General features: G+C 43.3%; 2 protein-coding genes across 7 annotated transcripts; one reads left to right on the top strand and one right to left on the bottom strand.

The window, feature by feature from the left end:
* The first annotated feature begins 6,777 nt into the window (after positions 1-6,777).
* LOC129820691 (interferon alpha/beta receptor 1a) lies at positions 6,778-28,471 on the top strand. The gene is made up of 7 exons (XM_055877547.1): positions 6,778-7,004; positions 16,906-17,032; positions 19,139-19,314; positions 24,018-24,178; positions 25,779-25,932; positions 26,093-26,250; positions 26,406-28,471. The coding sequence occupies exons 1-7, from the start codon at positions 6,953-6,955 to the stop codon at positions 26,784-26,786; spliced, it is 1,209 nt and encodes a 402-aa protein (XP_055733522.1). The 5' UTR covers positions 6,778-6,952; the 3' UTR covers positions 26,787-28,471.
* Positions 28,472-32,451: 3,980 nt separating this feature from the next.
* Positions 32,452-48,059, bottom strand: LOC129820690 (interleukin-10 receptor subunit beta-like). Of its 6 annotated transcripts, none has more exons than XR_008754226.1 (9): positions 47,877-48,059; positions 47,219-47,345; positions 46,676-46,848; positions 46,187-46,341; positions 43,069-43,216; positions 42,759-42,904; positions 41,235-41,309; positions 33,212-33,295; positions 32,452-32,640 (listed from the first exon to the last, which is right to left on the bottom strand). XR_008754226.1 is itself a non-coding variant. In XM_055877546.1 (8 exons), the coding sequence occupies exons 1-8, from the start codon at positions 47,941-47,943 to the stop codon at positions 33,269-33,271; spliced, it is 918 nt and encodes a 305-aa protein (XP_055733521.1). In that variant the 5' UTR covers positions 47,944-48,059; the 3' UTR covers positions 32,452-33,268. The 6 variants fall into 6 exon arrangements, 4 of the variants coding, with proteins under 4 accessions (XP_055733521.1, XP_055733518.1, XP_055733517.1 ...); XR_008754227.1 differs by having other exon boundaries at positions 42,786-42,904; positions 47,877-48,058; XM_055877546.1 differs by having other exon boundaries at positions 32,452-33,295.
* Positions 48,060-60,948: the final 12,889 nt, after the last annotated feature.

Here is a 60,948-nt window from a genome sequence, read left to right as displayed (position 1 = left end):
GTAACACAAGAAAATGACATACAATAGCAAGGATATATACAGGGAATACCGGTACCGAGTCAATGTGGAGGCTATATACAGGGGGTACCGGTACCGAGTCAATGTGGAGGCTATATACAGGGGGTACCGGTACCGAGTCAATGTGGAGGCTATATACAGGGGGTACCGGTACCGAGTCAATGTGGAGGCTATATACAGGGGGTACCGGTACCGAGTCAATGTGGAGGCTATATACAGGGGGTACCGGTACCGAGTCAATGTGGAGGCTATATACAGGGGGTACCGGTACCGAGTCAATGTGGAGGCTATATACAGGGGGTACCGGTACCGAGTCAATGTGGAGGCTATATACAGGGGGTACCGGTACCGAGTCAATGTGGAGGATATATACAGGGGGCACCGGTACCGAGTCAATGTGCAGGGGTACAGGTTAGTTGAGGTCATTTGTAAAGTGACTATGCATAGATAATAAACGGCGAGTAGCAGCAGTGTAAAATGTTCTGGTGGCCATTTGATTAATTGTTCCGTAGTCTTATGGCTTGGGGGTAGAAACTGTTAAGGAGCCTTTTGGTCGTAGAATTGGCGCTCCGGTATCGCTTGCTGTGCGGTAGCAGAGAGAACAGTCTGACGTGGGTGACTGGAGTCTTCGACAATTTTTAGGGCATTTTTCTGACACCGCCTATTATATAGGTCCTGGATGTCAGGAAGGTTGGCCCCAGTGATGTACTGGGCCGTACACACTACCCTATGTTGTGCCTTGCGGTCAGAGGCAGAGCAGTTGCCATACCAGGTGGTGATGCACCCGGTCAGGATGCTCTCAACGGTGCAGCTGTAGAACCTTTTGTGGATCTGTGGACCCATGCCAAATCTTTTCAGTCACCTGAGGGGGAAAGGTGTTGTCTTGCCCTCTTCACAACTGTCTTGGTGAGTTTGGACCATGATAGTTTGTTGGTTATGTTGACACCAAGGAACTCAACTCTCAACCCGCTCAATTTCAGCCACGTGATGTTAATGGGGGCCTGTTCGGCACTACTTTTCCTACAGTCCACAATCAGCTCCTTTGTCTTGCTCACATTGAGGGAGAGGTTGTTGTCCTGGCACCACACTTCTAGGTATCTGACCTCCCTATAGGCTGTCTCTTTGTTGTCGGTGATCAGGCCTACCACTGTTGTCCTCAGCAAACTTAATGATGGTGTTGGAGTCGTGCCTGGTCACGCAGTCGTGGTTGAACAGAGAGTTCAGGAGGGGACTTAGCACGCACCCCTGAGGTGCCCCAGGGTTGAGGATCAGCGTGGCAGATGTGTTGTTGTCTACCCTTAACACCTGGGGGGCGGCCCGTCAGGAAGTCTAGGATCCAGTTGCAGAGGACGATGTTTAATCACAGTGTCCTTAGCTTAGTGATGAGCTTCATGGGCACTATGGTGTTGAACGCTGAGCTTTAGTATTTGTATTTATTATGGATCCCCATTAGCTGCTGCCAAAGCATCAGCTACTCTTCCTGGGGTCCAGCAAAATTAAGGCAATTTTATACAATTTTAAAACATTACAATACATTCACAGATTTCACAACACACTGTGTGCCCTCAGGTCCCTACTCCACCACTACCACAGTACTAAATCTATGCGTATGTATAGTGCGTATGCTATCGTGTGTGCGTGTGTCTGTGCCAATGTTTGTGTTGCTTCACAGTCCCCACTGTTCCATAAGGTGTTTTTTTAATCTGTTTTTTAAAATCTAATTTTACTGCTTGCTTCAGTTATCTGATGTGGAATAGAATTCCATGTAGTCATGGCTCTATGCAGTACTGTGTGCCTCCCATAGTCTGTTCTGGACTTGGGGACTGTGAAGAGACCTCTTGTGGTATGTCTTGTGGGCTATGCATGGGTGTCCAAGCTGTGTGCCAGTAGTTTAGACAGACATTCAAGGTGCATTCAACATGGCAATACCTCTCGATGAACAGTGTTCTCACATAGATGTTCCTTTTGTCCAGGTGGGAAAGGGCAGTGTGATTTGAGATTGTGTTATCTGTGGATCTGTTGGGGCGGTATGTGAATTGGAGTGGGTCTAGGGTTTCCTGGATGATGGTGTTGATGTAACCCATGGCCAGCCTTTGAAAGCACTTCTTGGCTACTGATGTGAGTACTACGGGTCTGTAGTCGTTTAGGCAGGTTACCTTCACTTTCTTGGGCACAGGGACAATGGTGGTCTGCTTGAAACATGTAGGTATTAAACACTCGGTCAGGGAGAGGTTGAAAATGTCAGTGAAGACACTTGCCAGTTGGTCCATGCATGCTTTGAGTACACGTCCTGGTAATCCGTCTGGCCCCGCGGCTTTGTGAATGTTGACCTGTTTAAAGGTCTTGCTCACATCGGCTACGGAGAGCGTGATCCGGAACAGCTTGTGCTCTCATGCCTGCTTCAGTGTTGCTTGCCTTGAAGTGAGCATAAAAGGCATTTAGCTCATCTGGTAGGCTCGCGCCACTGGGCGGCTGGTGTTTCCCTTTGTAGTCCGTAATGATTACATATCGTTTTTAAAGTATTCAGACAAATAGAATTATGTTTTTACATCATTAAATTGTAAAGTAGATATTACCTCTATCTAGTTCTCAAGAGGCCATGCTAAGTTGCTAACTTGAATGTGAGAGCCATTATCAAAAGTTACATTTGGTTTACAAGTACTTTGGGGTTATACTGTATTATCGATGTTCACAGACAGCATTAGCCAGTAGTACTAATGCCAACGGGCAAACGTCAAGGGCTTCATTGGTCAAGATATACAATACAGTATTCTGTACTTATTCACAAGTTTAAGGTCAACATACTTTTTAGTGTTTATGCGATCATCGTAGTAGTACTTTACTTGCTTTTTGCTATACTGTAAGAAACATTTACTATAACTGTTACATATTCAGGATAAGGTAGTCCTTTTGAAGTGTGTATTATACAGTTTTTTGTAATCGATGCAAAAAGAGATTCCTTTTACCTGTAAAATAAATGTAATATTTGTTAATGCCAAGGGTGCGATGAATAATACAAACATTTTGTAATGAATCTTAAAGACCATTTATTTAATCCTTCATTTTTTTTATGTAATAAAATATTTTTTGATACCATCTGAACATTTGTTTTATTGTTGTTATAAACACAGTTAAGAAACTATTCAGTACAACATTAGAAGTTTCATGTTCCTGACAGATATGTACACTGTATCCTTCAAACCAAGGAAACACAACTAATACAGTCAAGGAAACACAACAACACAACTAATATTACATCAAAATGGATTGCAAATAAATACACTGAGTGTACAAAACATTAGGAACACCTTCCTAATATAGAGTTGCACCCCTCAGAACAGCCTCAATTTGTCAGGGCATGGACTATACAAGGTGTAAAAAGCGTTCCACAGGGATGCTGGCCCATGTTGACTACAATGCTTCCAACAGTTGTGTCAAGTTGGCTGGATGTCCTTTGGGTGGTCGGTCATTCTTGATACACACAGGAAACTGTTGAGCGTGAAAAACCCAGCAGTGTTGCAGTTCTTGACACACTCAAACCGGTGCGCCTGGGACCTACTGTCATACCCCACTCAAAGGCACTTAAATCTTTTGTCTTGCCCATTCACCCTCTGAATGGCACATGCACAATCCATGTCTCAATTGTCTCAAGGCTTAACATATCTCCTCCCCTTCGTCTACACTGATTGAAGTGGATTTAACAAGTGACATCAATAAGAGACCATAGCTTTAATCTGGATTCACCTGGTCAGTGTATGTCATGGAAAGAGCAGCTTCTGTTACCTACAGTATCTCATCTTCATTCTTTCTATTCTCTGAAACATTTTCTTTGTCTATCATTTTAGATGTTTTGTCGGTCTCTCTCTCGCTCTGTCTATATGTCTATATGTTCCAGTGGTGTGCCTGCTCCCAGCCATTAGCAACGTGTCCATTGTCTCCTTCAACCTTGAGCACACTCTGACCTGGCTGCCCGGTTCAGGGAGTCCTGCCAACACCCACTTCACGGTTCAGAGCATCAGCTACGCTCACACTTACACTTCAGTACCATGCTTTCATTTTATCTATCCTTCTAGTGTAGCTGCTGAGTAAGTGCTTTCCTTTCAGCTGGTTACGTGGTAAAGGCAAAATACTGTATCACTGCAATTGTGCAATCTAGGACAGTTTGGATTTTATCATTATCAGTGTTGCCTTTGCTTTGTTTTCCCAAGATATCTCGCTCTCGGTTTCTCTATTTCTCTCTGTCTCTTGTTCCCTCCTCCAGGAAGAACTCATGTGAAGGATTGTGCCAGGTTGAAGACCAACCAGCCTGTTTAGCAAGTTCAAAGATTCCTTCTGTTACTGTCAGGCCCGTGTTCAGGCCTTCACCCTTAGCCAGAAGTCCAAAATTAGGTGACTTCTAATGAGGTCAGCCAGGGACAAAATACTCAGGTGAGAATGATGATAAAAACATTTTTTTTTATCAATTTTAGAATAAGGCTGTAACGTAACAAAATGTGGAAAAAGTCAAGGGGTCTGAATACTTTCCGGATGGAATGTACCTAGAAAAGAAAGCAAGTTCTGAGAATGTGGTCAAACCCACTCACATTCGCTTTGAATATAACCCGGGAATGTAATTTTTTACTTCACCTGGCAAGTCAGTTAAGAACAAATTCTTATTTACAATGACGGCCTATCCCCACAAACCCGGACGACGCTGGGCCGGCTTAGATCACATCGATAAAAGGACAGAATATCTTGTAGTTCACTGAACAGTGTCATGAACTGTATGTTAAATAACTAGGGAGAGTGAGGAGAGGTATGGCCGTTCACCTCTTATGAATGCCACTTGGGTTAATTTCCCTACAAAAGGGATTGAACCCACATGGAGGCATGAGGGCATTTTAATAACAATCATTAGATACACAGTCAACATAATATAGTAATATTTTTACCCCTGTAGGTGCTGTAATAAATGTGAAATTACTTTCTTTTGCATTTGTTCATACTGCAATGTTCAATGCGTTCATGTTATTTATTTTAATCCAGGCATTGTACATGATAAACAGTGTCTTTGAAGTCAAAATGTTACAATTGTTGGTAATGTACAAAGAAATACCATTCTTAAAATTCTCCAAATGAAGGCATGACCATCATTGGGGTGATGGTTTAAGGTTTAATAATGGACATTATAAACTGGGTGTTTCGAGCCCTGAATGCTGATTGGCCGAAAGCCGTGGTATATCATACCATATACCACGGCCATGACAAAACATTTATTTTTACTGCTCTAATTAAGTTGGTAACCAGTTTATAATAGCAATAAGGAAGCTTGGGGGTTTGTGGTATATTGCCAATATACCACGGCTAAGGCCTATATCCAGGCTCTCTGCATTGCGTCGTGCAATAAGAACAGCCGTTAGCCGTGGTATATTGACCATATACCACAAACCCCCTCAGGCCTTATTTCTTAAATATTCTACAGCATCTGCATTACATGTAGCCTTCATTTCAGCTACCTCTCTTTGTAGCCGCTGGGGTTGGTAAGTTGCTCTCGTTCAACAGCCTCTCGTTCAACAGCCTAGGGTTTAGAGTGTAATATTTAGTCACAGTATTGTTGTATGAAGGTTGTATGAAGTCACAGTATTGTGCTGGATTTACTGTCGGTGCCGGAGATGGCTGCCATTTTACGGGCTACTAATCAATTGTTCTATTGAGGGGTTTTTTAACGTTATTTATAACTTATTTTGTACATAATTTTTCTGCCACCGTCTCTTATGAACGAAAAGAGCTTCTGGATATCAGGACAGCGATTTCTCACCTTGTACTGGACAATCATTTTTCTTTAACGAGTCGGACGCAAAAGATTTACTTCAGACACCCGATAAGGCCCAAATCCACATCATTCTTACGAAGAATGGAAGTAGGTCGGTCTGTGTAAGGATCCGACAGTGAGTGAGTAATCTGCCTCTACCATCCATCCTATTGACCAACATGCAATCATTGTGTAATAAACTGGATGAGCTCCGATCAAGACTATCCTACCAACAGGACATTAAACTGTAATATCTTATGTTTCACCGAGTTGTGGCTGAACGACGACATGGATAACATAAAGCTGGCTGGGTTTTCCGTGCATTGGCAAGATAGAACAGCTGTCTCCGGTAAGACGAGGGATGGCGGCCTGTGTCTATTTGTAAATAACAGCTGGTGCATGAAATCTAATATTAAGGAAGGGGCCAAGCTTCCTGCCATCCAGGACCTCTATACCAGGCGGTGTCAGAGGAAGGCCCTAAAAATTGTCAGTCTCCAGCCACCCTAGTCATAGACTGTTCTCTCTGCTACCGCACGCCAAGCGGTACCGGAGCGTCAAGTCTAAGTCCAAAAGGCTTCTTAACAGCATCTACCCCCAAGCCATAAGACTCCTGAACAGCTAATCAAATGGCTACCCAGACTATTTGCATTGTCCCCCCCCCCCCCTTTTTTTTAACTGCTGCTACTCTCTGTTTATTATCTAAGCATAATCACTTTAACTCTACCTACTTGTACATATTACCTCAATTACCTCAACTAACCTGTGCCCCCGCACATTGACCCTGTACTGGTACCCAAGTAGCTAGCTATATATCTATCTATCTATGCATTTAGCAATATCTGATTATCCATTGATCTCATCCATGTTTTGACGATTGTGTCGCAAGCTACGTGCAAAAAACGTAAACAAATCGTTAGGACCAATGAGAGTAAAGTTACTGAGTTCGACGTCATTCATACATCTCCATATATGGCATTGCGTTGGCATCCGTATTGGATTGTTTATCCTGGTGATGTTCACTGGGTGATAGACCAAATCAACTGGCCACAGCAACTAAAGCTGGGAGTGGGAAGATGAACGATCTGTGAAGGTAGTTTGGGAAAACGTACCGTTGGATTACTTGTTAAATAATCATTATTCATCATGAACGTGGGCTTTGCACTCGTTCTCCTCTGGTCTCTCCCAATAACCAATGGTAAGTACAGTAACTAGCTAGCTTAGCTGTAGTTAGATCCCTGTAATCAATGGATAGCTAACGTCACCTTCGGTCGGACGAGGTGGGTTTATATCGACTTGATTTGTAATATCTGAGAGCTATTAAACATTCGATTCTAATGGTGGGTACGTCAGTGGTTGAAACCCGTGTGTTAGCTACATGAATATAGATGTCGACCCGATGATATATGGATACAATTGTTGTCTTCGAAACCACTGGGTGTGTACGTAAATTCACTATGGAGTGCCAGAGGGTGCTCCGGACGTTAGAAAACCCAGAGCATTGTCAGATTGACCGTTTTAATAAATCCGGAGTGTTCAGAGTGCATCCTGGACGCTCTGGTCGAGGTGTAGGGTTGCTCCAAGCATTCTGACCACACATGCTAGCTACTTCCAGACACCCCCTTATGACCATTTCTCGCCCTAGCAGAACTGGTTAGTCTGTTAGCCACACGGCCATATTTTCGCGTTACAGCGCTTGTTAACGGAAAACAGACGGACGACAGTGGACTAACGTTACCTGTACTAATTAGCTAGCTATCTGCTTCTCCGAACAATTGTGTGTAAACAAAGACAGACGCCGCAAATGTGTATACACTGAAAAATACTGTCGGCTGCAACAGTGTTCACCTTTAAAACAGTATACAGTAAGTATTTATTTTGATGTGATATACAAGTAAATGGATTTGTTTCTAGAACCGTACCGCAATTGTGAATCGATTCACGCTTACATTGAGTTTTAATTTTAAATTTTATTTCAACTTTATTTAACCAGGTAGGCCAGTTGAGAACAAGTTCTCATTTACAACTGCGACCTGCCCAAGATAAAGCAAAGCAGTATGACACAAACAACAACACAGAGTTACACATGGAATAAACAAACGTACAGTCAATAGAAAAGTCTATATACCGTGTGTGCAAAGGAAGTAAGATTAGGGAGGTAAGGAAATAAATAGGCCATAGTAGTGTAATAAATGACAATTTAGCAATTAAACACTGGAGTGATAGATGTGCAAGTAGAGATACTGGGGTGCAAAGGAGCAAAAAAACAACAATATAGGTAGTTGGGTGGCCTATTTACAGATGGGATATGTACAGGTGCAATGAACTGTAAGCTGCTCTGACAGCTGATGCTTAAAGTTAGTGAGGGAGATATGTCTCCAGCTTCAGTGATTTTTGCAGTTCGTTTCCAGTCATTGGTAGCAGAGAACTGGAAGGAAAGGCGGCCAAATGAGGAACTGGCTTTGGGGGGTGACCAGTGAAATATACCTGCTGGCGCGCGTGCTACGCGTGGGTGCTGCTATGGTGACCAGTGAACTGAGATAAGGCGGAGCTTTACCTAGCAAAGACCTATAGATGACCTGGAGCCAGTGGGTTTGGTGACGAATATGAAGCTAGGGCCAGCCAACGAGAGCATACAGGTCGCAGTGGTGGGTAGTATATGGGGCTTTGGTGACAAAACGGATGACACTGTGATCCAATTTGCTGAGTAGAGTGTTGGAGGCTATTTTGTAAATGACATCGCCAAAATTTTACGAGGGTATGTTTGGCAGCATGAGTGAAGGATGCTTTGTTTTGCAAAATAGGAAGCCAATTCTAAATTTAATTTTGGATTGGAGATGCTTAATGTGAGTCTGGAAGTAGAGTTTACAGTCTAACCAGACACCTAGAATATGTGGACAACTACAAATGCCTAAGTCAGAACCGTCCAGAGTAGTGATGTAGACAGGCGGGCAGGTGTGGGCAGCGATCGGGTGAAGAGCATGCATTTAAGAGCAGTTGGAGGCCACGGATGGAGTGTTGTATGGCATTGAAGCTCGTCTGGAGGTTAGTTAACACAGTGTCCAAAGAAGGGCCAGAGGTATACAGAATGGTGTCGTCTGCGTAGAGGTGGATCAGAGAATCACCAGCAGCAAGAGCGACGTTGATGTATGTATACAGAGAAGAGTCGACATGAGAATTGAACACTGTGGCACCCCCATAGAGACTGCCAGAGGTCCGGACAACAGGCCCTCCGATTTGACACACTGAACTCTCTGAGAAGTAGTTGGTGAACCAGGCGAGGCAGTCATTTGAGAAACCAAGGCTGTTGAGTCTGCCGATAAGAATGTGGTGATTGACAGTCGAAAGCCTTGGCCAGGTCAATGAATACGGCTGCACAGTATTGTTTTTTATCGATGATGTCGTTTAGGACCTTGAGCGTGGCTGAGGTGAACCCATGACCAGCTCGGAAACCAGATTGCATAGCTGAGAAGGTACGGTGGGATTCGAAATGGTCAGTGATCTGTTAACTTGGCTTCTGAAGACCTTAGAAAGGCAGGGTAGGATAGATATAGGTCTGTAACAGTTTGGGTCTAGGGTGTCTCCCCCTTTGAAGAGGGGGATGACCGTGGCAGCTTTCCAATCTTTGGGGATCTCAGACGATACGAGAGGTTGAACAGGCTAGTAATAGGGGTTGCAACAATTGTGGCGGATCATTTTAGAGAGGGTCCAGATTGTCTAGCCCAGCTGATTTGTAGGGGTCCAGATTTTTCAGCTCTTTCAGAACATCAGCTATCTGGATTTGGGTGAAGGAGAAACGGGGGAGGCTTGGGCAAGTTGCTGTGGGGGGTGCAGAGCTGTTGATCGGGGTAGGGGTAGCCAGGTGGAAAGCATGGCCAGCCATAGAAAATGCTTATTGAAATTCTCAATTATCGTGGATTTATCTGTGGTGACAGTGTTTCCTAGCCTCAGTGCAGTGGGCAGCTGGGAGGAGGTGCTCTTGTTCTCCATAGACTTTACCGTTTCCCAGAACTTTTTGGAGTTTGTGCTACAGGATGCACATTTCTGTTTCTGTCCTAACTGCCTGTGTATATTGGTTCCTAACTTCCCTGAAAAGTTGCAAATCACGGGGGCTATTCGATGCTAATGCAGAACGCCACAGGATGTTTTTCTGTTGGTTAAGGGCAGTCAGGTCTGGAGTGAACCAAGGGCTAAATCTGTTCCTGGTTCTACATTTTTTGAGTGGGGCATGCTTACTTAAGATGGTGAGGAAAGCACTTTTAAAGAATAACCAGGCATCCTCTACTGATACATTAAAATATATATATATATATATTTTAATGTATTTATTATTTAACTAAGCAAGTCAGTTAAGAACAAATCTTAATTACAATGACAGCCAAACCCGACCGCTGCTGGGCCAATTGGAATGCCAACTGCAAGCCAGGCCTAATCGCCCAACATCAGTGCCCTCACAAGTGCTCTTGTGGCTGAAATGAAAGCAAGTCCCACTAGCAATGTTCCAACATCTAGTGGAAAGCTTTCCCAGAAGAGTGGAGACTGCTGCTATAACAAAGGGGGCACCAACTCCATATTAATAACCATGATTTTGGAATGAGATGTTTGACGAGCAGGTGTCCACATACCTTTGGGCATGTAGTGCATTTTAAAATGTATCCTTTCATGAGGGAGGATAATGAAAGTTCACAGAAGTAACAAGTAAAGTTAGAACTATCAATTAGTTTTACTGATCAGTTTTGTTTAGGAATTATTAAGTGATTTAAAACAATTCCATTACCTAATTGTTAACGGAATTTATGAAAAAATCGAGAACGGAATTTATGAATTTGAATTGGCTACATTTGGAATTCATAGTAGTCAAACCATTGTTGGGTTCACAAGTTTGGATAGTAGAGTACAGTGAAGCAGTACATTACTGTACAGTACACAGTAGATCACACGACTTGAGTACACTGTACTCTACTGAACTGTACTGTGGTGTACTTTCATGGCCAAACTTGTGAAACATAGATGTCTATGCTTGGTTCAGATTTGGTCCGGAACAACACATACATTTTAGGATATTTGATGTAAAAACAATCCTGGTCAATAGCAAAATATTTATTCCCATATGCGTGTAAAATGGTCGCAATGTAGAGCCCTGCATAGGATACATCACCATGAAGAGAATACCATTCATATCCATAATTAATTATGCATTTCTGTGTAGTACAGACCAGAGACCTGTGATTAAATTCCGTTACCGCAACTCTGTTATTGGTTGTAAATCAACTTTATTTACTGTAGTTCAATAACCAAAATATGTTTTCAGAGTCAATGTGTCATGTCATCGCTAACGGCCCCGTCTTTCAGATATCGTTGAATTTGATTTCAAAGTAAATATTTAAGACTTTTTTTGGGAGACGTTAATGAAGGGAGATTTTACAGAAATTCTCTTGCCAAACTTTGCATCTGTGCAGTCCTTCCTGTAAATGTATTTTCATAAAATGTTCAGTGTAAATTGTTAAAAGTAGTCCTTGTGCATAGAGTTGTATGACTTGTTAAACTTTAGAAGTCGATGGGGTTTTTGTTTTGCCATACATCTCGAATCAAAACTCAATGCTGTCACCGTGGAATTGCCCTGTAGCCTAATGCCTTGTAGCAACATCTGAATAGACTTGGAAGAGGTTAGGCCAGGGAAGAGGAACTAAAGTCAGCAGACCTGAGCCTGAGGTCCCTGTATTCCCTGGTTCCAAAGCCGTTTCAGTGCTTCAGAGACCGTTTGGAAAGTTATGCTGTTCTCCACGCTGTAAAATTCCTTTACGGTTGAGTCACTTGCTGGCTCTTGATGTGTCATACTTCATATTCCAATGCACTTTTTATTTACATTGTCATCAGCAGTTGAACTGGTTTCATTGTAGCCAGGCTATTTATAACCTGGGATGATTCCCGAAACCATGGTTTAGCTTTCTGTCACACCCTCATATATATTTTTTATAACTCCAACACCGTGGACTCTGTTTCGGAGTGCAAAGGCTGAGTTAGAGGAAACGTCATAAGCAGTCATAGTCACACACTGAACAAATTAGGCAACGGGGGATCTCGATCCAGGACGGGATTGAATGTCTCTACAGTGACCAAAACACTTGATCTTGACATCTAGCCACTTAGCTAGCAAGTTAGCAGCCAAATGCATAGCTGGAGCCCCTGAGCTGGATATAATTTGACACGTCTTAGATTTCTTGAAGTTATACTTGGTTTAGCAGGCACCCCGACTGTGCCCCCACCCCCCCCCTTGACTTGGAAAGAGAAAAATAAAAAAAATAAACCGATTTGAGTCAGAGGGTGCACTGAAGCTTAGCACACACAGATGTTAGGGGAACTGTTCCTTCCTCTAAATTAGACCCCCCCCCCCCCCATCTGATACAACATCCTGTTGAGGCATTGTGTCTCAGTCAAGCAACTTCTACAAGGTTTTTCCACACCAGCAGGAGCAGAAAATATTTTTGATATCTGGCCGTTCTCACATAGGAACTTCTTTGGGGGAAATAAAGTTTGAAATTATTTTTAAATTTGTACACTTTTTTTTTTTTGGAGGGGGAAATTATGAGAAAGTGGCAATTTTAGGCTCTTTTTAGATATATACATGTAAGACCTTATGATGACGATGTCATTATACTCCTTATAGTGTACTCTAACATATGGAGTAGCCTGTCTTGATTCCGAAGGAAAAATGTTAACATGAATTTGTTAATATAAAAAAATATCAATAGAAACGGACACTTTTTTTGGGGAACAATATTATAGTCGTTCCTGTTTGGCTCAACTGCATTGTTTTTGAAGTTCAAATGTTAAATTAAAATCTCTCTACCGTCATATCTAAGCCAATATGACACCAATGTCGATTAACATTTGCAAATCAGCTTGACAGGCGGTACACGACACGCCTCTTGTCATGATCCGTCCGGCTGTTACTGAGAACCACTATACCTGATTTCTAGCAAGGTCGCTAGCATTAGGGTACTCAGACACTTAAAAAAATTGTTTTTATAGATGTAAATCCATTTGAACTGAACAGGTTTGTAGGTGCAACCATTTTTTATTAAATTCACAATGTATCACTCATGGGCACATTTCAGCTAATTAAAAAAACTAAGGATGTGCTACCTTTTTTTGTAGCGTTCCTAACAATGTTGACATCTTTTCAGCGCTATCTCAGAGTTCTAAACCGGTGGACCAACTCAGTTGCTACGCAACAGTAGCAACTAGCTAATAGAAGGCTATCAGCTAGTTGCTACGCAACAGTAGCAACTAGCTAATAGAAGGCTATCAGCTAGTTGCTGCGCAACAGTAGCAGCTAGCTAATAGAAGGCTATCAGCTAGTTGCTGCGCAACAGTAGCAGCTAGCTAATAGAAGGCTATCAGCTAGTTGCTGCGCAACAGTAGCAGCTAGCTAATAGAAGGCTATCAGCTAGTTGCTGCGCAACAGTAGCAGCTAGCTAATAGAAGGCTATCAGCTAGTTGCTGCGCAACAGTAGCAGCTAGCTAATAGAAGGCTATCAGCTAGTTGCTGCGCAACAGTAGCAGCTAGCTAATAGAAGGCTATCAGCTAGTTACTACGCAACAGTAGCAGCGAGCTAATAGAAGGCTATCAGCTAGTTACTACGCAACAGTAGCAGCTAGCTAATAGAAGGCTATCAGCTAGTTGCTGCACAACAGTAGCAGCTAGCATCTATCTAGGTAACACCAGTTGGATGAAAAGCAAAGGAAGATTGATGAATTTTTTCACAATTGAATCCATCTACACAATACCCAATAATGACAAAGTAATTTTTTACATTTTTGTAAATATCACATTTCCATAAGTATTCAGACCCTTTACTCAGTACTTTGTTGAAGCATCTTTGGCAGTGATTACAGCCTCTAGTCTTATTGGGTATGACGCTACAAGCTTGGCACACCTGTATTTGGGGAGTTTCTCCCATTCTTCTCTACAGATCATTTACATTACATTTAAGTCATTTAGCAGACGCTCTTATCCAGAGCGACTTACAAGTTGGTGCATTCACCTTATGATATCCAGTGGAACAACCACTTTACAATAGTGCATCTAACTCTTTTAAGGGGGGGGGGGGGGGGGGGGGGGGGGGGTTAGAAGGATTACTTTATCCTATCCTAGGTATTCCTTAAAGAGGTGGTGTTTCAGGTGTTTCCGGAAGGTGGTGATTGACTCCGCTGACCTGGCGTCGTGGGGGAGTTTGTTCCACCATTGGGGTGCCAGAGCAGCGAACAGTTTTGACTGGGCTGAGCGGGAGCTGTACTTCCTCAGAGGTAGGGAGGCGAGCAGGCCAGAGGTGGATGAACGCAGTGCCCTTGTTTGGGTGTAGGGCCTGATCAGAGCCTGAAGGTACGGAGGTGCCGTTCCCCTCACAGCTCCGCAGGCAAGCACCATGGTCTTGTAGCGGATGCGAGCTTCAACTGGAAGCCAGTGGAGAGAGCGGAGGAGCGGGGTGACGTGAGAGAACTTGGGAAGGTTGAACACCAGACGGGCTGCGGCGTTCTGGATGAGTTGTAGGGGTTTAATGGCACAGGCAGGGAGCCCAGCCAACAGCGAGTTGCAGTAGTCCAGACGGGAGATGACAAGTGCCTGGATTAGGACCTGCGCCGCTTCCTGTGTGAGGCAGGGTCGTACTCTGCGAATGTTGTAGAGCATGAACCTACAGGAACGGGTCACCGCCTTGATGTTAGTTGAGAACGACAGCGTGTTGTCCAGGATCACGCCAAGGTTCTTAGCACTCTGGGAGGAGGACACAATGGAGATCCTCTCAAGCTCTCAGGTTAGATGGGGAGCGTTGCTGCACAGCTATTTTCAAGCATCTCCAGAGATGTTCGATCGGGTTCAAGTCCGGGCTCTGGCTGAGCCGCTCAAGGACATTCAGAGACTTGTCTCGAAGCCACTACTGCGTTGTCTTGGTGGGATGGTGCTAGGTTTCCTCCAGACGTGACGTTTGGCATACAGGCCAAAAAGCTCAATCTTGGTTTCAACAGATCAGAGAATCTTGTTTCTCATTGTCAGTCCTTTAGGTGCCTTTTGGCCAACTGCAAGCGAGCTGTCATGTGCCTTTTACTGAGGAGTGGCTTTCGTCTGGCCACTACTGTAAAGGCCTGATTGGTGGAGTGCTGCGGAGATGGGAGATCCTTCCAGAAGGACAACCGTCTCCACAGAGGAACTCTGGAGCACTGTCAGTGACCATCGGGTTTTTGGTCAGATCCCAGATTGCTCAGTTTGGCCGGGCGGCCACCTCTTCTTCAATTTAAGAATGATGGAGGCCACGGTGTTCTTGGGGACCAGAAATGTTTTGGTACCCTTCCCCAGATCTGTGGCTTGACACAGTCCTGTCTCTGAGCTCTATGGACAATTCCTTTGACCTCATGGCTTGTTTTTTTGCTCTGACATGCTCTGTCAACTGTGGGACCTTTATCTAGACCGGTGTGTGTCTTTCCAAATCTTGTCCAGTCAATTAAATTTACCACGTGGACTCCAAGTTGCAGAAACATCTCAAAGATGGTCAAACAACATCATAATGATCATTCCTTGCCTGTGTGACACGTGTGCAGTCAAACTCCATGCTTGCTAACTTTGTTAGCTATGTGATTAATATTGTCTTTGAACCCAACAACTGTTTTAAGACAAATTAACCAAAGATGACTAAACATTCAATCAGTACTGAATATCCAACTTTGTGGAACAAAATGTGCTGTCATCACCAGACTGACAATTTTTAAATCAAGTTGACGTATCTATTACAGGGTTTGTAGCGTAACGCTTGGCGTCACTGCCCTGGGATATGAAGGTCTTGGGTTCGCTGACCGGAGGGGATATTTATTCTCTTTTGTGTGTAATAAGCCTGCTGTTTTATTTTAATGCAGTCATCTGGGTTTTCATTTGAAGCATATTGTTTTTCGTGGCTTATTTTGGATCATTTGCAAAGACATTGGTAACTTTATTGTAGTCAAATTTTGTTCTCAAGTTATCGCAGTCACGGAGCAACAGATAAACCATGTGATTTAATGTTTACTGGAGAGCATAGGTGGAGTTTGCATTGTTGTCCTCAGGAATTTCCTTTTTCGGCTTCCGACCAATTTGAATACTCTACAAGTACATCAAATTTCCAGAGTGGACTCTGCTAATTCTGTGTGAAACAGTTTATGAGCACCACCAACACAGTGAATGGGGAAAATGGATTCAAAGGCAATCCATCTGCTGGTGACTTGCTTTATGTGCAATCCTAAAGGAGGGCTGTGATTGGTTAATGACCTATAATGTCCATTTCTATGTAATAGATGGATCATATCATTAAATGTACCAGAGCCTACTCTGGAAATGTTTCTTTTTGAAGAAGAGTATATTGGTTACAAACTGTCTAGAAATAAGCTAAATCGAAAAGTGTCGCTTTGAGATCAATATTTTTTTAAATGTTGAATAAATTAATGTGACGATTTTTATTTAAAATAGTCTAGACATACTCCATATTTGAGGGAACACTACAAGGAGTTATAATGACACCAAGATGTCTATCATGTACGGTTTACAGATCATTAGGGTCTTACATGGTCACTTTCATCATGTTTAAATAATAATAATTGTTTGCTACAAAGGTATAACACATGTTAAACATCCTTCCAATGCCGTTCCTATGTGAGAATTACAAGAACATTCTGAGATACTGAAAATATTTCTCGCTGGTGTGGAATCGCCCAATAGAAGCGCTGGCTAGCTAGTGAAGTCAATGTCATTGTTGCCAGTCTATTGTTTCTTTCTCACCACAGGGGTGTGTTTGCTTATTGGTTCTTCAGAGATTTTAAATATTGGATCAATTCCTCTTTTTTTGGTGAATATTTCATATTGTCCACAGGACATGTGAATTGGTGGTTGGCTGTGAAGTAGTGATGAAATACACAGCCTAAAGTATGCAAATGGTTATTTTAACTTCAAAGTTGCTGCCGAATCAGTTGACTATATCCAACTCCCATCATGTAACATGTAATCAACACGGTACCAAACAGTGAAGAACTTCTCAATGACCCGGTCTGCCTGTCTTACTCTGTGCTTGTTCTAGTGCTTGCAGAGCTGCCACAACCTCAGAACCTGACTCTGCTCACCCTGAACACACAGTACGTACTGACGTGGGACTGGGACCAGACGACCACAGGCAACGCTGTTACCTTCACTGCAGAGTACATGGCGTAAGTCACCAGATGCACACACACCACCCCCGCAGACCCCACCTACATGTCACATACTGTACTGTATTTCACCTCCCCCCACCTACATGTCACATACTGTACTGTATTTCACCTCCCCCCACCTACATGTCACATACTGTACTGTATTTCACCTCCCTCCACCTACATGTCACATACTGTACTGTATTTCACCTCCCTCCACCTACATGTCACATACTGTACTGTATTTCACCTCCCTCCACCTACATGTCACATACTGTACTGTATTTCACCTCCCCCCACCTACATGTCACATACTGTACTGTATTTCACCTCCCCCCACCTACATGTCACATACTGTACTGTATTTCACCTCCCCCCACCTACATGTCACATACTGTACTGTATTTCACCTCCCCCCACCTACATGTCACATACTGTACTGTATTTCACCTCCCCCCACCTACATGTCACATACTGTACTGTATTTCACCTCCCCCCACCTACATGTCACATACTGTACTGTATTTCACCTCCCCCCACCTACATGTCACATACTGTACTGTATTTCACCTCCCCCCACCTACATGTCACATACTGTACTGTATTTCACCTCCCCCCACCTACATGTCACATACTGTACTGTATTTCACCTCCCCCCACCTACATGTCACATACTGTACTGTATTTCACCTCCCCCCACCTACATGTCACATACTGTACTGTATTTCACCTCCCCCCACCTACATGTCACATACTGTACTGTATTTCACCTCCCCCCACCTACATGTCACATACTGTACTGTATTTCACCTCCCCCCACCTACATGTCACATACTGTACTGTATTTCACCTCCCCCCACCTACATGTCACATACTGTACTGTATTTCACCTCCCCCCACCTACATGTCACATACTGTACTGTATTTCACCTCCCCCCACCTACATGTCACATACTGTACTGTATTTCACCTCCCCCCACCTACATGTCACATACTGTACTGTATTTCACCTCCCCCCACCTACATGTCACATACTGTACTGTATTTCACCTCCCCCCACCTACATGTCACATACTGTACTGTATTTCACCTCCCCCCACCTACATGTCACCTACTGTACTGTATTTCACCTCCCCCCACCTACATGTCACCTACTGTACTGTATTTCACCTCCCCCCACCTACATGTCACCTACTGTACTGTATTTCACCTCCCCCCACCTACATGTCACCTACTGTACTGTATTTCACCTCCCCCCACCTACATGTCACCTACTGTACTGTATTTCACCTCCCCCCACCTACATGTCACCTACTGTACTGTATTTCACCTCCCCCCACCTACATGTCACCTACTGTACTGTATTTCACCTCCCCCCACCTACATGTCACCTACTGTACTGTATTTCACCTCCCCCCACCTACATGTCACCTACTGTACTGTATTTCACCTCCCCCCACCTACATGTCACCTACTGTACTGTATTTCACCTCCCCCCACCTACATGTCACCTACTGTACTGTATTTCACCTCCCCCCACCTACATGTCACCTACTGTACTGTATTTCACCTCCCCCCACCTACATGTCACCTACTGTACTGTATTTCACCTCCCCCCACCTACATGTCACCTACTGTACTGTATTTCACCTCCCCCCACCTACATGTCACCTACTGTACTGTATTTCACCTCCCCCCACCTACATGTCACCTACTGTACTGTATTTCACCTCCCCCCACCTACATGTCACCTACTGTACTGTATTTCACCTCCCCCCACCTACATGTCACCTACTGTACTGTATTTCACCTCCCCCCACCTACATGTCACCTACTGTACTGTATTTCACCTCCCCCCACCTACATGTCACCTACTGTACTGTATTTCACCTCCCCCCACCTACATGTCACCTACTGTACTGTATTTCACCTCCCCCCACCTACATGTCACCTACTGTACTGTATTTCACCTCCCCCCACCTACATGTCACCTACTGTACTGTATTTCACCTCCTACACCCAAACCGTAACTCGTCTGTTTTATTTTACCACCATGAGAGTCATGATCTGGTATTAGGCCAAGACTGCCTCTCATCACTGACCCTCTCGCTCGCTCCCCAACAGGAAGATGAAGAAGAAGAAGAACTGGAGCCGTGTGTGTGAAAGGACCACACACACCCGCTGTGACCTCACAGGTTCTGATCTGCACTACCTGGGAATGTACGTGCTCCGAGTCCGAGCCAGCGCAGACGGAGTCAACTCACACTGGGTCTACAAGGACTTCTGCCCTGATATAGATGGTGAGAGAGGAATGGGAGAAGGCAGACAGACTTGAGCACAGATGGAAAAACTAAATGAGAGAAGAAAATTAACACAGTTGCGAACATTCACACATTTAAACGCCCACCAACAGCCACACACCAACAGCCACACAGCCACACAGCCACACACCCACACACCAACAGCCACACACCAACAGCCACACAGCCACACACCAACAGCCACACACACACACACACACACACACACACACACACACACACACACACACACACACACACACACACACACACACACACACACACACACACACACACACACACACACACACACACACACAGAGCCACAGGCTTGTGTTGATTGAGCTTTCAGAAGTTGTAAAGGCACTCAAATCTATTACTCTTAAGAAAGCGGCTGGCCCGGATGAATTGAACCCTCATTTCAAATAAAAATGGGTGCAGAGATTATCGCTGCCCCTCTCACTCGTATATTAAAGGTTTCATTGGCGAGTAATACCATTCCTAAAGTCTGGAAAGGAGCCTACGTCACACTTTTACATAAGGGTGGAGATCTGTCCCAGTTGGATAACTATCGTCCCATATCTAAACTTTCTGCACATGCAAACGTTTTGGAAAACCCGATACTCAGTTGAAAAAGTCTTTATAATAACTCAGTTTTATCTCAATTTCAGTTGTGTTTTGGAGCCAAGTGTACTGCCCTACCAAGCAAAAAAGCCAGTAACTGCTCATAGCGTGGAACTGAGAAAAATGACTTTATGCAGTTACTGCTAACATGACCCCCATTTTCTCAAACACAATACAATAGAGGCAGAATACTTGTCCACGTGATTTAAACATGTGTTTAATGGAGCAAGAATGTCTAATTTTCGACCAAATGATCAGTTACTACCTTTTTGCTTAGTAGGGCAGTATAGTACAATTACTGCATTAAGGTTGTAGGTGATATTCTAGATGCTCAGGACAAGAAATCACTTACACTTTTTATCGACTTGTCAAAGGCCTTCGACACCGTTGACCATGCCCTGCTGTTGTATAGACTAAATAAAAGTTAGTTAAGTGTTGATGCTTTGTATTGGTTCCAAAACGACCTTTCTGACAGAACAGTGTGTAGCACAGCAGGGTATGGAATCTGAGTTTCGAAGGCTTACGAAAGGAGTTCCCCAGGGCTCAACTTTAGGTCCGATCCTTTTTACATGGTATATAAATGATATAGGGAAGACTGTTGACTGCAAATCTCCATCTGTATGCTGATGACACAATGATTTATTCTAGCGCATCTAATATTGAGATCGCTTTTCAGGACTTATAGTTGGCTTTTGATGTTATTCAGAGGCATCTTTTCAAATTGACACTTGTGCTTAATGCAAGAAACTAAATGTGTGATTATTTTTTTTCTTCACTGAAAGTTAACAGATGGAGTCACGTTCAGATTTGAATGATAAAAGGCCAGCAAATTTGATAGGGTCACCTATAAGTATCTTGGGAATTAGTTAGATGAAAAGCTGAATGTGAAACAATATTGATAAACTGACGAAGAAACTGACGTTGAAATTGGGTTTCTATTTTAGGAACATCTTGCTTTTCAATATCTGTCAAAGGATCTTGTTCAAAGCACTTTGTTATCGGTCCTCGATTTTATGGTGATATTGTCTATATGCAGACCTCCACAAGTACCTTACACTGAGTCCAGAGTTTATCATGGTGCTTTAAGATTCATTACAAATGCTACATCAATTACCCATGGTGCAATGTACCTCTCCACCAGGAGGCTAAAGCACTGGTACACTTTTGTGAACAAAGCATTGATGGGACAACTCCCATTGTATCTATGTTCGTTACTGACCAGATCAGTCACTCAATACAGTCTTCCTTCACAGTCACTGCTGTCCTTGTCTGTTCCTAAGGCTAGAACTGAGATGGGGAAAGCAATATTTATCCCATAATGCCTTCATCCTGGAATATGCCTCGAAATATATTAAAGTTATGGGAGTTTAGTGTCTTTGCCTTTTTAAGACTCTGATCGACGACACTGTTTGATAGCTGCAGTTGTTTCTAATCTTCAAATGTATCTGTAACTTGTGACACTTTAGCTGTGTTCGAATACTCATACTAACCGCTCTAACTGTACTATTTGTGACTTAAATTGAGTATGTAGTATGGATGTAGTTAGTATGCCAAAAGTTCCCGGATGTTGTACTAAATTTTAACAAAGTATACAAGCAGTAGACACAATTTCTGTGCTTTTAGGGCCCATAATGCAATTCCTCAGAAATAGGAGTGTGGCTTCACAACATTTTCAGATTTGTAGTAAATGGTGGAAAATATGCAGCCGAAGTCCAACGAGAGCAGATACAAATTCATTGCTTTAACCTCTCTAGGGGGTGTGGGACGCTACCACCTGGCCAACATCCAGTGAAATTGCAGAGCGCCAAATTAAAAAACAGAAATACTCATAATAAAAATTCATAAAACATACAAGTGTTATACATCGGCTTAAAGATTAACTTCTTGTTAATCCAACCGTTGTCAGATTTCAAAAAAGCTTTATGGTGAAAGCATACCATGCGATTTATCTGAGGACAGCGCCCAGCACACAAAACATTACATACAGTTACCAGCCAAGTAGATTAGTCACAAAAGTCAGAAATAGCAATAAAATGAATCACTTACCTTTGATCTTCGTATGGTTGCACTCACAAGACTCCCAGTTACACAAATGTTTGTTTTGTTCGATAAAGTCCCTCTTTATATCCAAAAACATCCATTTTGTTGGCGTGTTTTGTTTAGTAATTCAAAGGCAGTCACAACAGGCAGATGAAAAATCCAAATACTATCAGTAAAGTTCGTAGAAACATGTCAAACAATGTTTATAATAAATCCTCAGGTTGTTTTTAGTCATAATAATCGATAATATTTCAACCGGACAATAGCTCCGTCAATATAAAAGAAAAACAAAGGCGCGCTCTCGGTCATGCGCAGAAAACAGCTCTGGGGGAAGTCCCACTATCTTCCCACTATCCACTTAGTGGTCTTACTCCCTCATTTTTCAGAATACAAGCCTGAAACAATTTCTAAAGACTGTTAACATCTAGTGGAAGCCATAGGAACTGCAGTCTTGGTCCTAACCATTGACATACTGTATAGGCAGGCAAGAGAAAAGCACCCACATCAAAAATGTCCCACTTCCTGGATGGATTTTACTCAGGTTTTCGCCTGCCATATCAGTTCTGTTATACTCACAGACATTATGTTAACAGTGTTGGAAACTTTAGTGTTTTCTATCCAAATCTACCAATTATATGCATATCCTAGCTTCTAGGCCTGAGTAACAGGCAGTTTACTTTGGGCACGCTTTTTATCCGGAGGTGAAAATAGTGCCACCTACCCTAGTGAGGTTAACTATTTATGACAAATGTTGAGCAATGTAATGACTTTTCAAATAAGTTACACATTATGTTGGCTGACATTTTGTTAGCTACGCTATCCTTACGAACCACATACCAGTACATACTGCTGTAATATGCTATGTGAGCTAGCTAGCTACCTAACGTTAGTTGGCTACTAATACATCGGACTTAGCATATAGTTAATACACTGGCATCTAACTACCTAACGTTTATTGACTTGATTATTCACGTCATGCTTAGCTAAGTGCTATAGTCGTTGTGCGTTCTTAATGGACATTGTTAATTCACTCTGGCTAACTACTCCGATTTCAGAGCACTCTCTTGTGCCAGAGCGCTGAATAAATAATGAATTTATGAACTCTCAACACCTGTTGAATATAACCGGTGTCAGTAAACGTCCGCAAAAAAAAGCGTAATTAAATTCTTGCCAGCAGAGTAGTTAGTTACCAACGCTCTGGATAACATGACAACAGCCTAACCAGCTCTGCTAGGGCGAGTACAATGGTCAGAGTGAGGTGTTCTCTCATTTGTGTCTGGAAGTAGCTAGCAAGCTAGTCAACATTAGCCAGTTAGCTTGGGTGCTTGACTGCTGTTTTGAGGTCAGAACGTTCGGACCCGGCCAGAGCGTCCAATGTGCTCTCTGAACTCTCTCAGAGCGACGCGCTCTGAATTTACGAATGCCCAGATTGCACTCTGGCACGCCAGATTTACGAACCCTTCCGAAGTTGTGGGATGTCTAGCTAGTAATTTGCAATGCTAACAAGCTAGCAAGACTTTGCACAGCATCAATTTCCGGTAGACAGGCAAAGTACAAGTACGCTCAACTAAAAGGATACCGTTAGTTTACAGTATACTAAAATGAACTAATAGTATGTTTTATTTACTCATTAAGTATACAGTATGTTAGTATCGGTATTTGTATTTTTTTTGTATGCCTACGCTGCTATTTCCCTGTTTTGCCTTCTTGCCAGGTCGCCCTCGTGAAACAGGTTTTTAACATCAATGGGTCTCACCTGGATAAATACAATTCAATTCACACACACACATCCTCGCGCACACACACACACCATCCTCGTGTGTGCGCGCGCACATACACACACACAACACTATCCTCGCGCACACACACACACACACACACACACACACACACACACACACACACACAACTAGCACAGAGACAAACAGTTAATCTGTCATTCACCAAGAGTCATTCCCAGGACTCTGGGGTTGCCTGTATTGTAACTATTATTGACTAGTGAGTTTATTTTGGTCTGATCTGTTCTTCCTCCTGTCTAGCTTCTTTGGGCCCACCGTCCAGGGTGGAGCTGGCTCCTGTGAAGAACCTGCTGGATGTGACCATCTCTGATCCCCTGACCAGCACCCAGGGCTCCATGAAGGAACACGTCCCCTTCCTGGACTACCGCATCCTGTACTGGAGCCGCTCTGATGACCCTCAGGTACTGGCACAACCTTCTGCCTTTTTCTGTGGCCTCTAAAGACTCCTGGGCCTCCCCTCAGTAACCCTGTGACTGCTGTAACCATGGCCTCCCCTCAGTAACCCTGGGACTGCTGTAACCATGGCCTCCCCTCAGTAACCCTGGGACTGCTGTAACCATGGCCTCCCCTCAGTAACCCTGGGACTGCTGTAACCTGGGCCTCCCCTCAGTAACCCTGGGACTGCTGTAACCTGGGCCTCCCCTCAGTAACCCTGGGACTGCTGTAACCTGGGCCTCCCCTCAGTAACCCTGGGACTGCTGTAACCTGGGCCTCCCCTCAGTAACCCTGGGACTGCTGTAACCTGGGCCTCCCCTCAGTAACCCTGGGACTGCTGTAACCTGGGCCTCCCCTCAGTAACCCTGGGACTGCTGTAACCTGGGCCTCCCCTCAGTAACCCTGGGACTGCTGTAACCTGGGCCTCCCCTCAGTAACCCTGGGACTGCTGTAACCTGGGCCTCCCCTCAGTAACCCTGGGACTGCTGTAACCTGGGCCTCCCCTCAGTAACCCTGGGACTGCTGTAACCTGGGCCTCCCCTCAGTAACCCTGGGACTGCTATAAAACACCAGAAGCTACAACAACATGTTGTAACACTCTAAACAATCATCTTAAAGATAGGAACACAAGTGTGTTCTAATGTGGTTTTCAATGCAGGTAACTGGTTGGTGCTCTGTATTCTGGAAGGTTTTGAAGTGTTCTATGTTGGTGCTCTGTATTCTGGAAGGTTTTGAAGTGTTCTATATTGGTGCTTTGTGTTCTGGAAGGTTTTGAAGTGTTCTATATTGGTGCTTTGTGTTCTGGAAGGTTTTGAAGTGTTCTATGATGGTGCTTTGTATTCTGGAAGGTTTTGAAGTGTTCTATGATGGTGCTCTGTATTCTGGAAGGTTTTGAAGTGTTCTATGTTGGTGCTCTGTATTCTGGAAGGTTTTGAAGTGTTCTATATTGGTGCTTTGTGTTCTGGAAGGTTTTGAAGTGTTCTATGTTGGTGTTTTGTATTCTGGAAGGTTTTGAAGTGTTCTATGTTGGTGCTTTGTATTCTGGAAGGTTTTGAAGTGTTCTATATTGGTGCTTTGTGTTCTGGAAGGTTTTGAAGTGTTCTATGTTGGTGCTTTGTATTCTGGAAGGTTTTGAAGTGTTCTTTGTTGGTGCTTTGTATTCTGGAAGGTTTTGAAGTGTTCTTTGTTGGTGCTTTGTATTCTGGAAGGTTTTGAAGTGTTCTATGTCAGTTGTTCCATGTTCTCTGGAACTCTTCCTGTTGAAACAACATCAATAACCCTTCTGCTGTGTCCCTGTGTTACACCAGAGCAGATATATGATTTCTATGTCATCTCTATATCCCAAACCTTTCCTGGTGTACCCCCAACCGTTCCACTTTTGTGACGTATTCAGGACTAGCACATCTGATTCAACTTGTAAAGGGCTTGATGATGAGTTCACCACTAGAATCCAATGTGCTCCTACTGGAATGGGTGAAATAAGTGGAACGGCTGGGGGTAGTGCAAGACAGGGCTGCGTATCCCAACCCTGTCTGATTTTATAACCTGTTCTTATTGGATGTTCAGGGTCTGAAGCCTAAAGTGGTGGACTCTAGCAATAACCTGGTGACGCTGCCTGAGCTGGAGGCCTGGACGTGGTACTGTGTCATGATCCAGTCTCGCTATGACTACTACAACAAGACTAGCAGCTACACAGAACCCCAGTGCAGGCAGACAGAGGGTAGGAATGAACACTTCACACTAAAGACTTGGAGATTGGTTTCCAAATTGCTTGACAAATTACCTACCTGTGTAATGTGTGTGTAGAGATGGCAGAGAGCGTGTTTTACAGGAGCAATTGCATAATAAGGCCACTAAAGTGTGACTGTCCTCGTCCTCAGGTGACACCCCGTACTGGCAGATCTTCCTATACTTCCTGGTCTCCATGATGCTGTGTTTCCTGCTCGTGTTGCTTCCCTCCTACGCCTTCTTCAGGTTCTACAGAGTCCTCAAAAACACCTTTTACCCCTCTATCCAGCTGCCTGCACACATCCAGGAGGTAGGCCTCACAAATACTAACTCAACAGTAAACAGCATAACAGTAATATCCAGGTGTACCGTCCATCCTCTTGGTTGGTGGGTGTATCTGTGTGTTTAAGGGTGGTTGGGATTAAGCCATGACAATTATCATCTTTCTCTCTTCACCTCCCCCAGTACCTCTGTGACTCCTCCCCCGGCTCCGACATGCCCCGCCTCCTCACTGCTGATTCAGAGGCGGAGCTGTGCTGTGATAAGCTGACCATCTGTCCTGAGGTGTTGCTCCTGGACATACATGTCCCTCCTCCTCTCACAGCGCCCCCCTCAGAGCTGGAGCAGGACAGCGGCAGGCACATCCGCCAGGACAGCGGAGACTCTGGGATCTACTCCACAGAGGGAGGCTCCGCCCAGCAGGGTCGTAGTGGTGGGGAGCCAATCAGGAGAGACCAGGAAGTGGACTCCTGGCAGACACTGGAGCAGGTCAAGATGGAGGCGATGGGGAGAGAGTCGGCCGACGAAAGAGATCTGGACGAGGGGGTTGTGGATGTGTGCGTCTGAAGAGAAATGGAGAGCTGGGTGGAAAGACTTCTTGAAAGTCCAATACCTTAAACGTGTCTGACATGCAAAACATTTTGGGACCGTATCATCAGTGGACTAATGAATCCCATGTTGCTGTGTGTTTTAAGGGTGTAGAAACAAGCTTAAAAGTGTCAGATTTGGTATGGGGGGCCCATTGACTTCAAGATGTCTAAAAGACCCCAGTCCATCTTTCGTTTCTGTGGCCAGTGTAATGACTGACATGTTTTAGTGTATTTTGGAACACGTTTATCTCATCTCAGACTGGGCTGGTCACAGCCAAGGGCGTGCTTTCTGTTTCCAGTGAATTCTGAGACCGTTGGTCCATTAGCATCCTGTGAAGTGTGTGTGAATCCAGGGGGAAACACGGTAGCTAGTTTGTGTTTAAACAACAGGGTGTCAGTTTTAACCATTTCAATTGCACAAATCAACCTATTTTCCAGTCAAGACATTTTCTTGAAAAGGAATGATTCTGGTTAATTTATCATCTAAACAAACCCTGTCGTGTGTCTGTCCTGTGTGTGTGTGTGTGTGTGTGTGCCTTGGATAGATAAGAGTACATTGGCAGCAGTGCATTTGGTGTGTGTGTGTTGTCAGTGTAAGTACTGCATGTCTGAGAGTCCTGTGTGTACATAGTCAATGCACGTAGTCCGGGTAACCATTTGAAGAGCTATTTAGCGGTCTTGTTTAGCAGTCTTAAGGCTTGTTGGTTCCAGACGTGGTTGCTCGAGCATATCACAATTTTTGGGGCCTTCCTCTTGACACCGCCTGGTATAGTGGTCCTGGATAGCAGGGAGCTCTGCCCGGGTGATGTACTGGGCTGTAATCCGTGGTGGTTTGCTAACCCTGCCACATCTGAGTGACTGTTGTTTTTAATTTTTTTTATTATCTTACTTTTAGAAACCTTTTAATTAGTTTGTCCTTTTATGATTCTTATAGAATCTGACATCAGGAAGTGTCATGTTTTCTCTCTGATACCTTATTATTATTTGACTTCATCTTTGTTTTGATAGGTGCTTTGGTCCGACTGTTACTGGTTGGATCCCTGAAGGTCTATGTTTATTGATGTCTCTTCCTCTTTCTGATGGTTTGCTCTCTGAGGTGGAACAACTTCCACCTAGAGCAGGGCTGCCCAGCCCTCTTCCTGGAGATCTACTGTCCTGTAGGTTTTCAGTCCAACCCTAATTTAACATATCTGATTCAGCTAGTTAAGGTCTTGTTGAGCAGCAAATTAGTAGAATCAGGTGTGTTTAAATTAGTGTTGGACTGAAAATCCACAGGACGGTAGATCTCCAGGAAGAGGGTTGGGCAGCCCTGGTCTAGAGGTTTTTTACAACATTTTGTCAAAGTTAAACAAGGAAATAATCTGCATAATTTGGATAATAGTGACATGAAACAAAATGCATCAACCAATAACCATACCTTGCATTTGTCAAAGCCTCATAACCACAGCCAATGCAAATGTTTATCGTCTATGCTTTATACCTAGCTGACGTCTGACGCAGCGTTATAATTACCTACTGTGAGTTAAGTAGTTCTGGTGAATAGTGTTCCCAAAAAATTGTCGCATTTATATCGTTGGGCATGCTGTACAATGCTGAACACGCTGTACAATACTGCTTCCAAATAGAGTTGAATTCATATTAAAGAAAGTATCTCATCTCGTACTCCTTGCCCAGGTCTTTTATTGCATACGGACACTACCTTTTTCCTAGATAAATGATGTGAGCTTGACCTATGTTACATCTGTGAAGGAAACATATTATTCATCAGTGAGTAACAACCACGTGTGACTGTGAGAGTACATGCTGCTACATGTACACAGTCACTAACTTTTGGCAATGTACTAGTTTTTTTCTTTATTACTCAACACCATAGTACCCTCAAAGCTCATCGCTAAGGAACCTGGGACTAAACACCTCCCTCTGCAACTGGATCCTGGCCTTCCTGACAGGCCGCCCCCAGGTGGTGAGGGTAGGTAGCAACATATCTGCCACGCTGATCCTCAACACTGGAGCTCCACAGGGGTGCGTGCTCAGTCCCCTCCTGTACTCCCTGTTCACCCATGACTGCATGGCCAGGCACGAGTCCACAACCATCATTACGTTTTCCGACGACACAACAGTGGTAGGCCTGATCACCGACAATGACGAGACAGCCTATAGGGAGGAGGTCAGAGACCTGGCCGGGTGGTGCCAGAATAACAACCTATCCCTCAACGTAACCAAGACTAAGGAGATGATTGTGGACTACAGGAAAAGGAGCACCGAGCACGCCCCCATTCTCATCGACGGGGCTGTAGTGGAGCAGGTTGAGAGCTTCAAATTCCTTGGTTTCCACATCACCAACAAACTAGAATGGTCCAAACACACCGAGACAGTCGTGAAGAGGGCACGACAAAGCCTATTCCCCCTCAGGAAACACAAAAGATTTGGCATGGGTCCTGAGATCCTCAAAAGGTTCAACAGTTGCAACATCGAGAGCATCCTGACCGGTTGCATCACTGCCTGGTACGGCAATTGCTCGGCCTCTGACCGCAAGGCACTTCGGAGGGCAGTGCGTACTGCCCAATACATCACTGGGGCAAAGCTGCCTGCCATCCAGGACATCTACACCAGGCGGTGTCAGAGGAAGGCCCTAAAAATTGTCAAAGACCCCAGCCACCACTGTCATAGACTGTTCTCTCTACTACCGCATGGTATTTCAACCGGTTTTCCCCATTAAGCAGCGAGTCAGAGTCTGAGGCCGAGCCTTCTCTTGTCTCTACTCCTCCCGTTACGGGGTCTGAGACGCCGAAGCTTCCTACCATTAGCTCTGACAAATTGAAAACCCTAGTCATTTGCGACTCCATTACCCACAGTATTAGACTTAAAACGAATCATCCAGGCGATCATACACTGTTTACCAGGGGGCAGGGCTACCGACGTTATGGCTAATCTGAAGATGGTGCTGGCTAAAGCTAAAACTGGCGAGTGTAGAGAGTATAGCGATTATTGTTATCCACGTCGGCACCAACGATGTTAGGATGAAACAGTCAGAGGTCACCAAGCGCAACATAGCTGATTTACACGCTGAAGCTAGAAAAATGTGTCGGCATCGAGTAATTGTCTCTGGCCCCCTCCCAGTTAGGGGGAGTGATGAGCTCTACAGCAGAGTCTCACAACTCAATCGCTGGTTGAAAACTGTTTTCTGCCCCTCCCAAAAGATAGAATTTGTAGATAATTGGCCCTCTTTCTGGGACTCACCCACAAACAGGACCAAGCCTGGCCTGCTGAGGAGTGACTGACTCCATCCTAGCTGGAGGGGTGCTCTCATCTTATCTACCAACATAGACAGGGCTCTAGCTCCACAATGAAATAGGGTGCAGGCCAGGCAGCCTGCCAGCTTAGTGGAGTCTGCCACTAGCATAGTCAGTGTAGTCAGCTCAGCTATCCCCATTGAGACTGCGTCTGTGCCTCGACCTAGGTTGGACAAAACTAAACATGGCGGTGTTCGCCTTAGCAATCTCACTAGGATAAAGACCTCCTCCATTCCTGCCATTATTGAAAGAGATCATGATACCTCACATCTCAAAATAGGGCTACTTAATGTTAGATCCCTCACTTCAAAAGCAGTTATAGTCAATGAACTAATCACTGATCATAATCTTGATGTGATTGGCCTGACTGAAACATGGCATGGGGGTGCTATTTTGACTTTGTAAAAATGAGTTCCCAAATTAAACTGCCTCGTACTCAATTCTTGCTCGTACAATATGCATATTATTATTACTATTGGATAGAAAACACTCTCTAGTTTCTGAAACCGTTTGAATTATTTCTCTGAGTGAAACAGAACTCATTCTGCAGCACATTTCCTGTCAGGGAGTGAGATTTCAGAAATCGAGGTCCCTGTTCTGAGGTCAGTTTATAAGTCCCCATGTAAGCCATCGGGCTACATGCACTGCATACGCCTTCCTCTAGATGTCAGTAAGCGGTGAGAATTTGAATGGAGTCGATTGCGCAATCTGGGGCCCTATATAAGACCGTGGAACGGAAGTACCGTCCTTTTCAACGGTGCGCCTGGCGCACCAGGGACATCACTATGGCCTCCTGCAAAGCTTTCGTTTTAGCAGTTCTGTATCTCCGGTCATGTTTTTATTCGTTATAGTTGTTAAAGACATCATAAGGTAGTTAATTTAAACCGATTTATAGCAGTTTATATCAGTTCATTGCGATTTTCCTGGATTTCTTTGTCATGCGCTTTCACGAGTTGGACACCTCTCCAGTGGGTGGCGAACGTTAGCGGCTATTTCGACAGGACAATAGGACATCTTTTAACCAAAAGACGATTGTTCTGGAGAAAGGACACCTTGCCCAAGATTCTGATGGAAGCTCAGCAAATAGTAAGCAGTCTTTATGCTGTTAATTCGTACTTATGTTGACAAATGTCAAATAATAATTCCGCCACGAATTATGGTGCGGTCTCGCTTTAGCGCACGCTGTATTGCGCAGTAACGTTAATTTTAAAAATCTAACAGCGATTGCATTAAGAACTAATTTATCTTTCATTTGCTGTCCAATCTGTATTTTTTAGTCAAGTTTATGAATAGTTTTCGATTAGATTAGGTGCCTCTCCAAGATGGCGCCGGACAGATTGCTTGAAGTTTTGGCCACTAATCACATTGTATAACCACGATTTGTGCCGCTAAATATGCACATTTTCTAACAAACTCTATATGCATTGTGTAATATGATGTTATAGGACTGTCATCTGAAGAATTCTGAGAAGGTTAGTGAAAAAATTAATATATTTTGGTGGTTTATACGTTATCGCTATGTTTGGCTTGAATCAATGCTGTTGTGATGTTTGCTATTGTGGTAAGCTAATATAACGCTATATTGTGTTTTCGCTGTAAAACACTTAGAAAATCTGAAATATTGTCTGGATTCACAAGATCTGTGTCTTTCATTTGCTGTACGCTGTGTATTTTTAAGAAATGTTTTATGATGAGTAATTAGGTAATACCCGTTGCTCTCTGTAGTTATTCTAGTCGCTTTGGTGAGAGTTGTGATGGTGGCTGCAATGGTAAACTATGATTTATACCTGAAATATGCACATTTTTCTAACAAAACATATGCTATACAATAAATATGTTATCAGACTGTCATCTGATGAAGTTGTTTCTTGGTTAGTGGCTATTTATATCTTTATTTGGTCGAATTTGTGATAGCTACTGATGGAGTAAAAAAATGGTGGAGTAAGAAAGTGGTGTCTTTTGCTAACGTGGTTAGCTAATAGATTTACATATTGTGTCCTCCCTGTAAAACATTTTAAAAATCAGAAATGATGGCTGGATTCACAAGATGTGTATCTTTCATCTGGTGTCTTGGACTTGTGATTTAATGATATTTTGATGCTAGTATTTACTTGTGACGCTATGCTAGGCTATGCTAGTCAGCTTTTTTACTGATGGGGGTGCTCCCGGATCTGGGATCAAAGTTTCCCCAAATCCAACAGTCCCTCCTATTGAAAGATAGCTTCCTAATGTTCAATTTACATAAACTTGGAAATTACATATAAATGGAAAAAACAATGATAATAAAACATGAATTAAAAAAACTAACTAATGATTATAAATGAACAAACGATGATAAACATTTCATCGTGAGGTTTACAAACTTAGAGGCTTATGGCCTCTGTTCTATGATCACACCATACACAATTTTATTTCCGTCTCTCATCACACAACAAAATGATATTCCAGCTGAATCTGAATCTTGTTCCATGTCAGCTGGAGCGGCTTATCGTTTCTCCACTTTCTCCATCTGGTTCCTAAGAGAGTGATAGCACAAGACTTGGAAAACAACAAAAAGACACACAAAACATAAGTGTTAACAACGTGATAAGCTATGCATAATTATATATGCATGAAAATCAAAGTCTGCAACCATGACAATTCCCACTCTCTCTTCACCCGACTCTATACTTTTCTGCTGGATTCCACAAAAATGAAGACCCTAAAAAAAACTAATGCTTTCGCCCAGTATTACCCTTCCGGCCCCAGGTTCCGAGAGGTGTTCCCAAGCCATGTCATTTTCACTTTTTTCCCCCATCTCCTCCATTGCCACAACCCTACATCCTCTTAAGGTAACTCAGCACTGTATATGCTTTCACATCAATGCTTTCAACATGTTGTTTAGAGAACAATTACGCCAACATCTATCCTCTATCATATGATGCATTAACCAATAAAGCAGCTAACCCCAACTATGATGTTTAAAGTAGCTCCTAGACTCAACACTAGACCTAGACCCTGAATCCAACACTAACAAACGCCTAACCTTATCCCCTAGCTTAGCTAACGTTAGCCAAAACAAATTGCAATTCGTAACATATGAAATGGACATCCACAAATGAATACATACCATACGAAACGTAACATATGATACTCATTTGATTGTTACAGCTTTACTATGTTCCTTCTACCCCTGAGTCCAGGTTGGAAGGACCTGTGGAAATAGAGGGGAGAGAGGCTGTCAAGATCAGGGATGAAGATATGCTATTAAACCTATTTGCATGGCAAGCTTTCCTCTTTGCATACCAAGGTAAGTTACAACAAGTTACATACAACTCTCCTTCCGTGGCCTCCAACTGCTCTTAAACGAAAGCAAAAGTAAATGCTTGCTCTTCAACCGATCGCTGCCCACACCTACCCACCCGTCCAGCATCACCACTCTGGACAGTTCTGACTTAGAATATGTGGACAACTACAAATACCCAGGTGTCTGGCTAGACTGTAAACTCTCCTTCCAGACTGACATTAAGCATCTCCTAACTTCGGTGATGTCATCTATAAAATAGCCTCCAACACTCTACTCAACAAACTGGATGCAGTCTATCACAGTGCCATCCGTTTTGTCACCAAAGCCCCATGTACTACCCACCACTGCGACCTGTATGCTCTCGTTGGCTGGCCCTCGCTTCTTACTCGTCGCCAAACCCACTGGCTCCAGGTCATCTACAAGTCTCTGCTAGGTAAAGCCCCGCCTTATCTCAGCTCACCGGTCACCATAGCAGCACCCAGCCGCGGCACGCGCTCCAGCAGGTATATTTCACTGGTCACCCCCAAAGCCAATTCCTCCTTCGGCCGCCTTTCCTTCCAGTTCTCTGCTGCCAATGACTGGAACAAACTGCGAAAATCACTGAAGCTGGAGATTTATATCTCCCTCACTAACTTTAATCACCAGCTCACAGGTCACTGCACCTGTACATAGCCCATCTTTAAATAGCCCATCCAACTTCCTCATCACCATATTGTTATTTTATTTATTTTGCTCCTTTGCACCCCAGTACCGCTACTTGCACACTCATCTTCTGCACATCTATCATCCCAGTGTTTAATTTGCCATACAGTAATAATTTCACCATTATGGCCTATTTATTGCCTCACCCCCCTTATCCTACCTCATTTGCACACACTGTATATAGACTTTCTCTATTTTATTATTGACTGTATGTTTGTTTACTCCATGTGTAACTCTGTGTTGTTGTTTGTGTCTCACTACTTTGCTTTATCTTGGCCAGTTCACAGTTGTAAATGAGAACTTGTTCTCAACTAGCCTACCTGGTTAAATAAAGGTCAACTAAAAATTCAGTTATAGCTTGTTCCACTTGTACTTTTGCGATACTTGAGCAGTGACTAGACATTTGATTAAAATAAATCCCAACTAAACAAGTGTTACAGGTGAATCTAAAAGCATGCAATATTGATTGTGTATACAGTGCATTCGTCAAGTATTCAGACCACTTAACATTTTCCACATTTTGTTACGTTACAGCCTTATTCTAAAATGGATGTAAAATATAATCCCTCAATCTACACAATACCCCATAATGACAATGCAAAAACAGGTTTGTAGATTTTTTTACAAATTCATAAAGTTACTTTTTACATAAGTGTTCAGACCCTTTACTCAGTACTTTGTTGAAACACCTTTGGCAGCGATTACAGCCTCGGATCTTCTTGCGTATGACGCTACAAGCTTGGCACACCTGTATTTGGGGAGTTTCTCCCATTCTTCACTGCAGATCCTCTCAAGCTCTGTCAGGTTGGATGGGGAACGTCGCTGCACAGCTATTTTCAGGTCTCTCCAGAGATGTTAGATTGGGTTCAAGTCCGGGCTCTAGCTGGGCCACTCAAGGGCATTCAGAGACTTGCAAAAATGGCTAAAACCCTGTTTTCGCTTTGTCATTATGGGGTATCCTAGGGACATTGGCAGACACAATGTAAGTAACTTAATTTATGTCCCCCTAATTGCCCTGAATTCCTCTGATCCTACAGCTATTGTATGCAGTAATCATGAGCCTGTGAACCAGAGTAATACTTTCAACACTGAGGCGGTGTACCCTTGTAGGAAGATGTAGAGTAGGCCACAATCAGTATGCACTATCAGCTCCAATGTAAATAACATGAGTAAGTCTACCTCTAATAAGCTTCCCAGTAAAGCATTAAAAACAATCAAGCAACTAAGAAAAGTGCTAAAAATAGCCCATATTTACATATGCAGCCTGAGAAACAAGGTCCATGAAGTAATAACTTCCTTGTAACAGATGACATTCATATTTTGACTATCTCTGAAACTCACTTAGATAATACCTTTGATGATACAGTGGTAGCAATAGAAGGTTATAACATCTACCGAAATGCCAACGGAGGCGGTGTTGCAGTCTATATTCAGAACCACATTCCTGTAAAGCTTAGAGACGATCTCATGTTAAATACTGTTGAAGTAATATGGCTACAGGTTCATCTGCCTCACCTAAAGCCCATTCTGGTGGGAAGCTGCTATAGACCACCAAGTGTTAACAGTCAGTATCTGGATAATATGTGTGAAATGCTTCATAAAGTATGTGATATCAACAGACAGGTATATTTTATGGGTGATTTTAAATATTGACTGGCTATCATCAAGCTGCCCACAAGAAAAAACTTCAAACTGTAACCAATGCCTGCAACCTGGTTCAGGTTGTCAGTCAGTCAACCTACCAGGGTATTTACAAACAGCACAGGAATGAAATCATTTTTACTAATGCTGCAGATATTTTCTTTGAAGCAGTATCCAAATCCATAGGATGTAGCGATCACAATATAATAGCCCATATCTAGGAAAACCAAGGATCCAAAGGCTGGGCCTAATATAGTGTATAGAGGTCAGGCTGGGCCTAATATAGTGTATAAGGGGTCAGGCTGGGCCTAATATAGTGTATAAGAGGTCAGGCTGGGCCTAATATAGTGTATAAGAGGTCAGGCTGGGCCTAATATAGTGTATAAGAGGTCAGGCTGGGCCTAATATAGCGTATAAGGGGTCAGGCTGGGCCTAATATAGCGTATAAGGGGTCAGGCTGGGCCTAATATAGTGTATAAGAGGTCAGGCTGGGCCTAATATAGTGTATAAGAGGTCAGGCTGGGCCTAATATAGTGTATAAGGAGTCAGGCTGGGCCTAATATAGTGTATAAGGGGTCAGGCTGGGCCTAATATAGTGTATAAGAGGTCAGGCTGGGCCTAATATAGTGTATAAGAGGTCAGGCTGGGCCTAATATAGTGTATAAGAGGTCATACAATATTTTTGTAGTGATTCATATGTTGATGTAAAGAATATTTGCTGGTCTGTGATGTGTAATGAGGAGCAACCAGACGCTGCACTTGACACATTTATGAAACTACTTATTCCAGTTACTAATAAGCACACAGCCATTAAGAAAATGGCTGTACAAACTGTTAAATCCTCTTGGATTGATGAGGAATTGAAAAATTGTATGGTTGTGAGGGATGAGGCAAAAGGTATGGCAAATAAGTCTAGCTGCACAGTTGATTGGCAAACATACTGCAAATTAAGAAATGTGACTAAACTAAATAAAAAGAAAGTATACAATGAAACAAAGCTAAGGATAGAAAAAAGCTTTGGTGCACCCTAAATTACATTTTTGGGGGAAAAGCCAACTTCATTGAATCAGATGGCTCATTCATTACAAAACTCTGATATTTCCAACCACTTTAATGCCTTTTTCCATTGGCAAGATTAGCAAACTTAGGGATGACATGACAGCAACAAACACTGACACTACACATCCAAGTATATCTGACCAAATTATGAAAGACAATAATTGTATTTTTGAATTCCATAAAGTCAGTATGGAAGAGGTGAGAAAAATGTATTGCCTATCAACAATGACAAGCCACCGGGGTCTGACAATCTGGATGAAAAATTACTGAGGATAATAGCAGACAATATTGCCACTCCTATTTGCCACATCTTCAATTTAAGCCTACTAGAAAGTGTGTGCCCTCAGGAGGGAAGCTAAAGTCATTCCGCTACCCAAGAATAGTAAAGCCCCCTTTACTGGCTCAAATAGCTGACCAATCAGCCTGTTACCAATCCTTACTTCTGGAAAAAATTGTGTTTGACCAGATACAATGCTATTTCACAGTAAACAAATTGACAACAGACTTTCAACACGCTTATAGGGAAGGACACTCAACATGCACAGCATGTAAACAAATGGCTGAGAGAAATTGATGATAAAATGATTGTGGGGGCTGTCTTTTTAGACTTCAGTGCAGCTTTTGACATTATCGATCATAGTCTGCTGCTGGAATAACTTGTGTTATGGCTTTACACCCCCTGCTATATTGTGGATAAAGAGTTACTTGTCTAACAGAACACAGAGTGTGTTCTTTAACCTCTCTTGGGTAGGGGCCAGTATTTTCAAGCCCGGATGAAAAGCGTGCCCAAAGTAAACTGCCTGTTACTCAGGCCCAGAAGCTAGGATATGCATATCATTGGTAGATTTCGATAGAAAACACTTTAACGTTTATATAACTGTTAAAATGATGTCTGTGAGTATAACAGAACTGATATGGCAGGCGAAACCCCGAGGACAAACCATCCCAAAAAAGAAAAATTCAGCCTACCACTGTTTTCAATGGTTGTCACTATTATTATAAGGCGAAATCCTCACATATTCAAATCAAATCAAAGTTTGTCACGTGTGCCGAATACAACAGGTGTAGACCTTACAGTGAAATGCTTACTTACAGGCTCTAACCAATAGTGCAGAGAAAAAAAAGTGTGTGTGTGTGTAGGTAAGTAAAGAAATAAATCAACAGTAAAAAGACATTTATAAATAAGAGTAGCAAGGCTATATACAGACACCGGTTAATCAGGCTTATTGAGGTAGTATGTACATGTGGGTATGGTTAAAGTGACTATGCACATATGATGAACAGAGAGTAGAGGTAGCGTTAAAAAAAGGGGTTGGCGGGTGGTGGGACACAATGCAGCCCAGTTAGCCAATGTGCGGGAGCACTGGTTGGTCGGATCAATTGAGGTAGTATATACATGGATGTATAATTAAAGTGGCTATGCAGTTCCTAGGGATTCCACTAGATGTCAACAGTCTTTAGAACGAGTTTCATGCTGGTTTTTGGAAAAATGAGCCAGAAATTTTCATTTTTCTAGGTGGCTCCCATTTTGGCTGTAGTGTTTCCTAGTGCGTGGAAGAGAGCGCGTTCTTTGGTATTTTTCTCCGGTAAAGGCAATAACGATTCTCAGTCTTAAATTTTATTGTTTATTTACGTATTAGGGTACCTAAGGTTTGATTATAAACGTTGTTTGACTTGTTTGGAAAAGTTTATTAGTAACGTTTGGGATTAATTTTGTATGCATTTTGATGGAGGGAATCTGAGTGGATTATTGACTGAAGCGCGCCAGCTAAACTGAGTTTTTATGGATATAAAGAAGGACATTATCGAACAAAAGGACCATTTGTGATGTAACTGGGACCTTTTGGAGTGCCAACAGAAGAAGATCATCAAAGGTAAGGCATTTATTATATCGCTATTTCTGACTTTCGTGGCGCACCTGCCTGGTTGAAATATATATTTCATGCTTTTGTATGCGGGGCGCTGTCCTCAGATAATTGCATGGTGTGCTTTCGCCGTAAAGCCTATTTGAAATCTGAAACAGCGGCTGGATTAACAAGAATTTAAGCTTTATTTTGATGTATTACACTTGTGATTTTATGAAAGTTAAATATTTATAATTCTGTAGTTTGAATTTCGCGCTCTGCAATTTCACCGGATGTTGGCCAGGTGGGACGCTACTGTCCCACCTGCCCATAAGAAGTTACTGGAAGCCTCTCCAACATAATCCAGGTAGAATCAGTAATTCCCCAGGGTAGCTGTTTAGTAGGCCCCTTGCTTTTTTCAATCTTTACTAACGACATACCACTGACTTTGAGTAAGGCCAGTGTGTCTATGTATGCGGATGACTCAACACTATACACGTCAGCTACTACAGCAACTGAAATGACTGTAACACTTAACAAAGAGCTGCAGTTAGTTTCGGAATGGGTAGCAAGGAATAAGTTAGTCCTAAATATTTCCAAAACTAAAAGTGTTGTATTTGGGACAAATCATTCACTAAACTACGTCTCGTAATGAATAATGCGGAAATTGAGCAAGTTGAGGTGACTAAACTGCTTGGAGTAACCCTGGATTGTAAACTGTCATGGTCAAAACATATTGATACAACAGCAACTAAGATGGGGAGAAGTCTGTCCATAATAAAGCTCTGCTCTGCCTTCTTAACAGCACCATCAACAAGGCAGGTCCTACAGGCCCTAGTTCTGTCGCACCTAGACAACTGCTCAGTAGTGTGGTCAGGTGCCAGAAAGAGGGACTTGGGAAAATTGCAATTGGCTCAGAACAGGGCAGTACGGCTGGCACTTAAATGTACACAGAGAGCTAATATTAATATTAAGCATGTCAATCTCTCCTGGCTGAAAGTGGAAGACAGATGGACTTCATCATTACTTGTTTTTGTAAGAGGTGTTGACAAGCTGAATGTACCGATCTGTCTAAAATACTAGCACACAGCTCAGACACCCATGCATACCCCACGAGACATGCCAACAGAGGTCTCTTCACAGTCCCCAAGTCCAGAACAGACTATGGGAGGCACACAGTACTACATAGAGCCATGACTACATGGAACTCTATTCTACATCTGGTAACTGATGCAAACAGTAGAATCAGATTTATCTCACTTATTACAAACATAGTTCAGTTCTATCTGTTGTTTTATATGTAATGTGGATGATTTGGTGTGTTTGGACCCCAGGAAGAGTAGCTGCTGCCTTGGCAGGAACTAATGGGCATCCATAATAAACCCCAGGAAGAGTAGCTGCTGCCTTGGCAGGAACTAATGGGGATCCATAATAAACCCCAGGAAGAGTAGCTGCTGCGTTGGCAGGAACTAATGGGGATCCATAATAAACCCCAGGAAGAGTAGCTGCTGCCTTGGCAGGAACTAATGGGGATCCATAATAAACCCCAGGAAGAGTAGCTGCTGCCTTGGTAGAAACTAATGGGGATCCATAATAAACCCCAGGAAGAGTAGCTGCTGCCTTGGCAGGAACTAATGGGGATCCATAATAAACCCCAGGAAGAGTAGATGCTGCCTTGGTAGGAACTAATGGGGATCCATAATAAACCCCAGGAAGAGTAGCTGCTATCTTGGCAGCAGCTAATGGGGATCCCTAGTAAATACAAATACAAAGTGTGTGGATTGATAAAAAATAAAAATAAACTATTTTAGAATAAGGCTGTAATGTAATGTACACGCCCCCTCATAGAATATTCATGATGCTTTAGGAGTGTGTGTTTACAGCCTAGGTTGCTAGTACAAAGGAAGGATTCGACTGTGTGAGTGTGACAGGAAAATCAAAATAGTCATGTTAATTATGTTGTAGAACTTATTATGAAGTTAGCATGTCAATATAATAAAGTCAACAACAAGTGAACAAAGTTGGCTTGCATTAGCTGGCTAGCTAGCTACTGACTAGTTAGCAGGCTGGCTAGCTAGCCCTACCTGGTTACTGGCTATAGCTAGAAGTAAAGATCACATAAATAAACACATTACAACAGGGTTCCCCAACTGTCGGTGGTTGTATTTGCGGCCTGCAGCTGAATCTAGTAGATGACCCCTGCATTACACTAAATAACTCTCTTTGCATTTCATCACATAAATAACTAAATCCCTGATGTCAGTTAAGACTATTATTTCTCACTAAGAGATACGTCCTCTTCTCTGCCATCCATTGTTGTCCTCTTCTCTTCCTCACATCAGTCTTTCACCCATATCTTCCCCATCCACTTCAAGATCTTTGTGATTGGGTTTGTGATTGGGTGCAGCCGACATTAAAGGCGAGTCGAGACTGACTGATCAACAACTTAATATTATTTATAGATCGGCCTGTCAGTCGTGGTGTTGATGCTCTCGAACACTGCCTTTCTTTGTATTGTCAATCAGTCTGGTTTATGTGCATTATGTTGTTCCGTCCATCAGAGAGAGCTCTCTCTCTGTCCCCCCAGGCATGATGCTGACCTCATGGTACACCTCATCAGGCTGGGGGCTGCTCTGCAAGGCCAGGATGGAGGAGCACTGAGGATCCAACAGGTACTGCACGGGGTGGGGAGGGGAGAGGAGAGGTTGGTCACACTAAAGGCGTCAGCTTGCAAACCGAATTAATGTGCTCGCATACTCCCTTAAAAGATCTTCACTTCAAAAATGAGAACAAAAACACTGATAGTACTGTTTGTCTATCTAAATAGAATTCTAGAATTAATAGACAGAATGAATCTAATATAACTCAAGAAATCTAACATTCATTTTGACATTTTTTTGCGGAAGAGATCTTAGTCACGCAATTTTACATCTAAGATCTTTGGTGCAGATTTTCTCAAGTGAAAAAATGTGCATGAAAATGATTTGTCTCTTGTTGAAAGACAAACACTGAATTTAAGATTTTTTAATTTTTTAAGAATCACAGACAAGGTGTGTAGACTTTGGCTTGCCTCGAGAAAAAATGTTGCGTGCACAAAGAGCCCCCCCAAAAAAACTCTTGACGAAGACTAAACCGAATGAAAAAGTCACAAAATGTTGTCATAATATATGCACGAACTGTTCTGAACTGTTTCGGATGGGAAGCATGAGGACGCCTTAAAGGCCTTTAAAACGAATCTCTTTGAAGGCCTTTCAGACTAATCTCTTTAAAGGTCTTTCAGAATAATCTCTTTAAAAGGCCTTTAAAACTAATCTCAAATAACCCAAAACTAAAATCTTGCGTAATTTGGTCATATTTTATTTATTTAAATGGGCAAGTCAGTTAAGAACAATTCTTATTTACAATGACGGCCTACCAAAAGGCCTCCTGCGGGGATGGGGGGTGGGATTAAAAATACAAATAAATTAAATATAAATATAGGACAAAACACACATCACGACAAGAGAGACAACACTACATAAAGAGAGACCTAAGACAACAACATAGCATGGCAGCAACACATGACAACAACATGGTAGCAACAACACAGTAGCAGCACAGAACCGGGTACAAACATTGTTGGGCACCAACAACAGCGCAAAGGGCAAGAAGGTAGAGACAAACAATACATCACGCAAAGCAGCCACAACTGTCAGTAAGAGTGTCCATGATTGAGTCTTTGAATGAAGAGATTGAGATAAAACTGTTCAGTTTGAGTGTTTGTTGCAGCTCGTTTCAGTCGCTAGCTGCAGCAAACTGAAAAGACAAGCGACCCGGGGATGTGTGTTGCTTTGGGGACCTTTAACAGAATGTGACTGGCAGAACAGATGCTCATTTATGTTTAAAGCAGTCTGTCCACGAGAGATTAGACTAAAACCATTCATTATTACATCAAGTTATAACAAGACACACATGGAACTCAGCCAAAGACACAGCCTCATTGACAGTCCTTTAAGAAAAAATCTAAACAGCAGCATGAACATGTCATTATGTGTTAGAAAAATAACACATTTTACAGTTACTACACACAAAGAAACACATTGTGTATTATTCATTAAAACACACTGGTCATGCGCCATACTGACCATTGTGAAATGTCCAGGCAGCTTTACCTTGGGTCTGAGGAAGTTGACCACCTTGTAGCAGTGCCAGAATGCTAGAACCACCAGGGGCACTGACACTGCCATCACAACAAATATCACCAGGGCCATCACCCAGGGCCTGTCCTTGCCTGCAGAGGGTTTGGGGTTGGAAAGGGGACACCAGGGACTAAGAATTGAGTTGAGCAAGAGTGGACTTGTACTCGGAGAATCATTGAAGGCAACAATCTAATACTCATAATTTGTGTTTTTGACAGATAAAAGGGAGGACAAGAAAGAGAGCGATTGCACTCACCCTTAACGGTGCTCTCACACGTAACGTTGCTGGGCTGGCTTTGTTTGAAGAACCTCTGGGTTACCACCCAGACCTGAAAACAGTACCTGGTCCATGGCTCCAGCTCCAACACCACTTTATGCAGCTGGATACCATTCATCCGTTTGGCCTGCAGGGGGCGATAGAGGAGTAGTGAGGAAGCATTGAGCACCTCACAATGAGTATGTTTTACATGCATTGTAACACTTTCATATTAAACTGATTGGCAGCCGGGCACATTATGAATTAGTCAAGGTAAACACCTTACTCCGATTATCTAAAAATCGGCGTAAGGTCAAAATAAAAGTTAGCATATGCCGATTAAAACATCTAGTTTTCTGAGCCATCTTTTGAATTATTAGGACATGTAAACGCCTAGAAATCAGCGTTCCAGCAGTGTAATTGATCTGCGCATGGGCTAGCACCAACCGAGCCATCCTCCCACTTTAGCGCCATTTAAGTAAGTTCGGGAACAACTGAACCTATGCGTCTCAGAAGTAGCTTTCACATAACAGTACAAACTTTGGTAACACTTCATTTTAAAGGATCCTTACTACACTGCAATCACACGTGAATTTACACTGTAGCAACTATTGTAGTTAACAGTAACAACTCCTAGTAGTAATTGCAGTATGTAATTACAGAGGTGTGACAATTAATGCTTGTTACCATGCTTGTTACAAATGGGCAGGTTTCCCACTAAATTCACCAACTTAGAGTTTTCGCTTCTTATCAGCTGCATACAAACTGTCACAAAGGTTGTGACCCCTCGTCGGTGTGCTGGATGCCTGAGAGATTATAGCCTTTACAACAACAAAAAAAGCAGTTTTGAAACTGCAATAAAAGTGCAATAACTGCAGTCGACGGTGGTATTTTGGACGCAGTAATTGCAGAATAACTGCAGTTACACTGCAAAAGCACTGCAGTAAAGAAAATAAAAAAACGTGTGATTTTGGACGCAGTATTTGTAGCGTACTGCACTATAACGGCATTTATACTGCAGTGTACTGCGGTTATACTGCACTGTGACTGCAATCTTTTTCGTTAGGGAGCCTATGCTCAATAGGCTCTAATTACTTACCCTTGAAGGTGCACTGTTCATCCTATACTGTGTCTTCACTCAGTGTTGTTGCTAAGCACTTGACCCCAAAATAAAGTTAACTTGGTTGAGCTGGCAAAAACAGATCAGTAGGTCAATCTCACTGACTGGGATCTAATATGGGTGGTAAATGTAATATGGGTGGTAAATGTAATATGGGTGGTAAATGTAATATGGATGGTAAATGTAATATGGGTGGTAAATGGGTGACAATCTAATGTGGGTGGTAAATGTAATATGGGTGGTAAATGTAATATGGGTGGTAAATGGGGGGAAATGTAATATGGGTGGAAAATGTAATATGGGTGGTAAATGGGGGGGGGGGCAATGTAATATGGGTGGTAAATGTAATATGGGTGGTAAATGGGTGGCAATGTAATATGGGCGGTAAATGGGTGGCAATGTAATATGGGTGGTAAATGGGTGGCATTCTAATACGGGTGGTAAATGGGTGGCATTCTAATACGGGTGGCATCCCAGATGTGAAAAAACACACTGTTTCAAAGCATAGTACATTTAATGTTTTTCCTAAGTACAATGTAATTACTAGGTTTTACACAGGCTGTAGCTAGTTAAAATGAAGTTTATCTTGAGTGGCCCTCATTTTAAAGCTTCTGGAAGTTTCACTTCACAACAAGATACAGAAATTAAGTGAATTCTGGAATTAAACTTCCAGAAGCTTTAAAATGAGGGCCAGATTGTCAGTATGGATCATGTACTGTATGAGTACACATTAGTTACAAGTAAGTGTAACGGATGTGAAATGGCTAGCTAGTTAGCGGGTACGCGCTACTAGCGTTTCAATCAGTTACGTCACTTGCTCTGAAACCTACAAGTAGTGTTGCCCCTTGCTCTGCAAGGGCCGTGGCCTTTGTGGAGCGATGGGTAACGATGCTTCGGTAACGATGCTTGATGTGTGCAGAGGGTCCCTGGTTCGCGCCCGTGTCGGGGCGAGGGGACGGTTTAAAGTTATACTGTTACATAAGTACACCTCAAGATACACTTCATTTGAACTAGCTACATCATGTGTAACTCCTAGTAATTACATTGTACTTAGGCAAACATTTAAATGCAATATGCTTTGAAACAGGGTATTTATCCTCATCTGGGATGACCAAATTAACCCAGATTGGTACACTTTATTTTGGTGACAAGCACTAGCAATACCATTGAGTATAGATATATTTCCAACAGTGGCACTTTCATGGCTAAGTAATCAAAGCCTATTGAATAAAATCTCTTGGACACCCAGCGCACCGACGAGGGGTCACAACCTTTGTGACAGTTGTAACTGTATGCAGCTGATAAGAAACTAAACACTAAGTTGGCGAATGTATTGGGCAACGTGCCCATTTATCACAAGCATGGAAAACAAGCATTTATTGTTACACCTTTTGTAATTACAGACCACAATTACTACCATGTGGTTGTTACAGTTAAAGTGTAATGACACATGGTGCAATAAGAGCCACTAATAAGGACCCCTTCAAATAAAGCGTTAGCCAAACTTTATACGTCCAAACTCAAATACGCTTCCCAAGAATAACATGATTGCTGTGGCATATTATATTGATTGCCGATATTCTGCATTTATCAGAGTGCCATCCGGTAGTCTGATGTCAGATGTATCCATGTTAAAAGAGGATTCTTAGGGAAATTGTTCTTCTTGCAAAGCATGTAAAACATTTTAATCAAACTATTACATTAATCTATCCACAATAATCCCATCATTGTGCGCATGTAACCGTACTCAATGTGTCACCAGATGATCACCCCCACGGTTATAAAGTTTACCATTGGCAGATGGAATGTAGTTTGTGCTCAGACCCTAAACCTGCATCTCATTCTCCTTATTGGCTACTGTCACTATGACATCAGATGTGAAAGATCAGGCAAACTACTTTACTTTGTTTTGCCATTCCTCAGATCCCCTGGTTGTACGCAGTGGAAATTACACTCCAGATGTATAATCCCAGATGGAAAGTAAAATGGCCACCATACCCTCTCCTCCTGCCCCTCCTTCCAGTAGGTGATGTTAAAGGTTGCATGATTGTAGATCTCTTTAAACTCAGAGATCCTGAGCACTGGGTCTTCGATGCTCACTTCAATGTTCGCACCACTGGAGACTAGAGTCACACTGGGAGGGCCTAAAGTGGCTGTGGAGAGAGACATGGGAAAGAAAGTGACCTAAAGGAAGTGGCAACCTCTCAGGGGTCAAGAAATGACATGGCACCTGCTAGCGGATCACCATAGTCCATTAAAGAGCAAAAGTTGTCAGGCTCCAGTCTGTAATAATACACTCTGCTTTGGCCTAACCTCTGATTTAACAGTACCTGTTATTATACTTTCATACCCATCTCTAGTGCACTGCAAGAACTACTATGAAATGTATGTCTTATGTGCTGTATGAATGTAGTTATGTATAGGTTATGAATGTTTTATGAAGTACTTATGTAGATTGACATTACAGATGGGCAACTAGGAACTCACTGTGTTCATCCATGACAAACTCCTTAGTCTCCACCCAGTGAGATGCCTCTCCCTCTCGTTCTGCCCTCACTTGGAAAGTGTACACTCCAAATTTGTTTAGATGACTGGTGAAGTCACAGCATAGGGCAGTTGTGTCCCAACATACAACCCGGTAGCTGCTCCTGATGCTGTTCCTGTGTTCAAAACAAGACATCACTGTATTGTTATTGTGGTAGACTATTGTTACCAGTGTCTGTAAGCTGTTTGTTTGTCCAGTGTATGTACGCTGTTTGTATGCCTGAAACCCATTCTGACAAGTATTGTGTCAAAATTTTTGTTTTTTAAAGTGAAATAGTTGCACCTATTCCTTAGAAATATAGTGAGTGTATGTTGATGTGTGAATGTGTGTGAGTGTGTGTGTGTGTGTGTGTGTGAGGGTGTATGACACAGATTTTTCTGTGGGTGTGTCATTTCTCCTCTTTCCCAGCACCCATAGCAGGAAGTGTGCCATATTTAAATGTTCACCCCTCACTTGGTTGTGTTGTTTGGCGGTGTTCATATTACCACTTGTATTCTGATCTGTAGGTGAGGTTTCCCGTGTGGTTCTGAGGGGGATCCCACTCCAACACTAGTCCCATGTTGATGGAGGTAATCCTGACGTTACTGGGACTTGGAAGTTCAGCTAACACTGCTGTAACAGCACAGTTATACACAGTTGAACATCCTAACAAATACACATCATTCAGGGGGATTACAGGCTTTAGATAAACAAGGGTATTGAGTCAGATGGGGAAAATGGTATTGTATCTGTCTTGGACGTTTTTAAGAGTTTTTTGTTGTTGAGAAATTAAGCCCATTGCGCTGTGCTTCTTCGAAATGAACACTCTTGACCACATATAGTATGTGGGTAAAACCTTCAGCCTATGTGTATGTATATATTTAGCCTACAATCATCAGTATGTCAATGTAACAGATACCAAAATGTGAAGTGTTTCCATTGGTTCACACTATTGACAGTAAAAGAGATTAAGGAATGTATAAGTGATAAATAAATGTAGCTTATAAAAGACTGAAATTATCACGAAATATCAACAACAACAAAAACTTTCGTAAACCAATCGTGATATTGAATGGCTTAAAACATTAATCTACAATCAAAGCCAACCAATTTACAGCACGTTGGTAGACTATGCTATGGTAAAGTCGAAAAAGAAATACTGACCTGTCATTCCATGTAAAGTTAAGCATAATAGTTTGACAAACAAGATAGTAAACACCGTAGATTGCATGTTGCCCAAGATGTTATGTATTGTCCAACGACACTGAAATGTTCCGTTGGCTAGATTTGCTTCTGGCCGCTCTTGAGAGTTTATTGTGTACTTTCTGAATGGGCGGAGAATTGCGGGGAAGCGAAACCAAGCTGAGTGATATAAATACAGAAGAAGCCTAGGCAGGTTTCCATTGAACCACATTTATTCGATAATGTCAGAAAAAACCTTTAGGCTTCTTTAGATTAATGGAAACGGCAGATATATGATTCATTTTCAAAAGATCGACAAAATATGTATCCGTTCGACAGGGATGGATCTTTATTTTGTCTTACTTTATTGTGACAAATTATGATGGAATTAACCGTGTTTTTCGAATAAATGATTGCCAAATACGTTTGAAAGAAAGCAGTGCATGTGATGTTTCGCCTTACCTATATAGTTTCACTCCACATTTAATTATAAAAATGCCTACTGCTTGGCAAGTAATTTTTCAAATATAAAAATTATATTTATTTGTCAAGTATTGTTCTGACTTGCAACATTTCCTGAACTGCTGCTTCACCTTGCTTCTTTGTAACGTTACTTTGATTTCCGAGTCAAAACGGAAAAAGGCTAATTTATTGTTCCCGAATTTGAAAAACGGAAATCGACTTGTTTCTCATTTATGGTGTCAAAATTAGACAGGGAATAATGGAAAACAAATAACAATATTTATTACATTTTAATTTTCGTTTTGTTCCTACCAAGAAGTACACGCCCCCTCATAGAATATTCATGATTCTTTAGGTGTGTGTTTACAGCCTAGGTTGCCAGTACAAAGAAAGGATTTGACTGTGTGAGTGTGACAGGAAAATCAAAATAGTCATGTTAGTTATGTTGTAGAACTTATTATATAGTTAGCATGTCAATATAATAAAGTCAACAACAAGTGAACAAAGTTGGCTTGCATTTGCTGGCTAGCTAGCTACTGACGAGTTAGCTACTGACTAGTTAGCAGGCTGGCTAGCTAGCCCTACCTGGTTCCTGGCTATAGCTAGAAGTATCTATGGAATTAAATTAGTCCCTAACCCTGCTACAAGCTGAAGCTGCCCAGCCAGAGCTACCTGCTTCAGAAACGTCAGTTTTCTCCATTACTATATGTAGCTAACTACAGTCTGGCTAGACTAAACTCTCCTTCCAGACTCATATCAAACATCTCCAATCCAAACTTAACCCATTTAATCCCGAATTTTTCCCATACATGAAAATATCTAAATCATGTGTCATTAGTAACCTTTTGAAATAATCGATCATCATTTTTTTAAATTTTCATGGAAAAGTAGGTGAAAAAGTGTGTTTTATGGTCGGTCACAATTGTGACCGGTGGGAAAATGTGATGTATATACTTGAATTAACATATTTTTCCTATGCAGTCATCAAAATTCTTTATAACCCAGCCCAGTTATTAACACATGTAAAACTGTCACTGCCAGTCCCCAGCATTGCTACTAAAATGCCCCATCACATCCTAGTGTGACTATTTTACATAACAAATACCCTTATGCAACACCGATACGAATACTGAGAGCAAAGACAAAAATCAACAACCATCGACGTATTTCAACATTGTTACTTTATTGTAACATACATTGTAACATGTATTGAAACATTAACATTGTAACTTTATTGTAACATTTGAACTTGTACTTTAGTGCAATACTCATTGTAACATTGTCATTGTGACATTTTAGTGCAACATTCACTAACAACTGTATAGCAGTTGTGTTATTCATTCACATTGAACATACAGGTAACATTTAGGATAGAGGTAGCCTGTAGAATATGCATTCAAGTAGAAGCCTACACTGGACAAAATAATATATATCATAGAGGTAGGCTTCAGAACCAAGTGCACGATTAGTTTGTGCATCACTATTTTGAACTGTGATCAGTCAGACCTAATTTACCTTTTTTTCCAAAAACATTTCAGTCATTTTTGTTGTCTTTTTCGTCTACTTTTCTTTTCTTCCTAGAGTCCGTTGTACTGCTTCACCTCACCCTTTATCGACTTTTCTATTTTTCTTTTATTGGCTTTTTCATTCACTCCTATCTCCTTTTCTACTGTCCATGGTATATCTTGAAGCACTCAATGTGCAGTGGCACTTTGCATTTTTCACATGCATAGGTAGTGCATTTGTCACAATGACGACATCTCTGGAACCGGTGCATCGTGTTGATTGGCCAGTGAGAAGCTTTGTCATATCTTGCCTGATCTTCAACAGTAGCAGCCAGTAGAGATCTCCTTCTGTGGCTCAGTGGTTTCGTGCCAAACTTTTGCATAAGAGACTGTGCCACTATCCGTGAGAAGGTGAGCAGGTCGATGGTCCCTCCCATAACGTCTCTGTAAAAGAAATGGCTGTTTACGAGTGCACTGTTGAGAGACCATGCAAAGATGGGCCACCACCACTTCTTAGACCTGATCGAGATATGGTATCTTGAAACCTGTAGGTCATGAAGGTCAACACCACCCATGTGCTCATTGTATCGGTTGATGCATTTTGGTTGTGGGACTTTGTCAAAGGCACGTCGCTCCTTGTTCCATCTTTTGACAGAGGTCTCACTGTATTTCTCCTCCATGTTTGTTGCCACTGTGACAATGTTATTGTCTTTCGAACGGACCAGCAACTTGTCTCCTTGGGTCAGAACCTCAGAGGTTCCCCGGGGTAACTTCATGAAGTCCTTCTGTGGCTTGAATGGGACATCAAACAGACGATTCTGCCTCATCGTTCCAGAGCTCCCATATCCTATTTTTGTCATTTCATCGAGGAGTGCAAGCGAAGTGAAGAGGTTGTCATGAAGGAACTTGCAACCTTGAGGCACCTGAGATTGCTCTGCAAGACCGAGAACGACACTGGGTCCCTGACCCAGCCCAGTCTCAGGGAGGAGTGTGTGGGATCCACCATATGGCTCCATGTGATACATGTAACCACTGGATGAGGCAAGGCTCCATGTGATACATGTAACCACTGGATGAGGCAAGGCTCCATGTGATACATGTAACCACTGGATGAGGCAAGGCTCCATGTGATACATGTAACCACTGGATGAGGCAAGGCTCCATGTGATACATGTAACCACTGGGTGAGGCAAGGCAACATAGCTTGTAACCAAAACGGATTGGTTTACCTCTAATGAATTGCTTACATCCATGTCGGCCATAGTATCGGATCATGCTCTCATCCACTGACAGCCATTCCTGAAATGGCATGACTTTGTATGACTGATTGAGCTCAGAGAAGATGGGCCTAACCTTAAAAAATGGGTCGTCAGTGATCTTTGTGTTGTCAACCACATGAACTGAGGCCATTATTTAATCAAAGCGATTTCTCCGCATTGAATCTGAAATGCTTTCATTGTGTACATCACTGTCAGGTGACCAGTACATGTGTCTTCTTGTAACAGAGCTGTACCCAGATGTGATAAGGATCCCATAGAATGTAAGGAGCTCATCCATACTCAGATACAGTTGCTTGTCCTTGGTCTGGGTGGAGTAGAGGTTGGACATTTCAATGGTGATCTCTCTTAGGGTGGGTGGATACATTAGTAGGAAAACATCCATTGGGTTGGGACAGCTTTGTTTTACACATTCTGCAGCATTTGGGCTGTATACAATGTGTTTTGGAATCACAGCGGTGGCAGGCCTCTTCGATCGTTTGAACACTCTATCCTTATTTTTGACGACCTGCAGCTTTGCCCTTGGCTCTTCTGACTGGACCCTCTGGCGAGTAGAGGCCGTTGGCTCTTCATTATCAACGGTGGAGGGTGGTGGGGGAGGGGGGGTTGTGGTGGATGGGGGAGTGGGGGGTGTGAGGGGTAGGTCATCATCACTGATAACGTTGTTCCTGTCATGATCTGTTTGCATAGGTTCAGCATATCCATTCAACAGCCTGGCTGGCAAATGGCCTGTCTCCCCCTCATAGTCCATATCTGACCCATCACTATCACAATCACTGAGGACAGCATCTTTCTCATTTTGAGGGATAACTACAATGTTGCATGCCTTGTCTGGGCAGTCACCTAGATCCAACATATCCAGAACTTGACTCAAAGTGAAACTAAAAGATAGAACAGAGTAGAAAGTTAGTTAGAACAAGAACTATGTATGTGTATCAGTATGTGAATACCTAGACGCACTGTGTTATCCCGCCGGTCACTATTGTTGCCGTCAACATGTTTACACATTCTATGACCACACTGAACAAAGTTGAGTAATTGCAAATGCATATATCAATGCTAGACACCTTAAAGATGATGTGTACCAAAAATCTTTGTCCTAACTTTATGTTAACATACTTTACTAACCTTCTGTTTGGGAGCTTTGATGCAGCCATCCTCTTCTCATGGTGCAACCAGGAAGTAAACAGCTCTGGTCCTGTGACAATTTACACTAAACATGTGACACTGCACATCTTTCATTGAGACCCTTTATTATTTCAATATTTGCTGGAAATGCATTGATACATCATTCAGTAACGTGTTTAGAGCCTTATAACTGAAAACGTTTTTTACGGTCACTATTGTGACCGATGGGATTAAATAGGTTAAATCTAGAATTGGCTTCCTGTTTCCACACACCACTGCGACCTGTATGCTCTCGTTGGCTGGCCCTTGCTCCATATTCGTCGCCAAACCCACTGGCTACAGGTCATCTATACGTCTCTGCTAGGTAAAGCCCCGCCTTAACTCAGCTCACTGGTCACCATAACAACACCCACCCGTAGCACGTGCTCCAGCAGGTATATCGCACTGGTCATCCCCAAAGCCAATTCCTACTTTGGCCGCCTTTCTTTCCAGTTCTCTGCTGTCAATGACTGGAACGAATTGCAAAAAAAAGTTGGAGACGTATATTTCCCTCATTAACTTTAAACATCAGCTATCTGAGCAGCTGACCGATCGCTGCAGCTGTACATAGCCCATCTGTAAATAGCCCATCCAATCTACCTACCTCATCCCCATATTGTTTTTATTTACTTTTCTGCTCTTTTGCACACCAGTATTTCTACTTGCACATCATCATCTGCACATCTATCACTCCAGTGTTAATCTGCTAAATTGTAATTACTTCGCTACTATGGCCTATTTATTGCCTTACCTCCTCACGCCATTTACACACACTGTATATAGACTTTATTTTTTTCCTATTGTGTTATTGACTGTACACTTGTTTATTCCATGTGTAACTCTGTGTTGTTGTTTGTGTCGCACTACTTTGCTAGGTCACATTTGTAAATGAGAACTTGTTCTCAACTGGCCTACCTGGTTAATTAAAGGTAAAATAAAAAAAATAAAAACTAACTTTATGTAGCTAATTTAGCTAGATCTTCAGTCAGCTGTTAGTGTTTATTGACAGAGTAATAATGAACAGCAGTTTAAAAGTAAAAAAAAACAAAGTTTATTTAACTAGGCAAGTCAGTTAGGCAACCATTTACAGTAAGAATTTGTTCTTATCTGGCACTTTGCATAGCTAACTTAGCTAACGATGTAGGATCTTAATTTGAGCCAGTTTGCTACAGCAGGAAAATAATCCTGCAGCAACAGGAAGTCTAAATTATTATGTGTATTATAATTCATGGGAAAATTCTTATTTACAGTGGCGGCCTACCCCGGCCAAACCTGGACGACGCTGGGCCAATTGTGCGCCGCCCTATGGGACTCCCAATCACGGCCGGTTTCGATACAGCCTGGGTTCAAACCAGGGATTGTAGTGACGCCTCTAGCACTGTGTCACGTTTCTGACCTTATTTCCTTTGTTTAGTCTTTATTTAGTTGGTCAGGACGTGAGTTGGGTGGGTATTATCTATGTTGTCTGTTTCTATGTGGGGTTTTCTCGTTTGGCCTGATATGGTTCTCAATCAGAGGCAGCTGTCATTCATTGTCTCTGATTGGGAACCATATTTAGGTAGCCTGTTTTCTGTTGGGGTTTGTGGGGGATTGTCTATGTGTAGTGTTTGTGTCAGCAGTATTGTTATTTAGCTTCACGGTTGTCACTTTGTTGTTTTTGTAGTGTTCAGTTTCTTTCATTAAATAATGACGAACACTTACCTCGCTGCGTATTGGTCCTCCGATCCTTCTCGCCTCTCCTCATCAGATGAGGACGAAGACAGCCGTGACAGAATCACCCACCAAAACCGGACCAAGCAGCGTGGTAACAGGCAGCAGCAACAGGAGCAGCAGCGATGTCAGGATTTCAGGACATGGGAGCGTGATCTGGACTGTGTTAATACTTGGGAGGAGATAGACAGGTGGGAGGTCGACCCAGGGAGAGTGCCGGAGCCCGCCTGGGATTCTCTGGAGCAATGTGAGGAGGGATACCGACGAATGGAGGCAGCACGGCGGCGCGGTAGGAAGCCCAAGAGACAGCCCCAAAAATGTATTGGGGGGGACACACGGGGAGTGTGGCGAAGCCAGGTAGGAGACCTGCGCCAACTCCCCGTGCTTACTATGGAGAGAGAGAGCGTCGTACTGGTGTCTCCAGTACGCGTGCTTAGCCCGGTGCGCTACATCCCAGCTCCCCGCATCTGCCGAGCTAGGGTGAGGATCCAGCCAGGGAGGATGGTGCCAGCCCTGCTCTCCAGACAGCCAGTGGGTCTCCTCGGGCCAGGATATCCTGCGTCGGGGTTGCACACTGTGTCTCCCGTATGTCTGCACAGCCCAGTGCGTCCTGTGCCTGCGCCCCGCACATGCCGAGCTAGAGTTACCATCCAGCCAGGACGGGTTGTGCAGGCCATTAGCTCGAGACCTCCAGTGCGTCTTCACGGTCCGGTCTATCCAGTACCACCAGTGCCAACACCACGCACCAGACCTCCAGTGCGCCTCCACAGCCCAGTACATCCTGTTCCTTCTCCCCGCACTAGCCCTGAGGTGCGTGTTCCCAGCCCGGTACCACCAGTTCCGGCACCACGCACCAGGCTTCCTGTGCGCCTCCAGGGTCCAGTATGCCCTGTTCCTGCTCCCCGCACTAGCCTTGAGGTGCGTGCCCCCAGCCCGGTGCCACGAGTACCGGCACTACGCACCAGGCCTACAGTGCGCCTCGGCACGCCTGAGCTGCCCGTCTGTCCAGCGCCGCCTGAGCTGCCGTCTGTCCAGCGCCACCTGAGTTGCCCGTCTGTCCAGCGCCACCTGAGCTGCCCGTCTGTCCAGCGCCGTCAGAGCCGCCCGTCTGTCCTGAGCCGCTAGAGCCGCCCGCCCGTCAGGAGCCGCCAGAGCCGCCCGCCAGTCAGGAGCCGCCGGAGCCGCCCGCCAGTCAGGAGCCGCCGGAGCCGCCCGCCAGTCAGGAGCCGCCGGAGCCGTCCGCCAGTCAGGAGCCGCCGGAGCCGTCCGCCAGTCAGGAGCCGCCGGAGCCGTCCGCCAGTCAGGAGCCGCCGGAGCCGCCCGCCAGTCAGGAGCCGCCAGCCAGTCAGGAGCTGCTAGAGCCGCCCGTCAGTCCTGAGTTACCCCTCAGTCCGGAGCTGCCAGTCAGTCCTGAGCTACCCCTCAGTCCTGAGCTGCCCCTCAGTCATGAGCTGCCCCTCAGTCCGGAGCTGCCCCTCAGTCCAGTGGGGCCATTTAGGAGGGTCGCCGTACCTAGGAGGCCACGGAAGCGGGTATTGGCTATGGTGGAGGGGGGGGCCACGTCCAGCGCCAAAGCCGCCACCGCGGACTGATGCCCACCCAGACCCTCCCCTATAGGTTCAGGTTTTGCGGCCGGAGTCCGCACCTTGGGGGGGGGGGGGGGGGGGGGTACTGTCACGTTTCTGACCTTATTTCCTTTGTTTACTCTTTATTTAGTTGGTCAGGACGTGAGTTGGGTGGGTATTATCTATGTTGTCTGTTTCTATGTGGGGTTTTCTCGTTTGGCCTGATATGGTTCTCAATCAGAGGCAGCTGTCATTCATTGTCTCTGTTTGGGAACCATATTTAGGGAGCCTGTTTTCTGTTGGGGTTTGTGGGGGATTGTCTATGTGTAGTGTTTGTGTCAGAACTATTGTTATTTAGCTTCACGGTTGTCACTTTGTTGTTTTTGTATTGTTCAGTGTCTTTCATTAAATAATGACGAACACTTACCTCGCTGCGTATTGGTCCTCCGATCCTTCTCGCCTCTCCTCGTCAGATGAGGAGGACGATGACAGCCGTGACACACTGAGATAGAGTGCCTTAGAACGCTGCGCCACTCGGGATCCCAGTATACAGTTGAAGGTGTGGTCTGTACCTTATGAATATTCCCTTTTGATTGCACAAATATTCCCATTTGTTGTCTGCTATAAAATTTATATTTTTTTCTGAATTACAGCCACATGTCAAATACTTAAGTGGGCAAAGGCCTCTTGGAAAATGACCTTCTAATTGACAATTCATCTTCTTCTAAAAAGAAGACCGACTGCAATATAATACCACAAACATATACCTCATAATTCAATGAAGACCAGCATGCACTTTAAGAAGGTATAATTACACCCTGAACAAAACATCAACACAGAAGAAGGTATAATTACACCCTGAACAAAACATCAACACAGAAGAAGGTAGAAACCCTGAGGTTTTCCGGAAGCGGTATTGCTTGATGATACAGCATGGCTCTATACAGCGTGACTCTAAACAGCATGACTCTATACAGCATGACTCTATACAGCATGACTCTATACAGCATGACTCTACCATCCACTGATACAGCATGGCTCTATACAGCATGACTCTACCATCCACTGATACAGCATGGCTCTATACAGCATGGCTTTAACATCCACTGATACAGCATGGCTCTATACAGCATGGCTCTACCATCCACTGATACAGCATGACTCTATACAGCATGGCTCTATACAGCATGACTCTATACAGCATGGCTCTATACAGCATGGCTCTATACAGCATGGCTCTATACAGCATGACTCTATACAGCATGGCTCTATACAGCATGGCTCTACCATCCACTGATACAGCATGGCTCTATACAGCATGGCTTTAACATCCACTGATACAGCATGGCTCTATACAGCATGGCTCTATACAGCATGACTCTATACAGCATGGCTCTATACAGCATGACTCTATACAGCATGGCTCTATACAGCATGGCTCTATACAGCATGACTCTATACAGCATGACTCTATACAGCATGGCTCTACCATCCACTGATACAGCATGACTCTATACAGCATGGCTCTATACAGCATGACTCTATACAGCATGGCTCTACCATCCACTGATACAGCATGGCTCTATACAGCATGGCTCTATACAGCATGACTCTACCATCCACTGATACAGCATGACTCTATACAGCATGGCTTTAACATCCACTGATACAGCATGGCTCTATACAGCATGGCTCTACCATCCACTGATACAGCATGACTCTATACAGCATGGCTCTATACAGCATGACTCTATACAGCATGGCTCTACCATCCACTGATACAGCATGACTCTATACAGCATGACTCTATACAGCATGACTCTACCATCCACTGATACAGCATGACTCTATACAGCATGACTCTACCATCCACTGATACAGCATGGCTCTATACAGCATGGCTCTATACAGCATGACTCTATACAGCATGGCTCTATACAGCATGACTCTACCATCCACTGATACAGCATGACTCTATACAGCATGGCTTTAACATCCACTGATACAGCATGGCTCTATACAGCATGGCTCTCCCATCCACTGATACAGCATGACTCTATACAGCATGGCTCTCCCATCCACTGATACAGCATGACTCTATACAGCATGGCTCTATACAGCATGACTCTATACAGCATGACTCTACCATCCACTGATACAGCATGGCTCTATACAGCATGACTCTATACAGCATGACTCTACCATCCACTGATACAGCATGGCTCTATACAGCATGACTCTACCATCCACTGATACAGCATGGCTCTATACAGCATGACTCTACCATCCACTGATACAGCATGGCTCTATACAGCATGGCTCTACCATCCACTGATACAGCATGACTCTATACAGCATGGCTCTATACAGCATGACTCTATACAGCATGACTCTATCATCCACTGATACAGCATGACTCTATACAGCATGACTCTACCATCCACTGATACAGCATGACTCTATACAGCATGGCTCTATACAGCATGACTCTATACAGCATGGCTCTACCATCCACTGATACAGCATGGCTCTATACAGCATGGCTCTACCATCCACTGATACAGCATGGCTCTACCATCCACTGATACAGCATGACTCTATACAGCATGGCTCTATACAGCATGACTCTATACAGCATGACTCTACCATCCACTGATACAGCATGGCTCTATACAGCATGGCTCTACCATCCACTGATACAGCATGGCTCTATACAGCATGGCTCTACCATCCACTGATACAGCATGGCTCTACCATCCACTGATACAGCATGACTCTATACAGCATGGCTCTATACAGCATGACTCTATACAGCATGACTCTACCATCCACTGATACAGCATGGCTCTATACAGCATGACTCTATACAGCATGACTCTACCATCCACTGATACAGCATGGCTCTATACAGCATGACTCTATACAGCATGACTCTACCATCCACTGATACAGCATGGCTCTATACAGCATGGCTCTATACAGCATGGCTCTCCCATCCACTGATACAGCATGACTCTATACAGCATGGCTCTACCATCCACTGATACAGCATGGCTCTATACAGCATGACTCTATACAGCATGACTCTATACAGCATGACTCTATACAGCATGGCTCTATACAGCATGGCTCTATACAGCATGGCTCTATACAGCATGGCTCTATACAGCATGACTCTACCATCCACTGATACAGCATGACTCTATACAGCATGGCTCTATACAGCATGGCTCTCCCATCCACTGATACAGCATGACTCTATACAGCATGGCTCTCCCATCCACTGATACAGCATGACTCTATACAGCATGACTCTATACAGCATGACTCTATACAGCATGGCTCTACCATCCACTGATACAGCATGACTCTACCATCCACTGATACAGCATGGCTCTATACAGCATGGCCTTAACATCCACTCGATTTATAGCTTCTGGAATGCGTTGCCACGTATCTTTCCACTCTAACATACAGAGGTATAAGTAAGGGTACAATTTTGTATTAGGGACAAATATTAAACGGCTAATTCATTCAAATGATCATTTGATTAGTCTATACACACACCCTGCTTTGTTCAATTTGGCTTTGTTCTTACGTCAAGCATTCCCACAAACTGCTGTGGCTATGGGCAAACTACAAACCAAAAAGTATCCTTCAGCAGACTGCCTGCAATCCACCATTACCTCCCCCCCACCCACCCACACACACACACACACACACACACTTTTGTGCACACAAGGCCTGCCTCTGCCCAAGTCACTTTGGGGTTACATGACCCTGTGAAACTCCCCAGCACCAGGGAGTCGTGGCAATTAAAACATTTATTAATTAAAATGACAGATTTCATGAAAAGAATAGCTTGGCTGTATTACATTTTTTAACGTTTGGCATGGCATTTGTTTGGCATTCTAGCATACTATACTTGTATCTTGTGGGGATAGGTGCAGGAGCATTGGTACTGCAGAAGGATGGGTACTGACACACCTGGTTCAATAAGTCAACTAATCATCAAGCCTTTGACTAATTTAATCAGGTGTGGCGGTTTAGGGAGGAGGAGAAGGTTAGGAAACCCTGCTTTAGGGTCAGATGCCCCAGGGCACGTGTCAAACTCAGTCCACGGGCGACCGAGTGTCTGCAGGTTTTCGCTACACCCTTGTACTTGATGAATTAATTAAGGTCACTAATTAGTAAGGAACTCCCATCAGCTGGTTTTCTAGGTCTTAATTGGAACCGAAAACCTGCAGACACTTGGCAGTCTGTGGATTGAGTTTAACACCCCCTGCCCCAGGTCAAGATCTATTTAGGGCGATACTCACCCCCGCCATTAGCTGCAATATGGTCAGCTGTTCCGGTAAGGTCCATGTCCTCCGCTGTGACTTTTTGATGAGAATAATATATAATTAACATGAGGCAGCCAGGAATGGCATATAATCTCTATTTACATGTTTTATTTACACGCGTTAACAAACACAAAACTAAATAGATACATAACCCTTACAATGTCTTGAGACCTTTGTAGGAGTAAAATGAGACACATGGATAACATATAAAGGCATAGGATAGCTGAACATTAAAAATAGACTACATGAAGAGAAGAGACACATAGTCTGTTGATTCTACTAAAGATACACCTGCCAGAGAAATATGTGCTTAGGGCACTTGGACACACTAGACACATAGTCTGCTGATTCTACTAAAGATACACCTGCCAGAGAAATATGTGCTTAGGGCACTTGGACACACTAGACATATAGTCTGCTGATTCCATTAAGAGATACACATACCAGAGAACATACTGAGGCACTGAACTAAAAAGATAATGGTGACAGGAAAAATTAGGGGAAGTATGCTTATTTGCATATGGGTTGGACTTATATGTTGTATGTGTATAAATGCTGGAGCCGGGGCTGGGAAATGGTGTGTGTTCCGCGGGACATTCCGGCTGGCAATGCTCTGTATTAAAAGCCTAATTGATTTCACAAGTTCTTGTCAGCATTATATTTGAACCGATTGTCCACGACACCTTCTTAGACCTTTTTTTGTCCAGGTCTTTGGGGAATTATGTTGCCTCTGTTGTCCCTCTCTATCCATTGGACAGGGGCAAGGCTAGTGGCAGGAGCAGGGTGACTGTCGCTTTGCAGCTAGCTCCTTCTGATCCTAAAGTATTTATTAAAATCAATTCGAAACTGGGTGGTTTGAGCCCTGAATGCTGATTGGCTGACAGCCGTGGTATATCAGACTGTATACCACAAGTATGTGAAACATTTCTTTACACTGCTCTAATTACGTTGGTAACCAGTTTGTAATAGCAATAAGGCTCCTCGGGCGCTGTATCCAGGCACTACACATTACGTTGCTTCTAAGA

This window comes from Salvelinus fontinalis, chromosome 23, assembly GCF_029448725.1.
Source record: "Salvelinus fontinalis isolate EN_2023a chromosome 23, ASM2944872v1, whole genome shotgun sequence".
Lineage (NCBI taxonomy): Eukaryota > Metazoa > Chordata > Actinopteri > Salmoniformes > Salmonidae > Salvelinus > Salvelinus fontinalis.
The sequence above is the reverse complement of the archived record's forward strand: the minus strand, read 5'-3'. Positions and strand labels throughout refer to the sequence as shown.

What these genes read in the sequence shown, in the direction of transcription:
- LOC129820691 (XM_055877547.1), top strand. Translation starts at nt 6,953, where the DNA reads ATGAACGTGGGCTTTGCACTCGTTCTCCTCTGGTCTCTCCCAATAACC. An exon ending in GTCTCTCCCAATAACCAATG is followed by an intron (nt 7,005 to 16,905) that starts GTAAGTACAGTA and finishes TGCTTGTTCTAG; the next exon opens with TGCTTGCAGAGCTGCCACAA. An exon ending in CTTCTGCCCTGATATAGATG is followed by an intron (nt 19,315 to 24,017) that starts GTGAGAGAGGAA and finishes CCTCCTGTCTAG; the next exon opens with CTTCTTTGGGCCCACCGTCC.
- LOC129820690 (XM_055877542.1), bottom strand. Translation starts at nt 47,943, where the DNA reads ATGCAATCTACGGTGTTTACTATCTTGTTTGTCAAACTATTATGCTTA. An exon ending in GTGTGAGAGCACCGTTAAGG is followed by an intron (nt 42,905 to 43,068) that starts GTGAGTGCAATC and finishes AACCCTCTGCAG; the next exon opens with GCAAGGACAGGCCCTGGGTG. An exon ending in TGCCTGGACATTTCACAATG is followed by an intron (nt 41,310 to 42,758) that starts GTCAGTATGGCG and finishes CACCCCGTGCAG; the next exon opens with TACCTGTTGGATCCTCAGTG.